Source organism: Equus quagga, chromosome 1 (genome assembly GCF_021613505.1).
Source record: "Equus quagga isolate Etosha38 chromosome 1, UCLA_HA_Equagga_1.0, whole genome shotgun sequence".
NCBI classification, from domain to species: domain Eukaryota; kingdom Metazoa; phylum Chordata; class Mammalia; order Perissodactyla; family Equidae; genus Equus; species Equus quagga.
Genome location: NC_060267.1, coordinates 50,351,392 through 50,423,480, shown reverse-complemented (window position 1 = coordinate 50,423,480; position 72,089 = coordinate 50,351,392). Strand labels below are relative to the sequence as shown.

Genomic DNA, 72,089 nt, shown 5'->3' with positions numbered 1-72,089 from the left:
AGCAAGATTCATCTATATGCTACCTACAAGAGACTCACTTTATAAGTTGGGACACACAGACTAAATGTGAAGGGATGGAAAAAGATGTTCTATGCAATGGAAACAAAAAGAAAGCTGGTGTAGCTATACTCATATCAAACAAAATAGATCTTAAAACAAAGCCTGTAATTAAAAAAACAAAGAAGGCCACTACATAAAAATAAAGGGGTCAATCTAGCAAGAAGATATAACATTTATAATTGTATATGCACCCAATATAGAAGCACCCAAATATATAAAACAAACATTAATGAATGTAAATGAAGAAATTGAAAACAATGCAATAACAGTAGGAGACTTTAAAACCCGACTTACAGCAATGAATAGATCATCAGATAGAAAATCAATAAGGAAATATTGGCTTTAAACAATACATTAGCCCAGATAGACAATATACACAGAATATTCCACCCGAAAACAGCAGAATACACATTCTTTTCAAGTGCACTTGGAACATTCTCTGGTATAGGCCACGTTAGGCCACAAAACAAGTCTCAATAGATCCAAGATGATTTAAATTATATCAAGTATCTTTTCCAATCACAATATGAAATTATAAATAAATGACAAAAAGAAAGCTGGAAGAAACACAAACTCATAAAGACTAAACATCATGTTATTAAACAACCAATGGATCGACAAAAAAATCAAAGAAGAAATCAAAAAATACCTTAAGACAAAGGAAAATGAAAACAAAATGTTCCAAGATCTATGGGACACAGCAAAAGCAGTCATAAGAGAGTTCGTAGCAATACAGGCTTACCTCAAGACATAAGAAAAATCTCAAATAAACAATCTAACTATACACCTAAAGGAACTAGAAAATGAATAGCAAACAAAATTAAAGGTAGTAGAAGGAAGGATAATAAAGATCAGAAATGGGGGGCCAGCCCTCTGGCTGAGTGATTGGAGTTTCATGCATTCTGCTTCTGTAGGTCGGTTTTGCAGGTTCAGATCCAGGCACAGACCTACTGCATTCATCAGTCATGCTGTGGAGGTATCCCACATACAAAATAGAGTGAGATTGGCACAGAGTTAATTCAGGACTACTCTTCCTCAAGCAAAAAAAAAAAGAGAGAGAGAGAGAGAGAGAAGATTGGCAACAGATGTTAGCTCAGGGTGAAACTTCCTCACCCTCCAAAAAAAATCAGAAAGGAAATAAATGAAATAGAGACTAAACTCAAAAGAAAAGATCAATGAAACTAAGAGCTGGTTCTTTGAAAAGATAAACAAAATTGATAAACTTTTATCTAGACTCATCAAGAAAAACAGGAGAGAGCCGAAATAAAATCAGAAATGGAAGAGAAGTTACAACTGATACCACAGAAATACAAAGGATCATAAGAACTACTATGAATGATTATATACCAACAAATTGCACAACCTAGAAGAAATGGATAAGTTCCTAGAAACATACAATTTTCACAGATTGAATCATGAAGAAATAGAAGTGTGTTCTAACTAGTCTGTCTTGGAAATACCTGGATAATAGAAGCAAGACATTCATCTCTATTTCATCCTCATCAGAACTTAGGCAGGAAAAGTAGCAGTCACTGCTCCTAAAAGGTGCAATGTAAATTAAGAACCACAGATACCTGAGGCAAGAGATTACAGGTAGAGACACACAATAGAATGCCTAAGGTCCAGAGGAGAAGATGGGATAATTTCCTTGGGAAATTAGGATATTCAAAAGCATCCACATATATGGAGAAATTTAGAAAGACATGTGCATGCCCAGCAAAAGATATGTTCTCAGAAAAGTCATAAAAACATCTTATGTTTTCAACTGGAGCTGATCTCTAAGCTCAAAGGAAGGCTAGGTGTTTTGGAAGTGTGCCCAGCACAGAGTCAATCTGAAAAGACTGAAAGAGATATTAGTTTCTGGGGTTTTTTTCTGTTTCTCATCTTTTTATTTTATTTTGTAGGTTTGTTTGCTTAGCTCTTGGTAGTGAAGGAAATCTCTGTCAAAACATTAACTGAAGACAAGTTAAAGGAACAGAAACTTCAGTAACCTCAGATGACAAGGAATATTCTTTTCGAAAAGTCACTAAATAAACGAACTACTTCACCGTTTAATACTAATAATAACAAACCAGCAAATCATACAAAACAGACAGAATCTGATTTCCAGAGTTCCTAATTTATAATACTCCTAAATATGCTCAAAGGGCAAAGAAAAACAGAGACAAAAAACTAAAAGAAACTAGGAAAACAGTGTATGAACAAAATAAGTATACCAATAAAGAGATAGAAATTATAAAAATGAACAAAATAAAAATTCTGGTACTGAAAGTACAATAACTGGAATAAAACTCACCAGAGATATTCAACTGATAGGAACAGGCTGCAGAAAGAATCAGTGAACTTGAAGATAGGACAATTAAAATTATGGAGTCCAAGGAGCAGAAAGAAAAAAAAATGAAGACAAGTGAATAGAGTTTAAGGGACTTGTAGAACACAATGAACTGGATTAAAATACATATTATTGGATTCCAAGAAAGAAAAGACAGAGACAGGGCAGAAATGGACAGAAAGACTATTTGTATAAATAATGGCTGAAAACTTTCTAAACTTGATGAAATACATTAATCTACAAATCCAAGAAGTTCAATGAACTCCAAGTAGGATAAACTGAGAGAGACCCACACCAAAATACATAATGAAACAAATATTGAAGAACAAAGACAAAGACTCTTGAAAACAGGAAGAATGAGAAGACGTCACACACAAGTGATACTCAATAAGATTATGATCCAATTTCTCATCAGAAACGTTGTAGGCCAGAAGGAAATTGGATGAAATATTTAATGTGTCAAAAAAAAGAAAAATATCAACCCTAAATTCTGACAAAATTTACTCAAAAATGAAGGAATTATGATATTCTCAGATAAACAAAGCTGAGGGAGTTTCTTAACAGAGTCCTGACTTATAAGAATGGCTAAAAGAGTACTTTGGGGTGAAATGGAAATGTACAAGGCACTAACTAAAAGTCATACATAGAAATAAAGATTTTTAGTAAAGATAAATACACGAGTAAATATAAAAAAGCAATATTATTATAATTTTGGTTTATAATCCCACCTTTTATGGTCTATGTAATGTGAAAGACAAAGGCAACATTAGGAAAATACAAAACTGCATTGTTGGACACACAATGTATAACATTTAATTTGTGACATAAAAATATAAGTGGTAGATTAAGCAAAATGTCACTGACAACTATTGTGTTGACAAAAAATCAAAGGAGAAATCAAAAAATACTTGGAAACAAAAAAATATGACAAATCAAAATCTTTAGGATACAGCAAAAGTGGTTCTAAGATGGAATTTTATAGTAATATAAGACTACCTCAAGAAAAAAGAAACTCAAATAAACAATCTAACAATACACCCAAAGGAACTAGAAAAAGAATAACAAAGCCCAAAGTCAGTAGGAGGAAAGAAATAACAAAAATTAGAGAGGAAATAAAATAGAGACAAAAACACAGGAGAAAAGATCAATAAAACTTGGAGCTGGTTCTTCAAAAAGATAAACAAAATTGACAAACTTTTAGCTTGACTCACCAGGAAAAGAAGAGAGAAGTTGCAAATAAATAAAATCAGAAATGAAAGAGGAGAAATTACAATGGATACCACAGAAATACAAAAGATTATAAGAGAATACTACAAAAAGCTGAATGCCAACAAATTGGATAATCTAGAGAAATGGATAAATTCCTATAATTATACAACCTCCCAAAAATGAACCAAGAAGAAATAGAGAATCTGAATAGATCAACCACTAGTAAGGAGATCAAAACAGTAACAAAAAACTTCCCAAAAAAACACAAGTCCAGGACCAGGCAGCTTCTCTGGTGAATTCTACCAAACATTCAAAGAAGAATTAGTACCTACCCTTCTCAAGTTCTTTCAAAAAATTGAAGAGAAGGGACTCTTCCTAAATCACTCTATGAGCCAACATTACCCTGATACCAAAACCAGACAAGAACAGCACAAGAAAACAAAATTACAGGCCAATATAATTGATGAACATAGATGTAAAAGTTCTCAACAATATTAGCAAATTGAATACAACAATATATTAAAAGGATCACATATGATGATCAAGTGAGATTTATTCCAGGGATGCAAGGATGGTTCAAATCCACAAATCAATCAACGTGATACATGACATTAAAAAAATAAAGAATAAATATCACATGATCATCTCAATAGATGCAGAGAAAACACTTGAAAAGATATAGCATCCATTGATGGTAAAAATTCTGAAGAAAATGGGTATAGAAGGAAAGTACCTCAAAATAATAAAGGCAATATATGATAAACCCACAGTCAACATCACACTCAATGGTGAAAAATTGAAAGCTATCCCTGTAAGAACAGGAACAAGCCAAGGATGTCCATTTTCACCACTCTTATTTAATATAGTATTGCCAGAGCAATCAGGCAAGGAAAAAAATAAAAGGGATCCAACTTGGAAAGGAAGAAGTAAAACTGTCACTATTTGCAGGTGACACAATTTTGTATACGGAAAACTCTAAAGAATTCATCAAAAAACTATTGGAAATAATAAACGAATACAGTGAAGTTTCAAGGTACAAAATCAACATGCAAAAATCAGTTCTGTTTTATACGCTAACAATGAAATAGCAGAAAGAGAAATCAAGAATACAATCCCATTTGTGATCACAATGAAAAGAATAAGATACTTAGAAATAAATTTAACCAAAGAGCTGAAAGACCTGTACACTGAAAACAAAAACATTGTTGAAAGAAATCCAAGAAGACACAAAAATATCTGCGCTCTTGGATGGAAGAACAAACATGATTAGAATTTCCATACTTCCTAAAGCAATCTACAGATTCAATGCAATCCCTATCAAAGTCTCAATGACAATTTTCACAGAAATAGAATGAAGAATTCTAAAACTTATATGAAGCAACAGAAGACCCCAATAACCAGAGGAATCCTGATGAAAAAGAACAAAGCTGGAAGTATCCATTCCATGATTTCAAAATATGCTACAAAGCCGTAGTAATCAGAATAGCAAGTACTGGTACAAAAACAGACACACAGATCAATGGAACAGAATCAGGAGCCCAGAAATAAACCCACACATCTATAGACCGCTAATTTTCAACAAAGGAGCCAAGAACATACAATGGAGAAAGGCAAGTCTCTACAATAAGAGATGTTGGGAAAACTGGATAGACACATGCAAAACATGAAAATAGACCATTATCTTATACCATACACAAAAGTTAACTCAAATGGATTAAAGACTTGAATGGAAGACCTGAAACCAAAAAACTTTTAGAAGAAAACATAGGCATAGGCAATCACTCTTCAACATTGGCCCTAAGAGTATCCTTTGGAATACCATGTCTCCTCAGGAAAGGGAAACAAAAGGAAAAATAAACAAATGGGACAAATCAAACTAAAAGTCTAAAAAGCTGCACAGCAAAGGAAACCATCAACAAAATGAAAAGACAAACTAATAACTGGGAGAAAACATTTGCAAATCATACCAGTAAAAGGTTAATACTCAAAATATATGAAGAACTTATACAACTTAACTATAAGAAAAGAAACAACCCAATTCAAAAAAGGGCAGAATCTGAAAAAACATTTTTTCAAATAAGATATATAGATGGAAAACAGGCACAGGAAAAGATGTTCAACATCACTAAATACTAGGGAAATGCAATTCAAAACTACAATGAGATATCACCTCCTGCCCTTCAGAATGGCTATTACTAAAAAGACAAAAAAAAAAAACAACAAGTGTTGGAAAAGATGTGGAGAAAAAGGAACTCTCGTCTACTGTTGGTGGGAATGAAAATTGACTCAACCACTATGGAAAACAGTATGGAGATGTTTCAAAAAATTAAAAATAGAACAACCATATGATCCAGCTATTCCACTTCTGAGTATTTATCTAAACAATAAGAAAACACTAATTTGAAAAGATATATGCACCTCTATGTTTGTTGCAACATTATTTACAATAGCCAAGACATGGAAACAACTTAAGTGCTCATTGATAGATGAATGAATAAAGAATGTGTGGTATATGTGCAGTGGAATACTACACAGCCATATAAAAGATGTAATCTTACCATTTGCAACAACATGGATGGACTTTGAGGGCATTATGCTAAGCAAAATAAGTCAGACAGAGAAAGCAAAATACCACATGATTTCACTCATCAGTAAAATATTGAAAAAAATGACAATAAACAAACACATAGACGCAGAGAATAGACTGGTTACCAGAAGGTAAGGGGAAAGGGGGAAAAGGAAAAAAGGGCAAAAGGGCACACGTGTATGGTGACAGATGGCAATTAGACTTCGGGTGGTGAATATGGTGTAATATACATAGAAATTGAAATATAATGACGTGCACCTGAAATTTATATAATGTAATAAACCAATGTTACCTCAATGAAAATATATATAACAAGTAGTAGAACTGTATAAGAGTACAGTTTGTTATGTTACATATGTACATGTACGTTATTGAAATAAATTGGTAATTAATTTAAATTTAAATTAGATTGTTAATTTTAAGATATTATATGCAATCAGAATGGTAACCAAAGAAAAAATGTATATAATGTACACAAAAAGAAACGAAAAGGGAATGAAAATCTTTCACTACAAAAAAAAAATCAGCTAAAGTCAAAAGAACGCAGTGATGGGGAAAAGTAGAAGACATACAGAAAACAAATAATAAAATGGAAGAAAAAATTCTTTCTTATCTGTAATTAAAGTGTAAACACATTAAAATCTCCAATCAAAATATTTCTGATTGAAATTTTCATGAGCCAGTTTCATGAATTGGAAGGCTTAATATTATTAAGATGACAGTACTACCCAAAGTGATCACAGATTCAATGCAATTCCTATCAAAATCCCAACAGGGTATTTCTGTGCCAAAGAAAAATCCTTCCTAAAATTCGTATGGAACCTTAAAAGACTCTGAATAGCTCAAATAACCCGGTAAACCAAGAACAAAGTTGGAGGACTCTCACTCCTGATTACAAAACTTACTACAAATCTATAGTAACCAAATCAGAATGACACTGGCATAAGGACAGACATGTTGACCAAATGGAATGGAATAGACAGCCCATAAATAATTCATCAAATATTTGGTTAATTGATTTTCAACAAGACTGCCAAGGTCATTCAATGTGAAAATGATGGTCTTTCAAAAATGGTAATGGGAAAACGATATCCACATGCAAAGGAATTAAATTTAACTCTTCTCTTACACCATATACAAAAATTAACTTAAAATCAGTCAAATACCTAAACTTAAGAATTAAAACTATAAAACTCATGGAAGAACACATATGGGAATAGGTTGTGACATTGGATTTGTCAATTATTTCTTAAATATGACATCAAAAGCACAGGTAACAAAAGTCAAAATAGAAAAAATTGGCTATTAAGATTAAAAATTTGTGCAATTAAGGACAACTATCAAGAAAATGAAAAGATAACTCACAGAATGGGAGAAAATACTTGCAAATTGTGTATTTGATTAATATTTAGAATATATAAAGTAGCCTATAACTCAAAAACAATAAAGAAACCAAATAACTATATTCAAAAATAGACATTGGACTTGAGTACATATTTCTCCAAAGAAGACATACAAAAGGTGATAAGCACATGAAAAATGCTCAACATCAATGTTCACTAATGAAATGCAAATCAAAACCACAATAAGATACCACTTGACACTCAAAAAAAAAAAACAGAAAATAAATGTTGGTAAGAATATGCAGAAATTGGAACTCTGTCTCATTGGTGGGAATGTTAAATGGTGCACCCGTGGAAAACAGTTTGGAAACTCCTTAAGAATTAAACATGTAATCACCACATGATTTAGCAAGTCCACTCCTAGGTATATACCCCAAAGAAATGGAATTAGAAATTCAAATAGATACTTGTACAACAAAGTTTATAGCAGCATCATTCATAACAAGCAAAAGGTGGAGACAACCCAAATGCCAATCAATAGACCAACATTTTGTTTATGAATGAATAACGTTTATGAAGGAATTAACAAAATGTGGTATATACATGCAATGGAATATTAAACTAGAAAAAGGAGTGACATTCGAATACATGCTCCAACATGGTGAACCTTAAAAGCTTTATACTAAAGGAAATAAACCAGACACAAAAGGAAAAATATTTGCGATTCTAGTTATATGAGTTATCTAGAATAGGAAAAATCATAGAGACGGAAAGTAGAATAGATTTTACCATTTTCTGGGGAAAGATGGAATGAGGAGTTATCATTTAATGGGTATAGAGTTTCTGTTTGGGATGATGAAAATTTCTGGAATTGAATAGTTGTGATTGTTGCACAATATTGTTATCATATTTAATGCCACTGAACTATACAATAAAATAGTTAAAATGGTAAATTTTATGTTATGTATATTTTTCTGTAGTAAAAAATATTTTTTAAGGAATGAACTATTGATTCACACAACAACATAGTTAAATCTTAAATGCATTTTACAAAATGAAAAAATACATGTGGAATTACACAAAAATATGAAAATATTGACTACTACTGAACTGCACACTTAAAAATATTTGACAGTAAATTTTATGCTATGTTATATTTACAACAATAAACAATTTCAAAAGAGAATACGTGTCATATGATTCCATTCATATTATGTTCTACAAAAGGACAGAAAACAGATCAGTGGTTGCCAGGGCTAGGGGGAGGGAAAAGTGCTTACAAAGGGAAGGCTCAAACATTTATGGTTAGCAGACAGGAAGAAATGAGGGAGGAGGGCAAAAGGGGTTATTAGGCACAGGTGTGTGGTGATGGGTTGTAATTAGTCTTTGTGTGGTGAACATGATGTAATCTACACAGGAATCAAAATATAATAATGTACATCTGGAATTTATATAATTTTATAAACCAATGTTACCACAATTTAAAAAAAAAAACAATCTACCTGATAAAGAGTAGGACAAATTGTCATAAAGATGCTCACTGATCCTGGGAGAAGAATGAATGAATACAGTGAGATCATCAACAAAGAATAGGAAATATAAAAAACCAATCAGAAGAGAAGAACACAATAATGAAAATGAAAAATTCACTACAGGAACCAATAGCAGAGTAGAAGATACAGAAGAACGGATTAGTGAGCCAGATGAAATCACCCAAGCTGAATAAAAATAAGAAAAAAGGATTTAAAAGAATGAGAACAGTCGAAGAGACTTCTGGGACATCAAGTGCACTAATAACTGTATTATAGGTGTCACCTGAAGGAGAAGAGAGAAACAAAGAGGCAGAGAATATATTTGAAGAAATAATAGCTGAATAATTCTCAACCTAAGGATGGAAACAGATATCAAGGTAAAGGAAGCACAGAGAGCACCAAGCAAGATGAGCCCAAAGAGGCCCACACCAAGGCACATTATAATTAAAATGTCAAGAATTAAACATAAAGAGAGTATCCTAAAAGCTGCAAGAGAAAAGCAATAAGTTACATACAAAGGAAACCCCATAAGGTTATCAGCTGACTTCTCAGAAGAAACCTTACAGACTAGAATGGAATGGCATGATATATTATAAGTTCTGAAAGAAAAAAACTTAGGGTCAAGAATACTCTACTCAGCAAGGTTATCATTCAGAATGGAAGGAGAGATTAAGAGTTTTCCAGACAAGCAAAAACTAAAGGAGTTTATCACCAATAAAGCAACTATACAAGAAATGCTAAAGGGAGTTATTTAAATGGAAAAGAAAAGACCACAAATAGGAATAAGAAAATTATCAAAAGTAAATAAATAAAATCACCGGTAAAGGCAAATATGCAGTGAAAGCAGCAGCTAAACCGTCTATGAAGGTCAAAAGACAAAACTACTAAAACTACCTATTTCCATGATAAGAGGGTAATGGATACACCAACAAAAGAAGAGGTTAAATATGATGACAAAAACATAAAATGTGGGAGGAGGAGAATAGAAGAGTAGAGCTTTTAGCAAGAGGTCAAACTTAAGAAACTTTAACTTAATATAGATTGCTGTATACATAGGTTATAATATATGAACCTCACAGTAATCACAAACAAGAAACCCACAACAAATACCCCCAAAAATAAGAAAAAGGAACCCAAATATAAAACTAAAGAAAGCCACCAAAACACAATGAGAGAGAGGAAGAGAAGAAGAAAGGAACAGAGAAGAACTACTAAAACACCCAGAAAAAAAGTAACAAAATGGCAATAAAAACCTACTTATCAATACATACTTTAAGTGTCAATGGACTAAATGCTCCAACCAAAAGGCATAGGGTGGCTGATTAGAGAAAAAATCAAGATCCATACATGCTGCATACAAGAGACACACTTCAGACCTAAAGACACTCACAAACTGAAAGTGAAGGGATGGGAAAATATACTGCATGAAAACGGCAATAAAAAGAAAGCTAGGGTAGCAATACTTAGACAAAAGACACTTTGAAACAAAAACAATAACAAGAGACAGAGAAGAACACTACATAATGATAAAGGGAACACTCCAACAAGAGGGCGTAACATTTGTAAATATCTATGCACTGAATACAAGAGCACCTAAATATATGAAGCAATTATTAACAGACATAAAAGGAGAAATAGACAGTAACACAATAATAGTAGGGGACTTTGATGCTCCATTTACACCAAGGGATAGATCATCCAAACAGAAGATCAATGAGGAAACATTGGCCTTAAATGATACATTAAACCACATAGTTTAGATAGATATATACAGAACATTCCATCCAAAAACTGCAGAATACGCATTCTTTTCGAATGCACGTGGAGCATTCTCCAGGATAGATCAAATATTAGGCCACAAAACAAGTCTCAATAAGTTTAGTAAGAGTGAAATAATACCAAGCATGTTTTCTGGCCACAACAGTATGAAACCAGAAATCAACTACAGGAAGAAAACTGGAAAAACCACAAATATGTGAAGATTAAACAAAATGCTACTGTATAATGATTGGGTCAATGAAGAAATCAAAGGAGAAATCAAAAAATACCTGGAGACAAGTGAAAGTGAAAATATGACATGCCAAAATTTATGGGATACAGCAAAAGCAGTACTAAGAGGGAAGTTTATAGCAATACAGACCTACCTCAACAGACAAGAAAAACCTCAAACAAACAGTCTAACAGTGCAGCTGACGGAACTAGAAAAAGAACAAAGAAAGCTCAAAATCAGTCGAAGGAAGGAAATAATAAAGATTAGAGTAGAAATAAATGAAATAGACACTAAAAAATAAAAAACATTGAAACTAAGAGCCTGTTCATTGAAAAGATTAAAAAAATTGACAAACCTTTGGCTAGACTCCTCACAAAAATCAGAGAGAAGGCTCAAATAAATAAAATCAGAAACGAAAGAGGACAAATTACAATGACATCTCAGAAATACAAAATTATAGGAGAATACTACAAAAAGCTATACACCAACAAATTGGATAATCTAGAAGAAATGGACAAATTCCTAGAATCATACAGTCTTTCAAAAACTGAATCAAGAAGAAATAGCGAATTTGAGTAGACCAATCACGAGTAAAGACATCAAAACCCTCCCAAAAAACAAAAGTCCAGAACCAGATGGCCTCCCTGGTGAATTCTAGCAAACATTCAAAGAAGAGTCAATACCTATCCTTCTCAAACTCTTCCAAAAAATTAAAGAGGAAAGGATGCTTCTTAAATCATTCTACAAGCCAAAATTACCTTGATACCAAAATCAGAAAAGGACAGCACAAAAAAGAAAATTCCAGGACTATATTACTGATGAACATTGATGCAAAAGTCCTCAACAAAATACTAGTAAATTGATATATTAAAAAGATCATACACCATGATCAAGTGGGATTTATTCCATGGATGCACGGATGATCCAACATCTGCAAATCAATCAGTGTGATACACCATATTAATAAAATGAAGAATAAAAATCACATGATCATATCAATAGATGCAGAGAAAACATTTGACAAGATATAGCATCCATTTGTGATAAAAACTCTATATAAAATGAATATAAAAGGAAAGTACCTCAACATAATAAAGACCATATATTACAAACCCACAGCTAACATCATACTCAATGGTGAAAAACTGAAAGCTATTAATTTAAGAACAGGAACAAGACAAAGATGCCCACTTTTGCCACTCTTATTTAACATAGTATTGGAAGTCCCAGCCAGAGCAATCAGGCAAGAAAAAGAAATAAAAGGGATCCATATTGGATAAGAAGAGTGAAACTGTCACTATTTGATGATGATATGATTTTATATAGAGAAAACTTGAAAGAATCCACCAAAAATCTATTAAAAACAATAAATGAATACAGTAAAGTTGCAGGATGCAAAATCAACATACGAAAATCAGTTGTGTTTCTATACACTAACAACAAAGTAGCAGAAAGAGAAATTAAGAATGCAATCCCATTTACAATTGCAACAAAAAGAATAAAATACTTAGGAATAAATTTAACCAAGGAGGTGAAAGATTTGTACACTGAAAACTATAAAACATAGTTGAAAGAAATTGAAGCAGAAACAAAGAAATGGAAAATACTCCATGCTCTTAGCTTGGAAGAATTAACATAGTTAAAATGTCCATACTTCCTAAAGCAATCTACAGATTCAATGCAATCCCTGTCAAAGTGCCAAAGACATTTTTCAGAGAAATAGAGCAAATATTCTAAAATATATGTGGAATGACAAAATGTCCCAAGTAGTCAAAGGAATTCTGAGAAAAAGAACAAAGCTGGAGGTATTGCACTCCCTGATTTCAAAGTATACTTCAAAGCTATAGTAGTCACAACAACATGGTGCTGGCACAGAAACAGACACAGAGATCAATGATTCAGAACTGAGAACACAGAAATAAACCCACACATCTAGAGTCAGCTTGTTTTTGACAAAGGAACCAAGAGCATACAATGAAGAAAGGAGTCTCTTCAATAAATTGTTTTGGGAAAACTGGACAGCCACATGCAAAGAATAAAAGTAGCCCATTATCAAACACTATACATAAAAATTAACTCAAAATGGATTAAAGACATGAATGTAAGACCTAAAACCATAAATATTCTAGAAGAAAACATAGGCAGTATGCTCTTTGACATTGGTCTTACCAGTCTTTTTGTCCCACCAGGCAAGTGAAATAAAGAAAAAATAAACAAATGGGACTACATCAAACTAAAAAGCTTCTGCACAATAAAGGAAACCACCAACAAAACAAAAAGACAACCTAACAACTGGGGAAAGATATTTACAAACCATATACCTGATAAGGGATTAATATCCAAAATGTATAAAGAACTCATTCAACTCAAAAATAAAAAAACAGACAAGCCAATTAAAAAATGGGCAAGGGACCTGAATAGACATTTTTCCAAGAAGATATACAGATGGCAAAAAGGTACGTGAAAGATATTCAACATCATTAACTATCAGGGAAGTGCAAATCAAAAGTACAATGAGATATCACCTCAGATCCATCAGAATGGCTGTAATTAACAAGACAAGAAAAGGGTTAGAGAGGATGTGGAGAAAAGGGAACTTTCATACACTGCTGGTGGGAGTGCAAACTGGTGCAGTCACCATGGAAAACAGTATGGAGATTCCTCAAAAAATTAAGAATAAAACTACCATATGATCCAGCTATTCCACTACCAGGTATTTATGCAAAAAATGTGAAAATATGAATGTGTAAAGATATATACACCCCTATGCTCACTGTGGCATTATTTACAATAGCCAAGATTTGGAAACAACCTAATTACCCGTCAAGGGATGAATGGGTAAAGAAGATGTGGTATATATACACAATAGATTACTACTCAGCCATAATAAAAGATAAAATCTCACTATTTGTGAAAAGATGGATGGACATTGAGAGTATTATGCTGAGAGAAGTAAGTCAGAGAAAGTCAAATACCGTATGATCTCATGCATAAATAGAAGATAAAAACAATAAATAAACACATAGATAAAGAGATTAGACTGGTGGTACCAGAGGGGATACCAGAGGGGAAGCAGGGAGGGAGGAGGATGCAATGGGTGATAGGGCACATGTGTATGGTGATGGATGGTAATCAGTCTTTGAGTGGTGAACATGATGTAATCTACACAGGAGTCAAAATATAATGATGTACACCTGAAATTTATATAATATTATAAGCCATTACCTTAATTTAAAAAAAAAAAATGCTACAATAATGGTTTTGAAAAAGCTGTTAAATTTGTATACAAAGTCAAATATCAAGAACTTCCTGGGGCCAGACCCATGGCCGAGTGGTTAAGTTTGCACACTCCACTGCGGCGGCCTGGGGTTTCGCTGGTTTGGATCCTGGGTGCGGACGTGCACCACTTGTCAGGCCACGCTGAGGTGACGTCCCACGCACCACAACTAGAAGGACCCACAGCTAAAATATACAACTATGTACTGGGGGGATTTGTGGAGAAAAATCAGAAAGAAAAAAGAAAAAAAAATGAAGATTGGCAACAGTTGTTACCCCAGGTGCAAATCTTTAAAAAAAAAACAAAAACAAAAAAAGGAACTTCCTTTAAAAATTATTTAAGCAATATTAAATAGTAGTTATTTTACAAATTTCATGGGATTGGCCCAGTGGCATAGTGGTTAAGTTCAAGCGCTCCACTATGGCAGCCCAGGGTTCACTGGTTTGGGCCCTGGGTACAAACCTACACACTGCTTATAAAGCCATTCTGTGATGGCATCCCACATAAAAAAATAGATGAAGACTGGCACAGGTATTAGCTCAGCAACAACCTTCCTCAAGCAAAGAGAGGAAGATTGGCAACAGATGTTAGCTCAGGCCAATCTTCCTCACCAAAAACTGAAAAAAATAAAAAGTTGTTTAAGTTATAAAATAAATAAGGAAATTGATAGGAAATACAAATATTAAAAGAGAGTGCTATATCTGGATAGCTTTAATAAAATCATTCATAAAAATTTAAATAATATACTTAACATGTATTTGTAAAATTTGAAATAATACAAGCATGGTAGAAATTAATTATATCATAATTCTAATCTTTCCAGAATACCTCTTTTAGACATAATAATCTTTAAAAGTGAAATAAATTGTTTTGTTATTTAATTTCCATTTAGACTATAAGTGTTTTTGAGAATTTTTCACATCTTATAGGGACAAATTACCAGCAGGACACCAGTTTTGCCACTTCAAAATTGCATAAGGGAGGAAAATTCCAAAATCTTATTAAACAAAATCCATGAAGAATCATATTTGTTACAGGGAGAACTTTTTGTTGTTGTTGAAGAGTATGAATAAGAAGGGATTAAAGAAAAGTAAAGTATCCAGAAATATCTTATTCTCTACTTTTCCACAATGAAAAAGAAGTGGTTGTCTCATATGTCAAATTGCAGGATAGTGATCACAAGAATAATGTGCCAGCTGCACTGCTGAGCAGTTACTGTTCCTATACTGTAACGTCATTGTGTTACATTTGCCTAATAAGGACTCAATATTAAATTGCAATAAAAATTGCCTTCAGACAAAATTCTAGATTTATTTTTGTATCCCACAATGTCATTCTGCGATGAAGGCTCCAGCCAAATATTGATTTCCTAACGATTGGCCATGTATCATTGAGCCAAAAAGCGTGCACCTACAAATATGGATAAAGGTATGGCTTCATTTGTTAGAGGGATGAAAAACTAGAAATGATTTAAATGCCCTTCAGAAGTGCCTGGTCTATAAATTATGGAAAATTTTAAACAATACAATTAAGAAGATAGGGGGTTTGGAAGATGGTGGCATAGGAGGACTCTAAACTCACCTCCTCCCATGGATGCAACAAATCTACAACTACCTCTGGAACAATTTCCCCTGAGAGAGATCTGGAGACTAGATAAAAAGAAGCCCCACAGGACCTGCCCTGCGACTGAGTGGCTAAGTTTGCACACTCCACTTCAGTGGCCCAGGGTTTTGCTGGTTTGGATCCTGGGCATAGACATGGCACCACTCATTGGGCCATGCTGGGGCGGTGTCCCACATAGCACAACCAGAGGCACTCACAACTAGAATATATAACTATGTACCGGGGGCGCTTTAGGGAGAATAAGGAGGTCGGGGGGAAGGAATATTGGGAACAGTTGTTAGCTCAGGTGTCAATCTTTAGGGAAAAAAAGAAGCCCCACAACAAAGGAAAATACGGACATGGGTGGAAGAGACAGAAATACAGCTCCACTGAGGAAAAAAACCACACCCTAGCCATGGTACTTCATGGTGAGGAATTATCTCAAAGGAATGGATCTTTTCCCAAAGGAGGAGGGGATCTGAGCATGGAATCTATGCCACTATAAGCATCATAGCCTTTAGATTTAGCACAACCAAGAAGAGATCCCATAATACCTGGCTTTGTTGGCTTTGAAAACCAATTGGGAATATGCCCAGAAAAACTATCAAATGTCAGAGAAAGAGAAACCTGCTTTAAAAGGGCCTATGCACAGATTGACCTGTTCCAGATACTAGCACAAAAACACCAGAAAGGAAACTGCATAGCCCATTGGTAAAGGAGACTCACTTACTAAGCTTGAAGCACATCTTGGAGAGGCAGGAGGTAGCTGGGCCCACATCCCCAGGGACTGTGACACTGGCAGCAGCCATTATTGTGACCTAATTCAGCAGTGCTGACACAGACACTGGCACACCATTGGATTCCTTCCTCTAGCCTTTTAGCATAGGAGATTGCCCCACCCACAAGAGCACCTGAGGTAGTTGAGTTCAGCCAGATCAGGTAGCCTATCACATGGACTAGCCCCACCCACAAGCAAGTCCATGGAAACAATTGACCTTAGATGACATATTACACCAGGTGAACTTAGTAGACATGTACAGAACATTCCATCCAAAAACTGCAGAATGCACTTTCTTTTTGAATGCCTGTGGAACATTCTCCATGATAAATCACATATTGGGCTACAAAACAAGTCTCAATAAATTTAAGAAGATTGAAATAATACCAATCATCTTTTCTGACCACAGTGGTATGAAACTAAAAATGAACTACAATAAGAAAACTGGAAAAGCCGCAAATATGTGGAAATTAAACAAAATGCCACTGAACAACTACTGGGCCAATGTAGAAATCAAAGGAGAAATCAAAACATACCTGGTGACAAATGAAAATAAAAATACAACATACCAAAATTTGTGAGATACAGCAAAAGTAGTACAAGAGGGAAGTTTATAGCAATACAGGCCTACCCCCAGAAACAAGAAAAATCTCAACTAAACAATCTGACAAGACACCTAAGTTCACTAAACAATGAAGAATAAACAAAGCCCAAAATTAGTAGAAGGAAGGAAATAATAAAAATCAGAGCGGAAATAAATTAAATAGAGACAAAAAATTTTAAAAATCGGTGAAACTGCTGGTTCTTTGAAAAGATAAACAAAATTGAGAAAACTTTGGCTAGACTCACCAAGAAAAAAGAGAGATGGCTGAAATAAATAAAATCAGAAACAAAAGAGGAGAAATTACAACAGGCACCACATAAATACAAAGAATTATAGGAGAATACTATGAAAAGCTGTACCAACAAACAGGATAATGTAGAAGAAATGGATAAATTCTGAGACTCATACAACCTTCCAAAACTGAATCAAGAAGAAATAAACAATCTGAATAGCTTGATCACTAGTAAGGAGATTGAAACAGTAATCACAAACATCTCAAAAGATGAAAGTCCAGGACCAGGTGGCTTCCCCAGTGAATTCTGCCATTTAAAGAAGGTTTAATACCTATCCTTCTCAAAGTCTTCCAAAAAAATTGAAGAGGAGGGGATGCTTCCTAACTCATTCAACAAAGTCAATGTTATCCTGATTCCAAAACCAGACAAGAACAACACAGAAAAAGAAAATCACATGGCAATATCACTGATGAAAATTGATACAAAAGTCCTCAACAAAATACTAGCAAATTGAATACAACAATACATCAAAAAGATCATATGCTGTGATCAAGTGGGATTTATTCCAAGATGCAGGGATGGTTCAATATCTGCAATCAATCAATGTGATATGTCATATTAACAAAATGAAGAATAAAAATCACAGGATCATCTCAACTGATGCAGAGAAAGCATTCAACAAGATACAGCATCCATTTGATAAAAACTCTGAATAAAATGAGTATAGAAAGAAAATACCTCAACATAATAAAGGCCATATATGTCAAACCCACAGTTAACATCATACTCAATGGTGAAAAACTGAAAGCTATCCCTCTAAGAACAGAAACAAGACAAGGATGACTACTTTTGCCACTCTTATTTAACATGGTGTTGGACATCCTAGCCAGAGCAATGAGGCAAGAAAAAGAAATAAAAGGGATCCAAATTAGAAAGGAAGAGTGAAACTGTCGCCGTTTTTAGATGACATGATTTTATATATAGGAAACCCAAAAGAATCCACCAAAAAACTATTAGAAATAATAAATGAATGCAGCAAAGTTGCAGGATACAAAAATCAGTTGTGTTTCTGCACACTAATTACAAAATAGCAAAAAGAGAAATCAAGAATAGAATCCTATTTACGATTGCAACAAAAAGAATAAAATACATAGGATTTAATTTAATCAAAGATGTGAAAGGCCTTTACACTGAAAATTATAAAAAATTGTCTAAAGAAATTGAAGAAAACACAAAGAAATGGAAAGATTCCATGCACGTGGATTGGAAGAATTAACATATTTAAAATGTCCATACTTTCTAAAGCAATCCACAGATTCATTGCACTCTCTATCAAAGTCCCAAGGACATTTTCCATGGCAATAGAACAAAGAATATGAAAACTTTTATGGAGCAACCAAAGACCCCGAATAGCCAATCCTGAGATAAAAGAACAAGGCTGGAGCTATTGCACTCCCTTATTTCACAATATACTTCATAGCTATAGTAATCAAAACAGCACCATATTGGCACAAAAAACCCAGATCAATGGAACAGAATCCAGAGTCCAGAAATAAACATACACATGTGTGGACAGCTTATTTTCGACAAGAAGACCAAGAACATACAATGGAGAAAAGAAAATCTCTTCAATAAATTGTTTTGGGAAAACTGGACAGCCACATGCAAAAGAATGAAAGTAGACCATTATCTTATACCATACACAAAAACTAACTCAAAATGGATTAAAGACTTGAATATAAGACCTAAAACCATAAAACTTCTAGAAGAAAACATAGGCAGTATGCTCTTCGACATTGGTCTTACCAGTCTTTTTGAATACCATGTCCCACCAGGCAAGTGAAACAAAAGAAAAAATAAACAAATGGGACTACATCAAACTAAAAAGCTTCTGCACAGCCAAGGAAACAATCAATGAACAAAAAGACAACCCACCAACTTGGAGAAAATATTTTCAAATCATATATCTGACAAGGGGTTAATCTCCGAAATATATAAAAAACTTGTACAACTCAACAACAACAACAAAACCCAATTAAAAAATGGGCAAAGGATCTGAACAGACATTTTTCCAAGAAGAGATACAGATGGCCAACTGGCACATGAAAAGATGTTCAACATCAGTAATTATCAGGGAAATGCAGATCAAAACTACAATGAGATATCACCTCGTGCCCGTCAGAATGGCTATTATTAACAAGACAGGAAATAACAAGTATTGGAGAAGATAATGAGAAAAGGGAACTCTCATACACTGTTGCTGGGAGTGCAAACTGGTGCAGCCACTATGGAAACCAGTATAGAGTTCCTCAAAAAGTTAAGACTAGAACTACCATATGATCCAGCTATTCCACTACCAGGTATTTATTTACAGAACATGAAAACACCACATCAAAAGATATTTGCATCATGTTCACTGCAGTATTTTTCACAATAGGCAAGACTTGGAAACAATCTAAGTGCACATCCACGGATGAATGGATAAAGAGGATGTGGTATATATATATATACAATGTAATACTGCCTAGCCATAAAAAAAGATGAAATCTTGCCATTTGTGACAACATGGATGGACCTTGATGGTATTAAGCTAAGCAAAATAAGTCAGACAGACAAAGTCAAATACCATATTAGTTCACTTATAAGTGGAAGACAAAAGCAACAACAAACACACACATTGATATAGAGATTAGATTGGTGGTTACCAGAGGGGAAGGAGGGAGAGTGAAAGGAATAAAAGGGCACACTTGTATGGTGATAGATGTTAATTAGTCTTTGCGTCGTGTGTATCGTGTAGTCTACAGAGAAATCAAAATAAAATGATGTATAATTGAAATTTATATAGTACTATAAACCAATGTTATCTAAATAAAAAGAAGACTAGAAATGCTAGGATAAGCATAAAAAAAAAGAGTTAAGGAGATAGATGTCCAAACACATTGGTGTAATTTAATGTGTTTAATGTGCGATGTAAGGTAATTTTCAAAACATAAAAGTATACATGATGTAATGTTATTTACATAAAAATGAATAAACAATATATTATGCAAACTGCACTTATATAAGTTTAAAAATGTCTCAAATTATATATAAGGAATCGTTAAGTATGGTTGACTTAAGAAGAGGATAGACAGGAGGTTTATTAATTGTCATATTCTTCTCCTACCGTTAACCATAAAAATATTACTTTTACAATTTGGGAAAAAGCGATAAAAAGGATAAAACAATATATACTTTTTGGCTGGTAAATAGTATTAATTTACTAATTATTAATATCTCGCTAATTGCATATGTATAATTATTTATAATTATGTATGTATTATTGTTAATGTTGATTATTCTGATTGGTCATAATTAATAAATAATTGACTGTAGTCATTACGCTTTATCATTTAATAATTCATATAATTTATCCACAAGATAATTTCTCTTTTTACTGGCCAAAAGCAATTTGCTGGTAATATGCATATTAAACATGTGCATATTTTATAATATGTACATGTATAATTTTTAGACATTCTTTAATAAATCTATATAACTGTAAAATGGAAAATGCAGACGAAGTTGACTGACATATTGAAACAGTGAAAAGTCCCTTTGAGAACATGAATATTTCCTAACACATGAAAGTCTATGAGTCATTGGGTATGGGAATTAGCAGGTCATATACGTATGTTACTAATGCCTCCTGACACTTGTGACTTTAAATCAACTGAGACCAGTTTGAACTTATTCTTAAGAATTTTAAAGGAAGGAGATGGAACATTACTATATCTAACTAATCTTCCAAAGAAGCATTATATTCTTTCTTTTTAAGTTGTTTTTCTTACTGAGGTCACGTTGGTTTACAACATTATGTAAATTTCAGGTGTACATCATTATATTTCAACTTCTGTATAGACTGCACTGTGTTCTCTACCAAAAGTCTAGTTGCCACTCATCACCATACACCTGTGCCCCTTTCACCTACTCCCCATCCCTTTCCCTTCTGGTAACCACCAATCTGGTCTCTGTATTTATGTATTTATTTTTTTGTTTATCTTCTACATATGACTGAAGTCATACAGTAATTTTCTCTGTCTGACATTTCACTTCACATAATACACTCGAGGTCCATCCATGTTGTCACAAATGGCAAGATTTCATCTTTTTATGGCTGAGTAGTATTCCATTGTGTGTGTGTGTATGTATGTGTGTATGTATATATATATATATATATATATATATACACCACATTTTCTTTAGCCATTCATCCACTGTTGGACACTTAGTTTGTTTCCAAGTCTCGGCTATTGTGAATAATGCCGAAATGAACAGACAGGTGCTTATTATCTTTTCAAATTAGTGTTTTCATGTTCTCTGGATAAATACCCAGAAATGGAATAGTGGATCATATGGTAGTTTTACTTTTAATTTTTTGAGAAATCTCCATACTGTTTTCCATGGTGTCTGCACCAATTTACATTCCTACCAGCAGTTTACAAGGGTTCCTTTTCTCCACATCCTTGCCAACTCTTGTTATTTCTTGCTTTTCAATAATAGCCATTCTGACAGGCATGGAGTGATATCTCATTGTAGTTTTGGTTGGGAAGCATTATATTCTAACGTCTAATTGAAATTGCTTCTTCTGAAATTCAGATTCATTTCTCCTAATGTAGACTACAATATAAAACAAAAATGTATATAAATAAATATATATATTTATTTATATATAAATACACGCACTATATACCCAGCCCTGTGCTAAGTGTCGTGGAGAATTTGGAGTTTGTCTCCTTTTCAGTTAACGAATATATGGTAGTGAAGATCCAAAGTGAAACTGAGAGTGCAGAGGTGGGGCTCCAGAAGTGTTGAGGAAAAATCGAGGGATGATTTAGGTCTGGAAGAAAGAAGAGGCATTTTATCCACCAAAATAAAACAATAGGTCTTAAGCCCATCGCATTTCCCCACAGTCAGTCTATTTCTGTTGATACTTAACATTTCATCACTTCCCCATTTCATTGCTTCCTGGAGTGGAGACTGCTTTGCTGCCCAGTAAACTCCCTTGTCCTCCTTATGCAAGAAAGGAAATTGTGACTCAAATACACAGACACAGAAAATGTTAATATTTTTATGTCTTAAGGTTGAACTTCCTAAAATACAGATAAGGTGTTCAACCCTCAAGATTCATTTTCCTTGAATCTTACCAACAAAACGCTCCTGGACTCAGAAATTGAGGAGAGAAGGAGAGAGAGAGAGAGGAAGAGAGACAGAGAGAAAGAATGAATTCATCCAAATCATCTGCATCACAATGCACAGGTACAATTTGCAACTCTCTCTTTTCTTTCTTAGATTTTTTTTGGAAAGGGATGATAAATATGTTGAGGGACAGGACAATAGAAAAGTAACTAGTAAAGTAAAATAAGAGATGAAGGGAATGAAAGAAAGAAAACTAAAAGAGAACAGTTACAAGACTATATGTTATACTGGAAAAATTACTGGAGATGGAGTTCAGGGAGAGCTACCAGAGTGCTGTTTCTAGCCCTTCTGTAGTTGACTGTGCCCCCCTGGGCAAGTCACTTCACTTCTTAGGGACTTACTTTCCTTGTCTGTTACACATGTATGGGGAGGGACGAGGAGAGAAGCTACTAGGTGATTGTCAGTGTTTCTTCTAATTGATTTACAAAGGGCTTGGAAAATGAGACACTGAAAGGAGGAGAGCAGGAGAGAGACAAGAGAAACAGAGATGGTGAGGGGAGACAAGGAGAGAGAAAGAGAAACAGAGAGAGAAAAAAAATCTTAGAAAGTATGAAAGTATTTCTTTAACTGGATGACTTAGAAAGGGAAAATGGCATATCTGTCTGAGTTCATTAGTCAGAGTGATAAGATTAGTAACGGATTACTCTAGTGGTTCTAAAAGTGTGGTCCCCAGATCAGCAGCAACTGGGAACTTGGTTTCATACCAACTCTCTGGGTGAGGCCCCATAATCTGTGTTTTAACAAGCCCTCTAAATGATTCTGATGCATGCTGAAGTTTGAGAATTACTTAATATAGACAATGCAAATAGAAGGAAATGAGCTTGAATAAGAATTTCATATCTCTTATGTATCTTGCTTAAGAAAGATTGGCCATGTTTATATCTTTCTTTCTACAGAGAAAGAATGCTTCTCTTCCCAAGCGTTCTTATGGACTGTTGCTGGGGTCTCCATGCTACTACTCAGTGCTTGTTTTATCACCAAATGTGTTGGTGAGTCCTCAAGGTCAAATTCAATCTCCCTGGCGAATATTAGGATTAAATTTTTCCTTGCTGCTGTGGATTCTCTTCTCCCAAAAAGGGTATTTCTATTCCACTTTTTCCCTATGTATCTCCAGGTTATTCCTCAAACCAGAAACCCCAACTAGTACAAAACTGTTATCAAATTTCAGTGATCTCTGACATGTCTTTCATGACAGACGTTTTTCATCTCCTTTGTGACCTTGAGTCCTCTCCTGTTGTATCCTTAACATTATGTGTAACCCTTTTTATGAGGTCTGTCAACCTTCAAAAATAGAAATCAGTTTGGGGCTGGCCCCGTGGCCGAGTGGTTAAGTTCGCGCGCTCCGCTGCAGGCGGCCCAGTGTTTCGTTGGTTCGAGTCCTGGGTGGGGACATGGCACTGCTCACTGAACCGTGCTGAGGCAGCGTCCCACATGCCACAGCTAGAGGGACCCACAGCGAAGAATAGACAACTATGCACTGGGGGGCTTTGGGGAGAAAAAGGAAAAAAAAATAAAATCTTTAAAAAAAAAATAGAAATCAGTTTAAGAGGCAAAGGGTTTATTTGAGATCAAAGAATTGCAATCCAAGGAGGACAGATTCAGGTATAAACCCAAATAGTGTCCCAATAACAGAAGAAGGGTTCAGGGTTTTATGGGGGAAAAAGGGAGGAAGATGAGGTAAGTTGTATCAAAGAAGAGTTCATTGGTGCTAGATGAGATAAGGCTAGACTTGTACTTCATTAGTTGAGTTAGCTGTTCAGTCATCGGAAAAGTCCGGCTTCATCAATAATTACAAACATGACATTTTTGTCCTAGCTGGCTTCTCGGAATCTTGGTGGTTTGGTCCAGTTTGGAAGATAAAGAAAACAAAACGTTCAAGGCAATCCCTCTAAAATGTCTGCTCTGGCTCTGTTTTGATATGGCTCCACTCATGTCATCTTTCACAGGTCCTAGCCAGAGAGACATGACAAATCACTTTTTGGAAGGCAGAGTAGAAAGAGCTAGACTTGGCATAAGAGAGAGTACAAATACATTTGTTTTCTTTGGGCCTTTGGGCCTGAAAATAAAGTAAATTCATCCTCACAAATCAGGAAAACCATGAAATGTGAATTCCCTCTTCTTTCTTTGAGTAAATAAATCTCAGTAAATCCACGCAAAAGAAAATGTAATAGTAAGAAAATATTATGATAATGATTGGCACTTTTGTTATAAGTACAAAAACGATAAAATTTATTTTTTATCAAAAGAGTAATGAACATTAACTGTGTCCCTTTCCTTACAGTGACATATCACATCTTTCAAATCTGTGGTGAGAAAAAGTTCCAGCCACAGGAGGATTTCATGGAGCTCTCCTGCCGTAATGAAGGATCAGGTATAACAGTCTTCAAATTTGAACATCAAAATTTACATACCTGGCTTCTGGATTGATTTTTGGATAAGTAAAACAGTTTTATTAGGTCCTGTTTTTCAAAAATAAAATGTAAAATCTTGCCTGTGCCGTAAAAGAATGATGAGAAGTTGGTAAGAGGACAGGAATATAAACTTTGGAAATGCAACTAGCCTTGGGGCAGGATATCTTGGGGACATTATAGCAAACTTTTAGAATAAATTTGAGGTATATGTCTGAATAGTGAATCTAGAAATGGAAGTTTATCCCCAGGAGCATATCTTTTTTCTTTAATTCATTGCCTGCTTCCAAAAAGAGGTGAAAGAGAAAAACTTTGTGTAGAGTAAGGAATTGGGAAATACCTCACAAATATACTTCCTATACTCTTACAGACAGTCCTGTTTCAAGTCTTAGCAAAATGCTACATGACACTAGAAAATGACTATTTTCTCTGGGCTATGATTTCCTCACCATTAAATTGAGAGAGATTGGACTATTTATTTTTAATAAACTTAAAAGTCTGTAATTCTAAGAAATTTAGCTCACCTGCACAACCAGTTTGGAGATTTTGTTGAGGGTCATTGTTTGAGCAACATGAGAGATGGTTGCTTAGAGGTCGCTCAGATAAAATACATAACTTTCTCTGACCTTGGAAGTCTACGAACAGATAATATGGTTCTATATCAATAGCATTACTGAGATAGATTGTATATATGGTTGCATTGACTGGCACTGACTTCTACAAAATAAGGACTATGTCTCAAAAGACAAGAAAATTGCTGTTTGTGTTTACTGACATAGAAATTACCTAAAGTCTTAGATAGTAACATGTGGGACATGATGAAGATGTTCCAAGGCTTCTGACTATAAATGATGGACTTTATGGGCCAGATGAAGGTTTTTGTTTTCTTACTCAGTTCGTAGGGGATACTCACAGAAAATTCTCTTCCCCTAGGTTCCATCAAGAATTGCTGTCCGTTGAATTGGGTACATTTTCAATCTAGCTGCTACTTCTTTTCTAGTAACACCATGACCTGGACAGCAAGTTTAAAAAACTGCTCATACATGGGAGCCCATCTGGTGGTTATCAACACCCAGCAGGAGCAGGTAGTTGGAGTAAAGCCTCCTCCAGCATCAATGTGACATTCTTCACAGGATCTATCCCTTTTTCCATACATGTGTACAGTGTTTGGCCCACATTACTACTTGTTAAATGAAGGTACTGAAATACATGCTGTTTCTACTATTTCTGTAAGTCAATAGCTACTCTAATTTATTTCCTTTACTAGAAGAGTCTTAGAAAAAAGGAATTTCCATGTTCAGTTCCTTTATTAGTAAGGCAGGAAAAAAAGGGTTAGGAGTTGATTTTAGAATGACCATTATGTTTCTGAACATATCATATGAATGAGGGAAAGCAAATATTGTCCATTATCTTTAAGCTGTGATTAATACTGTTTTGTGCTAGATATATACAGTAGATTTTGCTACAAATAACAGTAGATAAATTTTGAATGCGTTATTGAGAACCTCCTTCTCTGTTGACGGTTCCTTTCTGTTGGTTTAATTTTATGTTATATATATTTATATCCCAATAAAAAAATCAGGGGATAATCCTCCATAATCTTACAATTTCAGGGCCTTTATCTATCATTTTTAGTCCATATTCTACTTATCTTTTTAAATAACAATTACCTTCAACATTTGTTCAGAATTTAAATAATTTATCTCCTATTTTTTTGTTCACGTATCTTCCATAGGAATTCCTTTTCCATGCGAAACCTAGAGAGAAAGAGTTTTATATTGGACTGACAGACCAGGTGACAGAAGGTGATTGGCAATGGGTTGATGGCACACCTTTAACAAAGTCTCTGAGGTAATTTTTCTTTTTGTAGGAGAATTATAGCACTATCCCAAATCCTAAAGTTAGACCATTGTTGATGGGAGTTCTCAGAACCTCCTTCTGTTCCGTGAGATATATTCAGGTCTGTCCTTGATGATATTAGATGCAAGAAGGGAGAAAAGAAGAGAATGAGGATCCATGGCTCTCATTTCCTAAGACTATCTCAAGAATAAACGGGAAATAACAGATGAAGATGAGAAGATTAGAATTTAAGACTCATTGGAAATGCAGCAAAGAGTGAAATTCAGAGTCTTATGCCCTCAAACTGTAGTAAGTGAGACAAAAATAGTGATTTGGGAAAGACAACAGATTCTTATGGAGTGAAAGCAGGAACCTCCTTGATAATGTCTCTTTCCTCCTTAATAATGGCCTTACATCATTAGAGCACAGCATTTTGGAGTTTTCAAGCTTTTATCTCATTCATTATTCCATTTTATCTTAATTACACCTCTGAGCTACACCGATATTATTAATTTTCAGTTAGCACTAGAGGAAACTAAAGGTCAAGGAGGTTAAATCAGTTCTAAGAGTATATATAGCCCAGACGCTCTGATACTTTAGAAAGTTGCCTCACTATAGCACTGTAACGGCACTGAAGTATGCACCCAAGTAATACAAACTCTATGTAGACTACAGGGAACCAAACATGATACAGGATATGAGTGAAAAAGAAACAAATCCATCAGGATGTCAATCTTTCCTATAACTTCTCAGACTGAGTCTAATGCCATGAGGGAGCACAACAAAATAGAAAGTCAGAAATATCCATTTCAGCTTCACTACTCATAAACTCTAAGACTTACACAAATGGTTGAGTTTTTCTGAGATTCCTTTCTTTCACTAATAAAATGGAGATTACAATACCGACCTCACAAAATTGTTGTGAAGTTAAATAATACAAATGTAATTTGCCTAGCATGTTGGGTCACTTTATCTCCTGTAGCTGAGATTTAAAATCTCCCACATTGCTCTCTTTCAGCTTCTGGGATATAGGGGAGCCCAACAACTTAGCTACAGCGGAGGACTGTGTCACCATAAGAGACTCTTCAAACCCAAGGCAAAACTGGAATGATGTGGCCTGTTTCTTCCGTCATTTTCGAATTTGCGAAATGCCAGAAATAAATACTTGAACAAAGAAAAACCTCTAAGAACAGAAGGCACAACTTAAATGTATAAATGAGGAGGAACAAGGGATGAACACAGCCTCAACTCCAACATGATAAAAGTGTCCACTGCACTTCATAAGGGCTTCAAAAGTGTTTGTTGCTTTGATAGAAATAAAAATAGTAGCTTTGAATGTTATAATTCATTATACTAACTGAAGTGCATTTTTCTCTATATTAGTCTCAGGACTTCTTCTCAGAATTTACTAGGAAATTCTCTAGAAAATGCTAGAAGAAAAAAATGCTCTTTTTGGTATGTATGCTTCATTTCTGAGTATTTATATGAAAATACAGGGACATAGAACAAGTACAGAGTCCGACAAAGAAGAAGATTTTGGAAAGTGCCTTTGAACAATTGCCTGAATTCAGGTTCTGTGTCAATGCGTCTTCTTTCTAGTTCCTGAAAAATCTGTCTTCTTTTCTTGATTTCACACTTTTATCCCCTGCCCAAGCATATATCCTACGTTCTTCTGTGTAATGAGTAAGAAACTTCCTCAAGCAATGAAACTTATTTCTGCTTGAAAGACTGGTGTGGATTTTCTTGCCAAAGGCCTTTACTGCACCTTCTTAGGGAAAGGCCATGCTAACTTTCAGCTCCAAACAGAGTGTCATCCAGTCCACTCAACCCAGAAACTCCCTTTTCTCTCTAGTCTCTACCTTTGACTAACTGGATCTCATCTGAATGTGTATCTATTGCTCTGCTAGATCCAGAGTCCAATAGTCAAATTATTCTAAGGAATATTCAGCTTGACGCATTTCTGTCTCAAGCCTATTCATTTATTGTGTAATATTCTATCAAGACTGATAAGATTAGCCAACATATGCAAATAATATGGCAGCTTTGATAACCATGTTTCTTGCAGACAGCACCATAAAGAGACTCAAAATTCATTCCTTGGATTTAATGTGTAATCACTGAATGGGAAAATTCAAAAAAACAAGTAAATATATTAGCATTCCTGACAAATGTTGATTTCCCTTAGACATAGAGACAATCTGTGGTTTTGAAGTCAATATATCTTTAAAACAAAAGTCGTTCAACCTGAAAGTAATCCAATAAATATATCTTTAACTTTCTAACTCCTTTTTTTCAAATCATAGGCATCAATGAAGAAACACTGAAAGATATAAAGATTTTTTTGTTCATCGTTGTTTGCCTGCAGGTGGCTATAGTTTGATTATTTTAAGTTTTATTTCAATATTAAAAGACCTGAAAATATTAATGCATATTATTTCACCATATATTTATCATTTAAGTTATACAATTAACTTGGTCTTCAAAGTTTGGCAAGAAAAGAAACAGTTGCTAAGAGTTTAGTGGTTAGAGTAAAGATCACTGGAACCTAAATTATTTATCTGGAAAATTGTAAACAACAATTAAACAAAGAAGTAAATTATCCAGTTGAAACTGTTTTAAAATATAATTTTTTTAACACTTTGGCTGTAGATTCCCTTACATTTTCTATGTAGAGAATTATATTGTCTGTATACTGAGCTATCCAGTACCATAGCTACTGCACATTAAACTCTAGTCTTAGTTGAAATATGCTGGGAACCGTAAAATAAATACACACCAGATTTTCAAGGACTTTATTTGGAAAAAAAAAAGTGAAATATGTCACTAATAATTTTATATTGATTACATGTTAAAGTGGTAATATTTTTGATATATTGGTTTAAATAAAATAAATTATTACAATAATAATTTATTTTTACTTTTTTGATGTAGCTACTGGAAAATTTAAGCATATTTAGTTCATATTTGTTACTTGCATTTTATTTCTTTTGGAAAATTCTGGTCTACAAATAATGATAGTTGTGTTTTTTCCCTTTCCAGTTTTTCTGATCCTACTAAGCTAGCTAATACTACCAATATATTGTTACACAGAAGCTGCATTAGTGGGCATCCTTGTTTTGTTCTTGACTTTAAAGGAAATGCTTCTGATGGTTTACTATGAAGTATAATGCTTGCTATAGGTTTGGAGTAGACCCTCTGTAGAAAATTCCTATTTCTTATTTGGGAAATGTCTTACACTAAATGGTTTACTGATTTTATTAAACGATGTTTAAGCAACTCTTTTTAAATGTGAATATGATTCATTACATCAATAAATATGCATACTATGTACATACATGTACATTTCTTAAAAAACCAAATTCTCCTATGAGGATTATAATTAAAAATAGCTGTTTTCTGCTAACTCTCAATTCCCATGTCCAAGAGGCAAACATATTCAACTCTTCAGATGTTTTATCTTCTGTTGAGTTCCATGTTTCTAAATAGTATGGTTTCTATTTCTATCCAGTAGTTTCTAAATATAGTTTAAACTCTAATGCTTTGGTTTTCTTCAATTTTAGATAATTTCATAATTTCTCCACGTGAAATGAAGTGAAACAAGAATCTCCCTCTCTCTCTCATACACGCACATGCACACAAAATTCCCATCCTTCTGATATCACTATATAATAATTTATTATTAAAACAATATTCATTTACATTTTTATGAATATGTAAATATTCACTGTTGAATCACATACTGTATCATGATTACGTATACTTTCTTAAACATGTTTTTCTTTTCATGTAGCTAACATTGGCATCATTTTTCATATTTATCTAGTTTTCTATGCACTAATTAATAATTCATTCCTTAACTCTCCGGAGTTGTATGTCACCTCTCTATGCATTTAAATACATTCTATTAGTCCTGTATTTTCATGGGGAAAAGAAATCTTCTTGGAACTCTGTCTTCCTTTTCTGATCTAAACTGGAATTACTCTCATAGTTTGTTTCACAGCCATTATTTTGTTGATTTGCATTACATAGGGGAAATATTTTGTCATTTGAAGGTTATTTCAAATTGTGATACACCAACACAATGAAACACTAGTTGCTTATAAGGAACAAAGTATGAAACATTTTCTAGAATATATTGTTAAATAAAAAATGTAAGATGTTTAAGACTATGTAGGCAACGGTGTAAAGAATTGTGGGTTATATATGTATATATGTTTATATAACATGTACAAACATGTGGAAATACATAAAAGAAACTGATAATCATAGTTACTCTGAAGAGGCATTTAGGAGACTGGAGTTCGGGGTGTAAGAGAGGTTTACCTTATACTTTTATAAATGTTTTTACTGTTTGCCTTTTTGACATATATATACCTCACTTTTTCTACGATGAGAAAACAATATTTAAACTTGGTGTGTTTCAAACTTCTAGGACTACCACAATGTAGTAAAAGAATTAGCATTTATTTTTATGAAATTACTATCAGCTGTCTTAAAGAAATTGTGAAGAATAGGAGAGGGGCCATGAGAGCTGAGAATAGACTGAAAGGAACTAAGAGTGAAAACAGGGAGACCGATCCTAAGGCCATTGCAATAACCCAGGGAAGAGCCATGGTAACTTGGTCTTTGGTGGTCACCATGGAGGTAGTGAAAAATGAGCAGCATGGGGAGAAATAGATTGGAGATATGGATGTAGACATAGATGCATAATATCACAAAGAGGTCACATTTTATTGACAACTGAATCTCTATACAGTTTTATACAAATTAAAAATGGATAATATTAACTCTACAAAGCCTATTAACATTTACATAAAGTTATTTCAACAAGTTTTGTAGATTTTGTGCTACGTAATTTAGTGAATATGGCAAACACAAAGTCACTTAACACCACTTCAGTTAAAAGTATCAGCTTAAACACAGACACACAAATACACATACACACACACAATCAAACACTACTATTTCAAATTCAGAAGATCACTAACCAATTTACATAATAAATACTGCTTTTAAAAACAGAGGTAAGGAATTTAGGTTAAAAAGCTGTTGCTTGAATTTTTTTTAACTTAGATCCAGGAAACGTCAGCTAATTCAGAATTTTGAGACCAATATATTTTGTTGACATTGGATGTGACTGCTTCATAGTTAATACTACATATAACACAAAATCATAATTTCAGGTTGTTAAAACAATGACTTCCTTGCTAGTTTGAACCATAGCTTTATAGCTCTAGAGAAACATGTTAACTATTTACAAAAATATGATTCTTTCTGATTCAAATTAAAAATATAGAAACACTAATACAATGTTACTTCAAATAATTAAGAACTTTTAGGGGCCAGCCCGGTGGCATAGTGGTTAAGTTCACACACTCCACTGTGGCAGCCCAGGGTTCACAGGTTTGGATCCCAAGTGTGGACACCATGCATCAAGCCATGCTGTGGTGGCATCCCACATACAAAATAGAGGAAGATTGTCACACACATTAGCTCAGGGCCCATCCTCCTCACCAAAAAAAAAAAAAGAAGAAGAAGAACTTTTATCTGTAGACCAAGTTATCCCCAGTAACTTTCCCATAATAATAAAGGGAATGCATTTCACCACTTATGAAGGTAGATCTGGGCCATAGTCCTGTTTCTGTCATGAACTAGCAATGTGAAGGTGGGCTCATTGGTTTCCTGAGCGTTTTGTTTCCTCAGCTATACAAATGGAAGAAGTTTGGTTAAGGTAGCCTGAAAGAGACTTTTCCACTCACAAAGACATTATGCAAGCTTGAGACCCCCCCGTTTTGGGAAGACATTTAGGGTGTAGTAAGAAATATATTTTTTAAAAGGAGATAGACTCTTTTTTCTTACCTAGGCAATACCATAATTCTGAACTATTCTATACTGTTGTTCAGAAAATATTTTGCACATGGAATATCAGCCTAATGACTAATACTATTAAAAAGTCTGCAAATGAAGTATCAAACAATAGAAATGTTTAAAACCTTTAAAAGATTTGTAATATTTGAGTTGAAAAAGTACGACATCACTACCAGTTGGAATATCCTAACTTTGAATTTTAAGAGCTAAGAATCTGAGCAGAGGAAAAACTGACTGAGATTACACCATTCAAGCCATTCTGTTAGAGGTGTAATTGATGCACACCAATTGAAAAGTAAATACTTTGAAATACTATCAAGAAAGCAAAGTTAATCAAAACTGGTTCTCACAGAAAAGATGATTCCTTCCATCAAAACACCAGACAAAAACACATTACCTTGAATGAAATGAATAAGAATAAATAAAGCCATCATGACTGAAAATGTTCTTTGATCCAGCATGTTTTTTCTGTTCCAATGATGCAGGTACATGCTGCCCTTGTCTCATTGGTTCTTCTTCTCTGTCCTCATCACAAGGGTACCTTCACAGGTTTCTACTCAGCCATTAGAAGAGACAGAGTAGTGAGCTGTAGAAACCTACTCACAGGTTTCACAGGATGCTGTTCCATGTATCTTACAAACTCTCCTTGTCTCAAAGTTACAAGGAAAATCATTCCAGGCCCATTTGTCTTGAGCACTTACAAGGACAACACAGTTTTCTTTCTGATAGTTGTTGGGTTCACCCTCATGCCAGAATCTGAAATGAAAAAAATTGCATGTCTGTGTGTGTGTCTGGGGTGGGGGGGGGGGTGTATGTAGGTCAGGGGACAATGCAGAGAAAATGCCCATAGTGAAAAATTTTCAGCTGCACTGTCCAATACAAGTATAGTAGTAGACTAATACAGAGGTTATTCATCACACAGTGCTCTGTTCTGAATAAGCATTTTTATGTAAGTATACTCCATCTCGAAATGAATTCTGCTTGCTACCTTCTTCTCACCTTTGCCTATAAAGCTCTTCCATCTGGTCAGTATACTCACACTATATGTGGGTTAAATGGTGTCTTGTCCACCCAGTGCCACTGGCCTTCAGGGTTCTCATTCGTAAGTCCCAGGAAATATGGAAATCATCTATCCAAAAATTGAAGAATAAAGTTCTGCATAAAAAATGTCAATTCTTATAAATATATCTGCATCTATTATGTGATAGCTGTTTTGTTAGGAAAAGAAGGAAGAGGTCAAATAGATTACTAGTTAAGCACAAAAGCGTTGGCGTCAGACAGATCTGTTTTCATATCCTATCTCTGCTATTTATTGTGTAATATTAATAAGTGCTTTAATCGCACCAAACCCCGGTTCTCATCTCCAAAAGGGACACTTCCACTACTTCATAGTTCCTGTGAAGATTAAGTGAGATCATATTTGCAAACCACTTAGCACAATGTTTAATATGATCTGATTTTTAGGAACTTTTGTTTTTAAAATTGCTTTCTTTGTGTATTTCATTAAATTCCATTTTATTCAAAAAGCCAGTGAACCTGTAGATTGCCAAGCCATGAAAACAGAATCCTCCAGGAAACCCTGCCGACCATGAAAAGAGTAGAATCAGGGTCATGGTACATATATGGAAATATATTACACGAGGAAATAAATTTCAGTTTTTGAAGAATTTAATTTACCTTAAGATGTTTTTTATTTAGAATTAGAACCATACATCTGAATTATTTTTCCTATACTATATCCTGAGAAGCTATTTCAGTCCTGATTAACTATTCCTTTGTTCACTTACTCACAACATTTACCAAGACCTACCCAGTTTGCCTAGCAGTACACAGGACATTGGCAATGCAAAGATGAGTGAGGCGTGGCCCCAGCCCCCTTGCAAAGTAGAAGCCATTAGAAGAGACAGAGTAGTGAGCAGACGACTGCAGTACACTGAAGTAAGTGCCGTGATCGCACTGTGCACAGAGCATCAGGAAAGTACCTCCAACTTAGAGTAGGGAAGGTGGAGCAGGGAAGGTGGTCAGGGTAGTTTTCTGGAGGAAATAACACGTGAATCAAATCCGGAAAGACCGTAGAAGTTGGCCAGATGAAGAAAAATGAGAGAGGAAGGTAAGGCTTTCCAGGGAGGAGGAAGAGATGAAGTAAAGGCACAGAGGCAGAGCAGGGAAATTCCTCTTTCTTTGCAAAGAGATTCAAACCAACAGAGAAGCTAATGTGAGCCTCCAACCGACCTGCTCAGCTTCCGTGCTCATAGTGGCCAAATGAGCCCCCATCCCTGTACAGTTCCTGTCACTCTCAGCCCACGTCTTGTTGTCATTAAGAGGAAAGCAGCGGTTGGACTGGAAGGATCTCCAGCCAACAGCACAGCAGTTCCAGGTGCTCTCTCATGTGAAAATTGAAACGAAAATTAGTTACAAAGGAGCGTTTCATCTGTCACAGACTGCACGACTATTCTACAACTTGATGTCCAATTAACATGTGTAGGAATCATACCACGATTATCAAAAGCATTCTGTTCCTCCTTTTAAAAAATTCTGAAAATCACATTTCTAAATACCCTGTAAACAAAAGCGTCTGAATCACATAATAACTATGATAAAATTACAAGGTATTCTCTTAGAAAACATGATCGTCTTTCAATGTCCCTACATCTACTTACTTTTATATTTAAAGTATTTCTATAACAAAGCCTTTTGCAGGACATTTTATGGAAGGGGGCAAAGAACCTGCTAAAACTCTCAAGCATTTCCCCACTCTCCGAAATAAGACTTTACAAATTCCAAAGTAATCAGAGAGATAAACACACTTCAGCAAAACTATATATTCTAGAAGGAAACAGTCCTTACGGTATGTCTGAATCAAAAGAAAATAGAATTAAACTAATGATATGTTTTGGATGACAAAAATTGGCCCATAAATGTGTTCTTATATTCTCCCGTTATAAAGCTGATTACAGTCATGAGACATAATCCCGTTTCAATTCACTGGGGTTCACTTTCGTGCCAGAGTCTCGTCTTACGTTATTTTAATCTCTGCTGGTTTACTACTGATATTCTTCAAGTCCAATTATGAATTTGAATAGAAACGGAAATAAGAAAGAAATTTTCTTATGCTCTCTGCAGTCTGTACCTTTCAGTTCTGATTTCTCTCTGATGCATGTCAGCTTCTTGGGGTGCTCTGGAAGCTGGAACACTCTCATGCTTCTCTTGCAGTGTACAAAGTTGCGATGAGTCACTGTCAAGGAGGGAAAAAAGTGTTTCTTTTTCCTATATAACCACTTAGTTGGAGAAATGAGGGCCTGCCCCTTTAACCTTTCTCCTGCCCTAATAGTTAAGACCCCCTACATTCTCTTTTCTTACTACACCGTTCCTTTGTTCCAGCTCCAGGTGAATTAATTGGAAGCAATTGTTGAAAATTAACACTTTTATTATTGTATTGTCCATTTTGCACTTTGAAAATCTTTATGTGCACGTGCTTTTAAGGATATTTTTCTACCAGAATTTGTGTTAAAGTGGAGATTTTTGGTGAACACTGGGATAGTTCTGCAAAGTTTTACGAGCCTTATACATTTATTTATCTTTTAAATATTTTTATTTTGAAATGTAACCAAATGTTAAGGGAAAAACATAAATGTACACTTTATCCAATTATTGTAAAGTGACCACTTCAGGTAATAACTACCCAGCTCAAGAAACAGGACATTGACAACACCCCAGGTGGTCTTCACGTCCCAAATGCAACCCAGTCCTTCTCTCTTAAAGGTAACTACGTCATGGCTTCTAAAGTAATCACTTTGTGCTTTGCTCCACAATTTTACAACTTAATAACATATCCCTAAACCATATAGATCAGATTTGCCTGCTTTTGAACTTTACATAAATGAAATAATGTACCATGTATTCTTTTGGTTCTGTCTTTTGCTCAGCATTGCTTCTGAAATTTTTCCATGTTGTTACATGCAACTATAAGCACTCATTTTCATTGCTGTAAAGTGATCTATTGTCTTACTGCACTAAAATGTATTTCTCTATTCTTCTGGTAGTTATTTGCATTGTTTCCAGTGTGTGGCTATTGTGAGCTATGCTGCTATGAGCATTTTTGACCATGCATCCCAGGGCACAGAAGCATGCATTTCTGTCGGGTATACTCCTAGGAGTGGAATTGCTGATAATAGGATATACATATTGTCAACTGTGATTATGGCAAACTTTTCCAAAGTGATCGTGCTGCTTTACACTTTCACCAGCACTAATTCATCGGAAGTCCAGTTGCTCCACAGCATCATAAATACTTGGTACTGCCAGACTTTTTCATTGTTGCCATCCTAGTATGTTTGCAAATGGTATTTCGTGGTGAATTGGATTTGCATCTCTTTGAAAATAAATGAAGTTGACTCCTTTTTATATGTTTATGAGACATTTCATTTTCTCTTTTCTATAGTGCCTATTCAAGACTTTGCCCATTTTTCTGTTGTATTGTTTTTCCTATTGATTGAAAGAGTTTATATATTCTTTACACTAATCTTTTATTAATTATATGCATTACAAACATCTCCTATGCTGTTTTCACTCTTAGTGGTATCTTTTGTTGTACAGTAATTCTTACTTTAATTTAGTATAATTTTTCAATGTTCTCTTTATTTGCTAGCACTTTTTGTGACTTGTTTAAGAAATCATTCCCTGCCTCAAGATCGTGAAGCCATTGTCCATTTATCTTCTTTATGGGTAATCAATAATCTCTACCACATTAATTGAACAAAACTGTTCTTTCCCTATAACTCTGCAGTATCCCCTTCTGCTTTATATAAAGAGTTCATATGTGCAGAATCTGTAACTGAGCTCTCTATTCTTCTCCTCTGGTCTATTTGTCTATACTTGTACCTTGTACCTATACTTGTACCTACTTGTACCTAGACTACATTGCTGTAATTATAGTAACTTTATACAAGGCCTCAATATGAGAAAGAACAAGTTTTCCCTGACACAAGGCGACACCATCAAAGAATAGAGGGTCAAGTATGTAGCTCTGAATTTTAATACAAGGCACTATAGATTGATATGTTGGGGAAAATCAAGGTCATAAAAGGTTTACAAAAACTTTATGAAATTTTGGGGGGAATATAATTCAAGGAGAGTTCCACTTTTGCCAATAACTTATCCAAACAACTTGTAATAAAACAGACACTGAGAACTGGGATGAACACAATGGCAATGACCCAAGGGATCCACTGGGAATGGCAGACTCCTTCTACCAGGACACAGAGAAGGACAAATAAGTTATCCCCTCCTCAGCCACAAGAACTAGGGAAGCTAATACTACCAAGAAGCATGCTAAATATGACGTCATCCAAGATATTTTAGGGCTAGAGGAGTGCTTAAAGATTTCCCATGAACAAATCAATTTTACAGCTTACTGATAAATAAATAAATAAATAAGAAAAATGTGAACAATTTTTTGTTTCTTTGCAATTGAAAAAGCTTTTTATAAGCAAGACACAAAACCTCCCCAAAATCATGAAAAATTGACAATTTGGGTACATAATAAAACTTCTATATAACAAAGAATGTTAAAACACAAGGAACGCATGAAAGAAAAATCTTGTCACAATACTACTATCCAGACTTTATAAAGAATTATAAAAATCAGTTAGGAAGCTGAGCAAAAATTTGAGCAAGAAATTTGTTGAAAATTTAATTTGTTGAAATTATAAATGGTCATTAAACAAATGAGAGTATGCTTAACCAGGGAAATGTAATCTATAATATTATGGTATGATTTTTCACTCATCAGATTTTAAAAAGTAAATTGAAAATACGTAGTGTTGACAAGGCCAGAGGGAAATAAGCACTCTTGGTGAGGAAATAAAGGCTGCTGTTGAACTGTAAATTAAAAAGCCTTTTAGATCAAGTTAACAGCATTTATCAATTTTTAAATGCACTATATTTGTCACAATAATTTGAAGTGTAGGAATCTATCTTATAGAAATAACTGAACTTATTTATATAAAAGAATATTCACTGCACTACTTTTGGAAATAGAAAAAAAAACCCACTGGAAACTAGCACTTGAATGGATTAGCAGACATCTGGTCCTGTCCAAATAATTCATAAGACATTTGGTTCACACCAAAAGGTCCTTGATATTTGGTCCTGTCCAAAATGTCCGTAAGACATTTGATCCATAAGACATTTTGTCCTTGCGAAAAGGTCCATGACATTTGGTCCTGTCCAAAATATCCATGAGCATATTTGGTCCAAATGGTTTTGGACAGGACTAAATATCAAAGATGTTTTGGCATGGACCAAATGTCTTATGAACACTTTGAACAGGACCGAATGTCCTGAAAGTCTTGCCTGTGTATTATTAATAGTAGAAATTCTAAATTATGTTGAATCCATATGTTCGAATTCAATATAGGTATTAAAATAATCATGTATGTCAGTATGTACTGACATAAAAATTCTCCAAGACATTTTGTTACATAAAAAAGTGTTTTTTAGGACCATTGTAAGTTGTGGTCCCATTGAAGTTTGCCATGGAAGAGTGATGAAATGAAGCAAAACTTTAATTCTAAAATTACATATATTTGAATTTTTCTATATATTTCTCAAAAATATTATTTAATGTTCTCATAATACAAATCCATTTGAGTCAATTAAGTAAAACACAAATGGGATAAAGTCAGAGCCTCTGGTACACTCTTAGCCTTAGCCAGTGTGTTTTCTATATCTATCTTCTCTCTCTACCCTTTAAAAGAATCTTCCCAAATTACTCCATTTCCTTCCATCTTATTTCTCTTATATATACTTTATCTCCTCTCTTGGCCCAGTTTACAGTTTATAAAGAAGTTGCTGTTACCCAACATATTTGAATCTATCTATGGCCCTCCCCTTCACCCAAATCAACCCCATTTCCTTCCCCTCCTCCTCTCCATCATCATCATCTTCAATCCTCACAACTACCATCAACTCATATTTTTAAATCTTAGTTTCTATCTCCCTCTTTAAAATTGAAAGGAAAGTACTCACGTTTATTTTGAGGTTCTTCTTGCCCCATTGTGTGTTAACTCTCTTGTTGTCCAGTGGTTGGGAAGACCAGAAGCTTCTTAATTTTTTCCCCCAGAGTATATTTCTGTGAATAAGGAAATATATTCAGAAATACTTGAGATTGAACATTAATCTTACCTACTCTGGTGAAATTAGAAACTTCTAAATATAAAAGACTTAACCAAAAGAAGAAGTCTTTTTAAAGATTGAGGTTTCCTTTGATTCAATCTGGGAGATGGAGCAAAGAAAAAAAGAAATTGAGAAAGCAATGCCCAAAAATAGAAATTTGCATAAGTATGTTGAGATCACTGCATGATGTGGAATTTCCCAATTTGTTTTAGTCATTCAAACAAAAAATTTAATAATGCCTTAAAAGAATAATCACGATGCTTAATAAAAGTTTAATAAATATTCCCTCTTCTTTCTTTTTTCCTGTATATTGTATTTTCAAAGGCAGTTATATTGTGCAAGATGGCAAAAGGCAATGTGAACAATGAGCAAAAGCTTTTGATATTCACAGTGTACGTATGTTGTAAGTAAAGACACAAAAAGTTTGCTTTGGAGTTGATTAAACACCAAAATCTTCCCAGCTGAGAGAAAATAGTCTTGTCAAGTCAAAGGAAAAGAAAATGCAGCATTCTGTGATAAAGACACCATTGGAGTCCCTGACTTCATTTACAGGACTGTCATGGACTAAATGTTTTGTTCCCCACCACCACCACCACCATGCTGGTGTTCTGATCTCAGACTTCCAAGCCTCCAGAACCACGAGAAAGAAATGTCTGTCATTTAAGCCACTCAGTCTATGACAGTTTGTTATAGCAGCCTGAGATGACAACATAAGTACCTACCGCTTAGAGATTCTTCTTAAATTCTAGCTTCCAGAATATGGCCCTTTCCCTGCATTCTCCTTTAAGCTACAATATTACTTTAAGTGTGTGTGTAGTGATCTTGAATGAAATACTACTTTGCTATGTTAGTTAAGCTGGGAGTGGGAAGTAAAGTTATAAATTTGACAACACATATATTTTCCAACACTATCACAACCAAAAGTATTCTCACAGCAACAATAGCACTTATCCACAAAACCTCATAACCAACTCTAAAAACTAGATCTTTGCCTAAAGTAAGATTTATTCTTTATCAAAAAGATCCAGGACTCCTAGAGGATATATGAACCCTGCTTAGAACAGGAAAAAAATAAACTAGATGTGGCATATTCTGTGTTCCCCAAAAACAATCCTGACTTCAAAAACATGAGAGAAACTCTGCTCTAAAAAGTTCTCTGAGCTGTATAAGAAGCTGTGTTCGAGAAATAGTTAAGATTACAAAAAAGACATGAAAATGAGCAAAATCTCTATTAACTTTTGTTGTGGAGTTGAAGAAGAGGTGACAGAGCTGTTGATTAAATCCTAAGATCTTCCTAGATAAGAGAAAACAGGCTTGTTAAGGCAAAGGTGGAGGAAATGTTAAATTCTGTGGTAAAGACACAATCTTTGTCAAAAGTAAAATGTACTAAAAGGTAAAGTGGTTAACTCGTGTCAAAACTAACTATAGAGGAACCATTTTAAAAATAGAACTTGAGCTGCCTTTCCAGAGAAACTGCCTTGTTGTCTTGAACCTTGGACTGGGCCAAACCTTTGGACTGGGCCAAAATGCCAGTTGTTTTACAAGCAATTGTTTTAGAAGTCAGCAGGAGAGTGGACATTCTGATCACAAAGACTGATGGTTGTGGACTTTCTGAAGTTAGAATCAATAGTCAATCAATGTCTAGCCAAGACTATCTTGCTGCCTCCAACTCCAATTAAAATTCTTTGTAATGCAAACCTCTCTTCTTTGCCTTTAAAAGTCCCTGACTTTGGGGCCAGCCCAGTGGCATAGCAGTTAAGTTCACATGCTCCACCTCAGTGGCCCCGGGGATGGCTGGTTTGGATCCCAGGTGTACCAAGTATCCCACATATAATGTAGAGGAAGATGGGCATGGATGTTAGCTCAGGGCCAATCCTTCTCAGCAAAAAAGAGGAGGATTATCTGTGGATGTTACCTCAGGGTTAATCTTCCTCAAAAAAGAAAAGCGTCCCTGACTTTTACTCCCTAGCAGAACACTATTTGGGTTTCTACCTGAATCTTTTCTCCCTGAATTGTAATTCTTTGATTCCCAAATAAACACTTTGCTTCTTAAACTGGTTTCTATTTTTGAAGGTTAAAACTTGCAAGGACAAGTTTAAATAATTTTAATGTAAATACAATTTACTTTTAATATGATGATTAATTAGAACTATTTGAATGTATAAAATCCATGAATTCACAATGATTCAAAAAAGAAGTAATTTATATTTATAAATATAAATTATGAATAAAAATTAGAGGCCTTGTTTATTTTTAACTGATTTTAGTAAAGAAAGAAATTATTATGGAAGTGATGTCAGCATCATGGCAGAGTGAGTTGCTCCCTTTGTCTCTCTCTTTTAAATTACAACTAAATGGACGTCCATTAACCAGTAGAGGATTCCCTACACAACCCAACAGGATGCCTGAGAGATCTACACCACCATACATCTGAAGGTGGGTGGACTTGACCCCTGGAAAGCAGTAAAACTAAGGGAGTAGACCCATTCCCCTCCCCAGTGGCAGTGATCCAAGTCACAGAACCTCACACAGCAGCTGCCAGGACTATGGGTAGAGGCAGGGGCAGCTGGCCACATGGAAACACTTTAAGAGTGGTAATCCAGCCCTTGGGTGCATCCACCTGCTGTGGCAGCCCCATCCATGCAAATGCTTCCCACCTAGTGGAGGCAGTTCAGCCCACATGAAGGCACCTTGGGAGCTGAGCACAGTGGCTGGCCCACATGAAGTCACCCTGCCTGCTGAATGCAGTGACCAGCCCACGTGAAGTTGCCCTGCCCACGCTAGTGTGACCTGCCTGCCAAGCACAGTGGCCCTGCCCACGTGAGTGCAACCTGCTGAGCAGCTGCAGCCAGCCCACACAAACATAGAGCAGCCTGACTGGCACAACTACAAGCAGACAGGGCAAGAACAGAAAACACAGCCCCTGCTCCCTGACCCCAGTGGTGGCAGATGGAATCGGCAAGCAGACACTACCACAAATGTGCTGGCAGAGGATCAATTCAACAAACAAAATCAAGAACTACAGTAACACCGCAGAACAGAAGGATAATGACAGCTCTCCAGAAACCAAACCTGAAGTCACAGAAGATTACAATCTAAATGACAGAGAATTCAAAATAGCTGTCGTAAAGAAACTCAACAAATTACAAGAAAACTCAGAAAGACAGTTCGATGAGCTCAAGAATGAAATTAATGAACAGAAGGAATACTTCACCAAAGAGATTGAAGTCCTTAAAAAAAAACCATACAGAAATTCTGAATATGAAGAACATAATTAATGAGATAAAAAATAATGTAGAAGGCATAAAAAATAGAGCAGAACTTGTGGAGGAGAGGATTAGTGACCAAGAAGATAAACACCTAGAAATGTTTCTGATGGAGGAGGAGAGAGAACTGTTTTTTTTCAAATGAGGAAATTATTTGAGAAATATCTGACTTAATTAGGAAAAGTAACATAAAGATTATGGATATCCCAGAGGGATAAGAGAGGGAGAAAGGATCAGAGAGCTTGTTCAAAGAAATAATGACTGGGAATTTCCCAAACCTGGGGAAGAAACTAAACATACAAGTACATGAAGCCAACAGAACTCCTAATTACATTAATGCAAAAAAACCTTCTCCAAAGCATATATTGAAACTGTCAAAAGCCAGTGACAAAAAAATATTAAGGGAAACAAGGCAGAAGAACATAACCTTCAAAGGAACCCCTATCAGGCTTTCAGCAGATTTCTCAGCAGAAACCTTAAAAAAAAAAAAAAGAAATTATTATGTTACGTACCTTAATACATGTGAGTGTTTGTTTTTTCCAGTAAGAGTATTTGTATTTCCAAGCATAGGTATTTCCTTGTTTTGTCTTGTAAAACTAAATAATGGACACCAGAAATTATAAAACAAGTAATCCTGGGAAAAAGTCAATTCTGTACCAACAACAGGAAAGAATAATATACATCAGTTGTTACATTTAATAACTAGGTGAAAAAGGAAGCCAAGAGTTCATACAAAGTAACTGAGTAGAAACACAGATAATTGAGGAAAATGAAAAATAGAGAAATATATTCTAAACAAAAGAACAAGACTCCAGAAATAGAACTTAGTGAAATGGATATAAGTGATTTACCTGTTAAAGTGTTCAAAATGTGGTCATAAAGATGCTTACTGAAGTTAAGAGAACAATGCATGAACAAAGTGAGAATTTCAACAAAGAGATAGAAAATATAAGAAAATACCAAACAGAAGCCACAGAGTTGAAGAATACAATAACTGAACGAAAAAATTCAGTACAGGGGCTCAACAGCAGACTAGATCAAGTGGAAGAAATGTTCAGTGAACTCAAAGACAGGGTAGTGGAATTCATCTAATCAGAGGAGCAAAAAGAAAAAAGAATCAAAAGAATGAAGATGGTTTAAGGCAATTATAGGACACCAACAAGCAGACCAATTTTACTTTGTAGAGATCCTGGAAGGTGAAGAAAGAGAGAATGGGGTAGAAATTTCATTTGAATAAATAATGGCTGAAAACTTCCCTAATCTGGAGAAGGAACCTGGCTCAGATCCAGGAAGCCCCAAAAGTTCCAAACAAGATGAATACCAACAGACCCACACCAAGACACATTATAATTAAACTGTCAAAAGTTAAAGACAAGGAGAGAATCTTAAAAGCAGCAAGAGAAAAACAACTTGTGACATACAAGCAAACCCCTATAAGACTATCAGCAGATTTTTCACCAGAAACTTTGCAGACCAGAAGGGAGGGGCATGATATATTCAAAGTGCTGAAAGAAAAAAATTGCCAACCAAGGATACTCTACCCAGCAAAGCTGCCCTTCAGAACTGAAGGACAGATAAAGAGTTTTCCAGACAAGCAAAAGCTAAAAGTGTTCATCATAACCAGACTGGCCTTACAAGAAGGGTTAAAGGACCTTCTTCAAGCTGAAATGAAAAGACACTAATTAGTAACATGAAAACTTATGAATGTATAAATCTCACTGATAAAGGTAAATATATAGTTAAATCCAGAATACTCTAATGTTGTAATGGTGGTGGGTAAATCACTTATAAATCTAGTATGAAAGCTAAAAGACAAAAGTATGAAAAGTAACTATAGCTACAATAATATTGTAGTTTTGTATTCTTAATGGATAAAAAAGGTAAAAAGATGTAAATTATGACATCAAAAACATAAAATGTGGGGAGGTGGGTAAAAATGTAGAGCTTTGGGCTGGGTTCAGACTTAGTTGTTAACAGCTTAAAATAGACTGTTCCAAGTATATGTTGTTTTATGTAAGCATCTTGGTAACCACAAAGCAAAAACCTACAGTAGATACACAAAAGGTAAAGAGAAAGGAATCTAATCATGCCCCTACATAAAATCATCAGATCACTAAGGAGAAGAACAAAGGAACAAAGGAATTACAAAAGAGCCAGAAAACAGTTAACAAAATGGCAATAAGTCCATACTTATCAATAATTACTTCAAATAAAATGGACTAAATTCTCTAATCAAAAGACATGGAGTGGCTACATGGATGAAAAAACAAGACCCAACAATGTACTGCCTACAAGAGACTCACTTCAGCTTCAAGGACACACAAAAACTGAAAGAGAATTGATGGAAAAAGATATTCTACACAAATGGAAACCAAAAGAGAGCAAAGGTAGCTATATCTAAATCAGACAAAACAGACTTTAATATGAAGACTTCAATACAGGACAAAGAATGTCGTTATATGATGATCAAGTGGTCAACCCAACAAGAAAATATAACATTTATAAATCTGTATGCAACAAATATAGGGAAGCACATAAATATATAAAGCAAATGTTAATAAACCTGAAGGGAGAAATAGACAGCAATACAATTATAGTAGGAGACTTCAATACCCCACTTTCAAAAGAGGATATGTCATCCAGACAGAAAAATCAATAAGGAAACATTGGTCTTAAACTACATATTAGACCAGATGGACTTTATGGATATTACAGAATGTTCCCTCCAACAGGAACAAAATACGCATTCCTCTCAAGGGCACATGGAACATTCTCCAGGATAGACCATATGCTAGGCCACAAAACAAGTCAATAAATTTAAGAAGATTGAAATCATATCAAGCATCTTTTTTGACAGCAATGGTATGAAACTAGAAACCAATTAGAAGAAGAAAACTGGAAAATTCGCAAATATGTGGAGATTAAACAACATGCTACTGAGCAACCAATGAATTAAGGAGAAATAAAAAGACAAATCAAAAAGTACCTTGAGACAAATGAAAAAGGAATACAACATATGAAAACTTGTGAGATGCAGCAAAAGCAGTTCTAAGAAGGAAGTTCATATCAATAAAAGCCTACATGATAAAAAATATATATATTATTTCTTTGAAGTAAAAGCAAGAACAAAAAAAGACAACATCCTTTTAAAAGATGACATGAAAATCAAATCAGGTTACTAAATTCATGAAGACATAGGTCAGACAACTCTTTCAAATAAGCAAACTAACTTGCAGCAACCAAGCCCAGAAATGGAGACCAGTCTATGGAATATAAACCTGAGAAGTTTGATAGATTGAGGATAATCTACTCAAAATTTCACAATGCATCGCAAAGTCTGTTAGTTAAGAAAATTCTAACCTGCCCATTCTTTTCGGCTGTGTAATCCCTTCCACACCCTAAGTTTCTGGGTTTTGCCATTTTCCCTTTAATGGCCTTTGTCAAAGACTCTTCCATAGTATCTTACAGGTGAATTATTGCTCTGAAGTGCAAGAAACATTTCAGCCTCAAATCTTGTGTCAAAATTTAGCAAAGAAACAATTCTTTTGCCTTCAGAGTTTTTGGACTCGTCCTTATCATAGAACCTTAATAAGATATATAGAAAATAAAAATAACAGAGAAATTCCTGATGAAGAAACCAGGGCCAGGAAGGAGATGGAAACAAAAGCTTATCACTAATTAGTCACAAATATTTAGTGAGAATCTACTATGTGCAAAGCACTATGTAGGTTGTGGGAATATAGCAGGGAACATGGCATTTCAGTGATTTCACAACATACTCGTTATGTGCCAGGACTTCTCCAGGCACTGGAGAAAGGGCAGTGGGAAAAATAGGTAAAAATTACCCGTCCTCTTGGTGCTGATATTGCATTAAGGAAAATTGACTTTCGACAATTACTTATATATCTGATGAGAATTACCCAGAAGTAATTACTGGGTAATAATAAAGAAAAATGGGAGAACATAGCCCAGTCTGGGGACAGAGTAGAGATGCAGAGTGAGGAAAGAAGTCCCCCTGGAGGAAAGGATGACCTAGAAGATGAGTAGAAATTGTCACACTATGTCTCACCATGTGCCACCACATGCTGGGAGACTTAGAAAGAGGGAATACAATGCTCAAGGGTGCATACTAGGGTTCCTTTCAAATATGACAGAGACTTAGTATTTTACAAGTTATTTGCTTCGATCTTTGTTCTAAGATAATGCTATAAAAAGTTAATACATAAAAATGACAAACCAGTGCTCACAGACTCAAAATATTTTAAAAGACCAAGCATCAAGAAAGGATGCTAAACTCTTCTAGAGAGAAAAAATACAGATGTCCTCAAAAGAAAGAAATGAAATTGGTATTTGACTTCTCACCAATGTAACTGGGTTTGAGAAATAAATGAAATTACACTTTCATAGGTCACCAGGGCTGTGTTTCCTCACCTCAGGGAAGGCCTGTGGCACAGGGCCAAGAAGAAAAAGTTCCTTGTAACAAGCAGTATCCCCTTCTCCCTTTTGTTTTCCAGAAGATGGAGATTCTTGGACTGACTAGGCTAGAGGACAGATAAAGAGTTAGAGGAGAGCTTTCCAAACTCTTAGATGGGAACAAAAGTTGTCACATTCCAATAATACTAAGAACTTGTACTCTATACCCTGACAGGTCCCTAAAAGCGGATAGGCCTCAGAGAAGAAAAACTGTTTAGTTCACCTAGAGAAGCTAGACTGTTGTCACAGGAAATCTGATGTCACACCTCACCCAGAGCCCACATAGACTTGAACAATGGGGCAATCAGTGGTGACCCTGAGGCACTGAAGATTAGGAGTCCTTCCTTTGGCTAGACAGCACATAAGCCTCCTGGATTCTCCTGCAATTGCAATGAGGAGAATGCAGCCCTAGGATGACTGAGATTGAGTTTCCTACCAGGTTGGAGCAACAGTCTTAGAATCAGATTTTTTTTTTAACTTAAAAAATGTGAAATTTTTTGCACACCAAAGATTGTAGACAAAGAGTCATACCAACTCCAGCAAAGAGAATGGCACAGGATACAAGAAACAGTAGATACAAACCAGAAGAGCCAGGATGGGCAGTCCTTGGATGACAACTGTGAAGAGGTCTAGAGATCAGTGAGTCCAGTACGGAGCAGCAGAAGGAGGGCTCCGGGAATACCACATTAAGGCTGAACAGCAAGTAAGAGACAAATTGGAAGGATTGAAGAATGAGGATATAACAGAAACAGATTACCCAAGAAAAAGTAATTAACAATACTAGAAAAAAAAGTTGTATGAAAAAGTAGGGTCCAATTAGAAAGCAAAGTAAAATGTGGCTTAAGTTAAAATAATTTATGGGATCTAAGCAAATAGAATCCATTTGACCTTAGTAATAGAAGCAATCTCCTCTTAAGAAATCAGAATGGAGATATGGGACCCACAGGGAAGGAAACATAATCTTCCACAATTTCTTGGCCTAAAAGAGTCATGATCATGTAAAACTTCATTGGCTACAGTTAGCCTGTCCACAAAACACGGGCACCTAATCATGGCTGTAGTATAGAACACAAGTGTTAAAGCCTTGACAAGCTAAAATTAAAAGTGTGGCTGACAAAAGATAGGAAGTAAAAGTGAGCAGAAAGGTGAGGGGAATGTAAAGAGCAACCATCCTCATTTTAATAGAGATGTAACAAAAAATAAATGGACATAAATATTCTTTGGAGTCACAAAAGTAACCAATAAATTAATAACAGTAATAATAATCATTTAATTATCAAGATTTAGAAGAGGTGAAAATATAAGGGGAAGTAAAAAAAATTAGTGGAGCAAGGAGTACTGGATTGTAATGTTCAGAAATAGAGATACAAGTATTATTTCGAGTCATGGGGAAAAAAATCACCAGAACCTAAAAAAAAAAACAGCTAAAACAATTTACATCTGCACAGTAGAGTTAGGGCAGAGAAGGATGATGTGAGAGACTGTCGCTTTTCATCATGAACTCTTTTATCTGTTTGAATTGCCTTCTTGTGCATATTTTATTTGACGATAGACATTTACAATTTCAGAGTTTGCATTGTTTTTTTACTATTCCATACTACCAATATTGGCAAAGATATATAAATCAGTACAAGTGATTAGAGAATTACAATGGCAAAAGCTAGCCCCTCTGAGTGCATTAAAGCAAAAGAATAAGAATGAAGAATCAATTGTACAATGTCCAGAAAGCATGGCTAACTCAGCCATGGTTGAAGATGCTGTCGGTCTCTGAGGAAGTCAATCTCCGCAGCCAGGACTCACTGCAGGAGAATGTTAAAGCCACTGGTCATACTTGAAATCAGATGAATAACAGCACTGAGAGTCCTGACAATAGATGATTTTAAGTACAGAGAACAGTCAAAGGAGGGGATCAGGAAAGACAGGATTGTGTGTCAGCTAAGCAGTTTCAGCACAGGGTCCAAAACCCAGCAAGAGACCAAAGTCATAGACAGAAAAACTGAGGCAGAAACCTAATCATTTTAAGTGGGTCAAAAATGGACGTATTTGGGGGTAATATGATGATAGGGTAAAGAACTTCAAAATTCGTAGGTAATGCAAGTACCTCACGCTATAGATATCGTCTATTCAGTAGCAAAATTAATTTCAGCCCTACAAATGAGAAGAGTTGACATCCTTTCTGATTTCTCAAGTCAACTCAAAAACTAAGCAAGGCTAAGTTTGTAGTAGGTTAACATTGGTGAATACAGCTGGAAGAGGCTGGAGAAGGGAGCGGAGGACAAGTATGAATGCTTTGTAGACTGATTCCTAACAAGGTGGTCTTACAAGTTGTCTCTGATTTATTATCCAGATCTTTGGATTGTTAGTGTGTCTCCCATCCCACCCCCAATACCTCTTGGTCAAAAAAAAGTTAATACAAGTAACCTAAGCAATACACCTGGGAGAATATGAGTACCAGCTGATGCTAGCTATAACCATGGAGCATTATGAAAAACATACCTCTAAAGCTGTAATAGTGAACATTTGTTGGTATGCTAAGCACTGTTCTAAGCACTGAACAGAAATTAACTTGCTTAATCTTCACAAAATGACGTAACTATTGTTTCTCCCCCTTTACAAACAACATATCCAAGTCTTTGAAAAGTTGAAAACTTGCCTGAGCTCCCGTGGAAAGTATGCTAGAACTGGAATTCAGATCTAGGTAACACGGCGCTCAAGCCTATACTGTTAACCACTAGGCGGTAGTCCTCAGAGAAAAGAAGGACTTTTTATCAGGTAAAAAGCCACTGATAAACACTAGCTGGCAGATGAATTAAAAACAAAGACTACATGGAATAAGACATATCTAGTATGGAAAGCATGAGTGGACTACACTAAAAAAGGAGTCTGTGCAAGAGGCAGAGAGAGGAAAGACATATTAACTACAATGGTAATGAAACTAGCACAGGAAAACAGGATGACAACTAGCAGCAATCCAATGACTCAGTGGGGACCTACAGCTTCCTGTTTTGGTGGAGCAAGTAAAGAACACTGAGGTAATGTGCTTCTCAGAGGTCAGACAGGCTAGAGTAAACCGGAAATGTTTACAAGTGAATGTGTCTAGACCAACAGTAAAGATCTGCTTTTATTCCTGTGAGTGCGGCTGACCCATCCTAGAGGTCAAACTGTGTTCAAGAACATTAACCAAAGAGCTTTCTTCAAGTAGGGTAGACAGCATCCATACTTCCAGGCAACTGACTGGGTTTATATACAGAAAGACAAAATCCTTAGTAAACAGAAATTAGACGCTTACATCTATATTTCTTTGATAGTAAAGGGCATACTTTACTTTCCTTTTAAGGTTATGCTCTTCCCCCAAACCACTATATTTTTAGATTTCATTCTAATATTCCTCAGGTTGTCATTGTCCTACTTCCTGTTTTCCATTTGACCTGTGTATTATGTTAAATCTTTTCATTTGCAAATAATAGAAATAAGCCTACTAAAAACTGCTAAAGAAAAAAATTTATAGGAAGGCTGTTCATGCATTTCACAGAATCCAAGAAGTTGTTGAACAACCAGGCTTCCCCAACAGCTTGAATCAAGGTAGCTTGGGGAATCTCAGCCACAAGTGTATGTGGATCTTAAAGCCAGGGCTCTGCCGTCAACAAGGTTTGATTCCTAAAACACATGCCTTATGTCTCTCTGAGAGAGAGAATCTGATTTTTATAGCTTAGACCAAGTATGGCCAAAGGAGGACAGAGTCAGGTAATCACAAATGTGATTACTAAGCTCTCTGGGGACAAATCCCAAAAGAAATGAAATAGTAGAGAACTGAGGAGAATAGCCCTAAACTTCCTATCTCATCCCAGCATTTTTCCTTATGCAAAATCTTCTTAGAAATGGGTGAAAGTTGCAATCAGCTCATTACTTAGATACAGGGTACCTTGGTCAGATTTTTGAGATGACATAAAGTGGAGCGGAAAGGCTAACCTTCCTATGACCAGGGTCAGGAATCAAAATCTCAAAAGTTTAGACAGGTGGACCAAAAGTAACAAGAAGCAACCGAACATGAAAGAATATTAAAAGTTGTATTTGTGTCCAGACGTATAATTGTTATGGTAAGCAGTGGTTTGAGGAAACATCCTTAACACACTGGAGGCTGGGGCTCTGCTACCATTTCCTACCCAAAATTGAATTGACTTGATCTCCAGTTCACAAATGCTATGGAGATAGTGATGGTTTTATATAAAAATTATAAAGCAGAAAATTATTTTCATTATTCATTAAATATATATGTCATATTTATATATTCAGAATTTATTCTTTCCTATAAGAGAAAAGACATTAGATAACCAAGAAGGCTTACCTTAACCTCTTGCACATTCTTATTATTAGCCAATTGGACAAAGGACAGCATAAAGTCTTTCAGGGAGTAATTAAACACTGGATCATACATGTCCTTAATTTATGACAATTTATTTTATTGGATTTTATTGAAGCATGGTCCAATTTTGACTTTATAATTCACTTCAATTTTTTAAAAAAAACAACTCTAAATTACAACCATAAACACCAAATTATTGGAAAACAAACAAACAAAAATCTCAATAAACACATTGTTTTCTATATATACTCACCTTGGTATTATGTTATAAATACCTCAGAATCTTCTGCTTGGATCATTTCATGCCAAGTGCAATGAAAATGTTTAGATAATTAAGGATTCTCAGTTTAATCAAGTTATACCTTTCTCCTTATAAATGTTTTATAATTGATAATGAAAAACAAAATCAACTATTTGCACCCTAAATATGCCCCATTTTAAGCCTCAGAGGTACCAACTAAATTACAGAAATACCTCAATTTCAGAAAGCAAAAAAACAAAATCAGATTTAAAAAACAAAATTTGCCTGATTCATGGAAAGCCCATAGAACAGGGATTATTTCAGAGAACATTAAGAGTTTCTCTGTAAGATTCAAAAGCAAAAGCTTGGAAAAACATTTGAGTAATTCATTTGCTTAGCAAAATTTTTCAGTCCCAGTTATAAGACAGGCACTGGGGGGACAGAGATTAACACCAAATGGTCACTGCCATCAGGGGTCATCTGGTCAACATGAACATTATTCCACTTGGACTTATTGCATTTCAAAAGTCTCCGACCAGGAGCGGGGTCAAGGTTTAGGAGAATCACTGTCAAAAGCTCTCATAATTTTTATTCTAAAATTTGTGTGTCTAAATTTCCTCTCCCCCTGAGTAGAGTGTCATGCGTGCTTATGATTGAAAATGTTTTAATATTTTAAAGAGAGAAATAATATTTATCTATTTTTTATTCATTCTAGAAATACAAATATAAATCCTTATTTTTCCAAGCCAGAGCATTACTTAAATTTTCGAAGAATTAAGTCCTCATATCTCTACTCGAAAGCTTCATAGTGATCCAAAATTCAGAATGTGCAAAAAGAAACTCTTGGTTCCCCACCTAAGATATTCTCATTTTGTAGGCTTCCCCATATCCAGAAGACAAAAGTTTTTAAGGATAAATTGGAATCATGTCCTTCCTCAACTCCAAAGCTTTCATTGGCTTCCTATCTTGCCCAGATTAGCATTTCAAAATCCTTATCGTGGCCTACAAAGCACCATATGATGTGGCTCCTCTACCTCACTGACCTTCTCCCTGCAAATGCACCTCCGTCCACACTGGCCTCTCGTTTTAAACATTCTCAAACTTCAGAGTTTTGGCCTCACAATTGCTTAGCCTGGACTCTTATCCTCAGATACCTGCCTGGCTCAATTTTTCCCTTCCATGAGGTTGTTGCTCAAATGTCACCATAACAGGAAGGCTTCTCTAAACACCGTATGTAAATTAATATCCCATCATCACTCTCTATTTCTTTATCCTGTTCTTATGTTTCTCCAAAGCACTTATCATATGATGTACAATTTATTCTTTATTTGTTTATTTACTGCTTCTTCCCATTAGAATAAACTGTATATGTGAACAGGAACTCTGTTTTTTCACTACTTTATCCCTACCTAGGAGAAAACTTGGCATACAATAGGTTTTGCAATATGTGCTTCTGAATGAGTAATAAATGAGGCACTCGGTTGGACATAATTTGTATTGACAATGTTTGTTTGTTTTATGAATTACATGTTAAACTCTACATTGTCATACATGCTTAAGCCTCTAACTTCTCCAGTCTACAGTAGTGTTTCCCAAACAGATATATCCCATAACACTATTGTTGGAGTTATTTGTAAGTATGCCACAAAAAAATTAGTTGGAAAAACCCTGAATATCCCACTTTGGAGATTCACAATGCATGTTATCATGTAAGGAAGACTCCTGAGATTTCATAAAGAAATCTTTTGAAAGTTGAATAAGACAGGATTCTGAAACTAATTTGAGTTGTGAACACTTTTTTCCTTGGCATATCCAGGGGGTAAATGCATCCCATGGAGCTGTTTTTAACAAACCATCAGAGCTTTGTTCATATGGTCTAGGTTAGGCCATCAGTTTCCCAAGCAGGGAGCACTCAGATATCCTGGTGAGTTCAGCACTGAGCTCCAGTGATGGTTACAGCCATTCAAGAACCAATCTACTCCCTTCTCAGTTGATCAGGAAACTCATAAAGAAGAGTCAAGCAATCTTAGTCATTAAGTTGAAGTTGTGGAGAAATGACAAACACCTCATTTATATTACAGATTTGTAGGAAAAAAGTTGGCTCACTTCCTCCCACTCACAAGTAATCTAGTCTCTTGTAAATGAAATGTGCTGAAGGTTTATTATATTCTATTGACCATATGGGGAATTGAGGGCTTATTCTACTTTTAGCCATCTTCTTCATCTCAGAAAACAAATGACATAAACAGGAAACCCTTTGCACAAATCTGAATGGCACTTATAACAAGAGAATGCATGCCTCAGAGAAACCATATTGCCTTAAAAGAAGAAATTTCTAATAATCTTGATTTATTTAAAGCCCTTGGCCCCCAGTACTAACAATAGAGTTAAGTCCTAACCTAATGTGCGTTTCACTGGAGTATTTCTGAAAACTTATTTTCTATGTGTGATAGCTCAACTTCCCCAGTGAATGTTTTCAGAACTTTTATATGCTAATCCCATAGTTCACATCATTCCTGCCCTCTTATGCTATAGAAGAGAATAGCTGGTGAACACTTGCACAAGATACCAGTCACCATAAAATTATGGAGACAGAAGTTCAAGCTAGGGCCTAAAGATAGACATGAATCTGCTGGAGATATTGGGCAAGTCTCTATTATGTGAAATAAAACAATTCACGTGAAAATCTTAGTATTTTAGGAAACACTCATGAAATGTTCAGTTTCACACTCACTGTGGTATCTCATATCAATTATATTGTCTCACTAGTAAAAACTGAGGCAAGAAGAATCCCACTTTAGCAGCTTTTTACAGAAGTATGACCAAAAAACTTACACAACACAGAACACCAACACAGTCTTCACCACATCTTACTGCAAATTGGAACTTTATCAACTCTCTTTAACTTGACATGGGCTCTGTGAATTTTAGTACAGAGGTGGAGGTGGGAACTGAGACCCTTCCCTAGGGAATAAATGAGAATTCACTGGTGGCACCTAGAGATCATGCCTTCAATTTGGTTTTTCCTGGCTCCAAGTTGAATGGCCGAATGGCATCAAGAACCAAAGCAATATGTAGAATGATAGGAACACCTCAATTTTGACAGCTTAAAGCAACTTTATAAGGAAAAAACTACGGTAAAATGAAAATATTTTTAAGTGCTCCAGAAAAAAGCTATTTGATACTACACCTACTGATAGCCGCTTTGCACAGTCATAGAAAACTGTTCCCACACATGAGCATCCACCCTAAAACAGCAAGTGATAATCAATAGTTTTGGAGAGCTATCTGAGACCATCGTTGGGGATGATTTTAGCACTAGGAAGTAAGAAGTGAGGAAAGAATTAATGTTTATGCTGATAAAAACAGATTTGCATCACAATTTTAACTACTGCAATGCCAGTCCTGAATTTGAGTTAAAGGTATCAGTATGAATCTGTAAGATATTTAACTGAACACTGAGCATTTTTAACACCATGACTGTGGTCTTGAAATGCTATTTCCCACTAAGAGAAAGCTGGGCTTCTTATAAAAATGGATGATTTCACATCTGAGGCAAAAAATGTAGAAGATGAACCTGGAACAATACCAAATAGCAAGGAAGCTATCAAATACTTCTGGAGTCATGTCAAAAATACTCAGAAGTCAATTTTAAGAGTCTTCTTAAGGCCAATGATGATACTATTGGAGCTTCAATATGAATAATAATTCCAGTGGATTGGCACTCATCAAAGATCTTTAAATGCCTGAGTTCATAGTAATACTATAAGCACTAGTTGTCCACTTTGCAAGAGTTATAGAGAACAAATTCAATTAACTTGATAATCAGAAAATAAATTGAAAGAATCAAGAACATATCCTGCCTTTCCTAGATGAAATGCCATCAGGTAACCAAATAGTATTGAGAGGAAGCATCTCTTAATAAAAGTATCCCAGCTGATAAATGACAAAGAAATGACACAATTATATCACCGTTTTGGAATCCCCGATGAATTAATGGATCTAGGCACTGAGCATCCAATGGCCACTAGCATCACAAAAAGAGAAACTGTGATGAGTATACAGGAGTCGTGCAGCTGCTTGGTAATGATATTCTGACTGATGAAAGAAAGTCATAACATTATGCAAATTGAATAGAATGATGACTTTTTATAGAACTAAAAAAAAGAGAGGCAAAAAGAACTGCTAAATAGAGACACACTACAACAATCACAAACACAGATATTTCTTACCCCCACAAGCTCATGACAGCCTTCAGTCTTCAAAGAGCTTCTCAGAGTTTGTCCTTCTTGTTGTTCTTCCTAAGATCCATGATTTGTTCTTATTTCTATAGTTTCTGTGGCATTAATTTTGGCAAGGGAGTCATGCTAGTTTGCCAACTTGACCCAAAACAAGCTTTTTTGAACTAACATAGTTGTTCAGTAAACCTGATCCTTAAACACATGGGTTGTTTTTTTTTTTAATTTTATTCTGAACTTTGAGTTTGTAATCGTTCTATTGGGTTTTCCTCTTTCGCTGTTCCCCAAAAGAGGATTCATCCCTTTGAAATAAAGGCATCCAACCATTTTTTGTCATTTGTTCAAGTGATTAAATCCCTCATGATTCTGTGGTTGGACCCACAATTCCAAATTCTGAGACAAGCAACTTTAGCTGAAAGTTATGTTCATAGCCACCTTGAGGCCATATGATGAGAGGAAGACTCCAGAATCCTGTGGATAGATCCCATGAGCCCAAGAGGTTCTTTTCTCTGCAGTTCTCTTATTGGGGAAGAATATGAGTCAGATAATTTAATGCCACCTACCAATACCTAGCATTAATAATTTAAAGGCTACAACAGATTAGCCCACATGGATCTTATTTATCTTGCCAATTTCAAATTTTAGCTTGCATTTCTAGTTGAGAAAGGCAATAAGTCAAGTAAAAAAAAATCCAACCCAGAAGCTTCTGGCTCCTGCCTAGGTAGATGACAAGCACAGGATACTGGCTTCTTCAATCAAATCTATATAAACCGTAAAAGTCAAAGGAAAACATGTATTCTAGGAGCTTAAAGAATCTGCAACAACTCCTAGAGGAACTGATGATTGCCTATGGTTGCATGTGTAAAGTGAATGCCTGCATTCTAGGCCAAGGGTGGTCAGAGGAGCGAGTAAAAGGATAGTTTGAAGAAAGTTTTAAAAGTTCTTCTCCTACCTCCCCTTTGCGTTATGAGGGAGGGAACCAATCTCCACTTGTTCCTTTGTAGCAAAAATCAAAGTTAAAAGCCCAAGTTGTAGGTGCAGGTGTCATGGGGTGATAATAAGGCAGGGGATTTTAGGGTAAAGAATCACTGGAAACAGATTAGGGCTGACCAACCTGTTTTAGTCATTCAATCCGGCAACCCTTCTCATCAAAAAATTGAGAGCTGGTAAATTCTAGATAATGAGATGACTTCCTCCCAAAGCTGCCTTTCCGTAAGTGCTTAAAGATGAAATCCTGACAGAAGGAATTTCCTGTTGAAGAGCCAACAAACAGGGGTAGCTCAACAGGCTTCCCACATATAAAGTAGAGGAAGATGGGCACAGATGTTAGCTCAGGGCCAGTCTTCCTCAACAAAAAGAGGAGGATTGGTGGCAGATGTTAGCTCAGGGCTAATCTTCCTCAAAAGAAAACCAACAAAACATAAAGCTAAGCTGGTGTTAAAAAAATAAGTGATGAGAGTAGGCATCCTTGCCTTGTTTATAATTATAGGGAAAGAGTCTCCAATATTTCACCATTAGATATAACGTTAGCTGTATATTTTTTATAGATGCTCTTTTTCAAATTGACAAATCTTGCTCTTATTTCTAGTTTGGGATTGGGTGTTGAATTTTGGCAAAAGTCCAAAACACTTAAAATTAAGAAATATGCTTGGGGCGAAAAAAGAAAAATATGCTTAAGAAGATAAGGAAAGATTTTGCAATGCAAAGCAAGGGACAAAAACAACACAAGCCAACCAAATAGAAAAATAAAGTATAAACATGTAACAGTTGAAATACACAGCCGTTGAAATTAATAAGAGATACAAAGAGCAGAATTAATTGAGCTGAAGAAGGGATAAGAAAGCCGGAAGACCAAACATAAAACCTCTCCCAGAAGGCAAAAGAGACAATATAAATCTAAGGGATATGGATTGGAGACAAGCCACCATATATAAAAAATATAAGAAGTTCCAGAACAAAAACAAATGAGAGTAAACACTATTTGAAAAATTAATGTAGATAAGTTTCTTAGAGTTAAAGAAAGAAGACAGACTTAAGATTGAAAGGGCTCATAGAGTAATAAAAACTAGAGATAAGATCAACTATTGAGACAAATTACCATAATTTAAGAATATCAAAGATAGAAGTAATATTTTAAAAGATTCCAGAGAAGGGGATCAAATCTCCTTCAAAAGAACAAGAATCTGATTGGCCACAAACTTCTCAATAGTAACACTGGGTGCAAGAAAACAGTGGAATATTATTTTTTACCTATTAAAAAAAGGTATTTGAAATCTAAAATTTATATCCAGCCAAATAGTCTTTTATATACAAGGACATTATAAGAATATTTTATCCAAATAAAACCCTCTCTGAAAATACTCTTCAAAGAGGTACTTAAAAAATATATAAGTAAACACAGAAGAGTGCTGCCAGAGATATGAGAAATAAGGGAGAATCAAATATTTCAATAAAGTTTATTATTTTATAAAGTGACCTAACACATTTAGTAAAGTTTATTGTTGTCTAAAAAACCTAAGGCCAAAGAAATTTTAAAAGGAATGTATATTCATAACAATCTAAAAGCTTAATTATAGACAATAGCAACATGGAGCAGAGGGAAGAACGAAAGGACAAAGGAAAAGGACCTAAGAATGTGCTCACATGCTTGTCTTTTTAGGAGACATATAAAGATATGGATGAGTGTATTAGTTATTACGCTTACCAAATATTCCAGTTTTACTGTCTTCTGATTATATGGGAGGATTGTACTTCTCAGTCACTGGGATTAAGTGGAGCCTTGTGGCTCATTCTGGCATTATGATGTGTCACTTTCAGGTCAAAGCATTTAATACCGATGAGAGACCCTCCAGAGCTCTCCCTCCCCACAATCATCACCTTGTTCCATATAGTGGCTGTTTCATGTGTCCTGGCTCCCAAGTGAGGAGAAAGGTAATACAGAGCCTAGCCAACTAAGAATTGACATGCAGCATGAGAAAGAAATATCTTTGTTTTGTTTTGGTGTAATTGTTTTTCACAGCATAATACAGTCTGTCCCAATACAATAAGTCTAAGAAATTGATAAGGGCAATAAGCATGAGTATGAATCTGAGGTTGAGTATCCACCAGAGAACAAAAATAGAATGTAACTTTTTAAAATCAGAAAACATTTTTTTGATTTATTCAATGAAAAGTAGGAAGTAAATTTTAAAAAGAAACAAAATTGCAGAACAGTACATTGAAAACATGAAATAAGATGGCATTGATAACTTAATATAAAATAATCACAATAAATAGCAATAGGTTGAACTCACTATTTAAAAGACAGAAACTCTCAAGTAGAATCAAAGAATGTATACAAGAAGCATACTTAAAACAAGTAGCAGAAAAACCCAAAAATGTTGAAAAAATGAAAGAAAGAAAAAAGATAAAAGAAAGATAAAGATTCAGGCAATATGAACTAAAGGAAAGCTTGAGTATCAGTTTGAAGCTCTAATAAAATAGAATTCAAGGTAAAATAATGTAAGTGATGAAGAAGGATGACACGTATTGATAAAAGGAACCAAGAAGAAGAAGATTTAATCATAATAAGAGAGAGAGAGAGACTCAAAATATATAAATAAACAACTGATAAAAGTAGAGGGAGAAATAGATAAATCAACATTTGTAGTTGGAGATATTAACACATCCTTCTAAACTGGTTAGTCTAGCACACTAAAAATAAGCACAGATATTAAATATCTAAAAAATACAAGAAATAAGCTCAAACCATTAAGTATATTCTTATTCACACACAGCAAATCCTCTTTTTTTCTCCTATAATTCTTTTTTATAATTTAATAAACTTTACTTTTTAAAGAAGTTTTCGTTTCACAGCTAAATGAGTGAAAATATGGAGTTCTCACAAACTCCCTCCCCAGATACACACACAGCTCCCCCACCACCAGGAACATCCCACACCAGCGTGGTACGTTTGTTAAAATTAATAAACCAACATTGTTATGTTATTATCAACCAACGTCCATAGTTTATATCAGGGTTCACTCTTTGTGTTATACATTCTAAGGGTTTCGACAAACATATGTATCCACCGTTATCACACAGAATAGTTTCATTGCCCTAAAAATCCCCTGTGATTCATTCATTCATCATTTCCTGCTCTCTGAACTCATGGCAACTGATCTTTTTAGTCTCCTCATACATTTGCTTTTTGCAGAATGTCGTATAATTGAAATCATATAGTATTTAGCCTTTTCAGATTGGCTTCTTTCACTCAGTCATGTGACTTTAAGTTTCCTCCATGTCTTTTCATGGCTTGATAGCTCATTTCTTTTTAGCTCTGAATAATATTCCATTGTCTGGATGTACTACAGTTTATTTATCCATCTGTATATTTAAGGACGTCTTGACTGCTTTCAGATTTTGTTGATTATGGACAAAGCTGCTATCAGTATTTGTGTGCAGCTTTTTGTGTACACATAAGTTTTCAACTCATTTGATTATGTTTAGTAAAATTACTAGATTATGTTTAAATTACTAGATTATGTTTAGCTTCATAAGAGACTTCTAAACTACCTTCCAAAGAGCCCAGCAATAAATCCTTGTGTATATACTCAGAAGATTCCCAACAATGATGCCAAGACCATTCAATGGAGAAAGGGTAATTTTCAACAGATGGTGTTGGAAAACTGGATAGTCACATGGAAAAGAAGGAGGTTGGACCCTTTCTTTACCCCATACACAAAAATTCCTAAAAATGTATCAAAGACTTAGCTAAACATAAGAGCTAAAACCATGAAACTCTTAGAAGAAAATAGGAAAAGCTTCATGACCTTGGATTTGGCAATGATTTCTTAGATGTGACACTGAAAACACAGGCAACAAAAGGAAAAATAGATAAATTCAAAACTTCTGCATATCAAGAACATAATCAATAGAATGAAAAGGCAACCCATGTAATGGGAGAAAATATTTACAAATCATATATCTGATAAAGGGTTAACATCTAGAGTATATAAAGAACTCCTAAAACTCAACAACAAAGAACAAACAACCCTATTGAAGAATGAGCAACAGACTTGAATAGACATTTCTCCCAAGAAAGATATACAAATGGCCAACAAGCACATGAAAAAATGCTCAACATCACTAATCATTAGGAAAATCCAAATCAAAAGCACAATCAGAGATATGACTTCACACCCATTAGGACAGCTGCCATCAAAAAAACAGGAAATACCAAGTATTGACAAAGATATGGAAAAATTGGAACCTTTGTGCACTATAGGTGGGAATGTAAAATAGTGCAGCTGCTATGGAAAATACTATGGCAGTTCTTCAAAACATTAAAAATATAATTACCATATAATGCAGCAATTCGACTTTTGGGTATATACCCCAAAGAATTGAAAGCAGGGTCTCTAAGAGATGTTTGTACATCCATGTTGATAGCAGCATTATTCACAATAAACAAAAGGTAGAAGCAACCCAAGAGTCCATCAATTGATGAATGGATAAACAAATTGTGGCATATACATACAGTGGAATATTATTCATCCTTAAAAAGGAAGAAGATTCTGACCCATGCTACAACATAGATGAACCTTGAGGACATTATGATGAGTGAAATCAGCCAATCACAAAAAGACAAATACTATATGATTCCAGTTATATGACGTACCCAGAGTAATGAAATTCACAGAGACAAAAAGTAGAATGGTGGTTGCCAGAGGTTAGGGGATGGGAGAAATGGGGAGCTACTCTTTAATGAGTACTGACTTTCAATTTTGCAAGATGAAAAGAGTTCTGGAGGTTGATGGCGGCAGTGGTTGCCCAACAACGTGAATGTATCTAATACCACTGAACAGTACACTTAAAAATGGTTAAGGTGAGTAAATATTATGTTAAATGTATCTTACCACAATTATTGTTTTTAATTTTTAAAATTAAAAAGCTAAATTACAATACAACTCAAAATTTATGAGAGAAAGCTAAAATACACTTAAAGGTAAATTAATAAAGTACTTAAAGTACTCTTCAAGATAAATTTATAACATAATGATTAAGAAAACAATCTGTTACCGAAACCAAAGTGCGTTCCCTCCTGGTGAGTTAAATCAGACTCTACACCAGAAGTAGTTTTCTCACAAAGCAAAGTATATTTGCAGCAAATAGGAGACCATGAGGAATCATTTCCAGAGTCATGGTGTCCCCAAAGAAAGGGAAGCAGGGACATTTACTTTGGATGGGGGATGAATATTCAAAAGGGAGAGGCGGGTGTTCGCTTGTTCAGGCTCAGTTGGAAAACAGGCTTCCACATACACTGCAGGGGATGGTAATAAGGCCTAAGCTCCTCCTGGTGAGATCTTAGCATTAAAAATAAAGAAAAGGTCAATAGGCATAGCTCTTGTGGTAAGGCTTGATCTGGTTAGGCGTGGTTGGTGATTGCATCTCCTTAACATAACAAAAGGAAAAAGAACAATTTGGAAAAAGTTAAAACATCCAAATCCACCTTGAGTTCCTCAGGGTAACTAGTCAGTGACAAATCTGAAGGCAGACAGCCACTAACTGGACAGCTTTGACTCTTAACTAGATTTTCCTTGGACAATTTGCTTTAATATATTTACCAAGAAACTCAAAGGATTAAAAAAGAAGTAAAATATTCATCTTAAGTTGGAAACAATACAGGAAGGATGGAGGGAAGAGGGAAGGAGGTTATCGCTGACAACATCTTGCAATCATAATAAGAACCACAAGGGCCAATTCAGCCACAACACTGGTTCCAAAAAGGGAGATGTTTGTGGGAGCTTGCCACAGGCCCAGGCGAGTGCTCCCAGGCATTTCTAGCCAATAATATCGCTATTGATAAACTGAGACTGGCACAAAACAGGGGGTAAAGAGAGGAAAATTGTCGAGAATGACTCTTAAATTTATAGTTTGAGGACCTAGGTATATGTTGAAGCCATTTAATGAAATGAGGAGCACTAGAAGAGCCTTTTTTTGGTAAAATCTAGGGCCTCATTTCAACATGTTAAGTTTGAAATGCCTATTTAAGATCTCTAAGTAAAACAGCAGGACCTGCTCATTTGGAACTCTGAATGGAGGTCTAACTGAATAGGGATGTGCACACTAGAGCAGGAAGTCTGATTTCTTATGGCAAAGTGATATCTTTCAAGAGAATTGCATTTCACAATCAGGTCATAAAAAACCCTTGTCAATTTTCTATTATGCAGAGTTTTGACGAGTCACTGAGAAAGAGGAAGGGGGATTAGTTCCCTTACACTTCCTTATGTCTTTGTCAAGCTGGAGAGCTTCCTGTTCTTATGAAGCACCAGAACATAATCCTCTCACACATCAGCTTACTCTTGTTCTTCCACATTCATTTTCTCTCATGTGTTTTAAGATTAAAATCTGCCATCATGATTCTAACCATTTAATGACAACTCCTCTCCAATCCTCCTAAATATACTCACACTTCTCTGCTCAACCTCAAGAAAGGAAACTTTGCTAACTCAGAGCTTGCTTGTATTTGTTTATTTTATTTATTTATAGGTTTATATATCTTTTCAATGTCCATCCATCCCATTAAAATGTAAGAGATACAGTTTAGAGCAGAGACTGCTAGAGGCCCTACTCTTTCCCTAGCTTGAGGAAAATAGTAACTGCTCAATAAAAATGTGTTGACTCACTGGCTGCATGCTTCCTTGTGTTTTATTATTCCTAAAGAAAACTCATGGGTCTTTCGAGAGTTTCTGAAGTTTTCCCTCGTACTAGTAACTACAAAGAAACATGACGGGTAAAATAACAAACAAGAAAACATTGTCAGTGCTTTGAGATATCTTCAATGTCTTACAATAAAAACTCTTTGTTCTTTGGCAAGAACGTGCACTGATCTGTTTCAGTTCCTCACTTCATTTATTCACTCCTTTTATTCATTTTCTTCTGATTGGTAGAGACTCAACTCAATCCAGTTTCTCCATATTTCTCTTAGTCAAAATTTGTGTCTCCTAGTCTACTTCCCCTTGATTAATGAAATACCTATCTTTAAACCCATTTTTCTCTAGTCCTTGACCTTGAAAAACTAAAATGGTGATAACTTTAGTGAAGATGCTGTTTCTTTGGATTACACTAAAGTCTGAGACTGTTTTTTAACATTCCAGAAAATTTCATGTTGTCTAAGTCAATATGGTCGCAATTCACATAAGAAGGTATCTTGGGTTTCTCCCCTACACTCTTATTATCTGCTTTTTAAAAATCATATCAGAAAACAGATATAGTTTAAATACCATAAAAACAACAAAGCAGAGAGATGAGAAATCCTTAATGCTTTTCAAAATAATAAATCTTAGATATTTGCTTAATGGTGCAGGAAGCAGGGATGATATATTTTAGCATTATATTCCTTGATAAATTATCCTTGGAACAATTTTTCTTTCATAGTTTGAAAAACTCTTGCATTAAGATTAAAGATGGTAATCTAGAGATTATAATTATGGAAGATGCTAATTACTCTCTATACTACTTTTGAACCATGAACATTTTAACACTGGTGAGTCTAGAATTGGAAGATAGTGTGCTAGAAGGTTGCTACCATGGAGACACATATATAGGTGATTTAAGAATCAAAATGAGGTGGTGATATCTGCAAAATGGAGGACTAGGAGGTCCCAACACATTCGGTACCACAAAAACAACAAATAAACAACTACAAACTGACAAAAATATCCCTGGGAAAGCTCTGGACTCCAAGGGAAAAACAGCAGAAACCCTGAAGAGCTCAAAAACCAAGGTGGCTGCACAGAAAAGCACAGGAAGTATTTTAACTGCATCATCCCACCCTGCAGTCCAGAAAAGCTTAGCACCAGCAGAGATCCCCTCAGAAGTATTTCACCCACAGGGAAAAGGAGAATGGGAAAACCCCAGCAAGCCTCACCACTGTGGATGTTTTCAGCCTTTGTTACCAAGGACTGCCACATCTTCACCAAGGCTGATCCCAGATGAGGGAGCTGCCCGAAGTCCCCATTGCTTCATCTCCTTCCTAGGGCTGGAGTTGTCACTATGGTGAGACCTGTCCCCAGGGGCCCCAGTTACTGGTGTGTCCCACTCGCCAGGATCAGGATGAACTGAAACTGCCGCTGCTCAGTGCCCCACTGCCTTGAATCCCAATTTATGCTTTGATCACCGTTACTAGGGTTGAGCTGCTGCTTCTTGAGCCCTGCTCCCAGATCTCAGGTTGGGTCTGACCCATCATTGCCAGGGCAGACCAGTCACTGCTCTAAAACCCACCCCCTGGGCCCCAACATGTGGCTTTAATGGGCCATCATCTCCTCCTGGGGACAGAGTTGAAACTTTGACCTACCATCCCCAGGCTGTGCTGATGCTGCACTCTGCCCCCGGGGCCCAAGATACCACTGCATCCTGTCATTCCAGGGCCTGTGCTGTTGCTGCATCCTCCTTCCACCTCAACCCAAGTCACTACAGTGAGTCCAAGACAGGCAAACCCTGGTTGCATGGAAGATCAGCTTGTGGGTGCATCTTAGACACTAGTGCCACTACTACAGCAAGTGCACCTGAGTCCAGGACCCAGGTGCTGTGGTAGTTCCACATGCATCTGATCCCAGGAACCTGACTCACTACCACTCTGAGTCCAGCATAACAGACAAGGGGCCAAGAGGGATCCCCTCATCTAGGACCTCCCATGGGAAAAATGGAGAACAGAAAAACCCAATAGCCCTGGCCACCATTGCCACTGCAGGACCTCTACATTCTTAGCCACTGAAGATCCCCCCAGTCTGTGCCAATGTTGCCCTCAGTTGATGGAGGCTTACAGAGACTACACCACTGTGCCATCTTAAGAACTAAAGAAGCTGAACCGTATCCAGCCGGCACCCTAGCAGTCAACTTGAGGTGAAAGTCTTTAGCCACCTAAGCCAGTCTAAAAAGGCTAGAAGAGGTGACTGCTCCATCAGATGTGCAGACATCAACACAAAACTATCAAAAACATGAAAAAGCAAGGGAATATGACACCAGCAAAGAAATAGAAAAACATTCCAGTAAATGACCCCAAAGAAATGTAGATCAGAGAGTTACCTAAAGAAAAATTCAAAATAATCATTTTAGGAAACTCAGCAAGATTCCAATGACACAGATAAATAATGCAATGAACTCAGGAAAACAATGCATGAACAAAACAAGAAGTTCAACAAAAAGATAGAAATTTTTAGAAAACAAGCAAAATTCTAGAGCTGAAGAATATAAAGAATGAAATGAAAAATGCAATAGAGAGCTCAACCAGGCAGAAGAAAAAAGTCTGTGAACTTAAAGACAGATTTTTGATATTATCCAGTCAGAGAAGAAAAGAACTAGAATGAAAAAGAGTGTAGAAATCCTATATGAATTATGGACACCATAAGAGAAACAATATTCACATTATGGGAGTCCCAGAAGAAAAAGAGAAGGAGAAAGGAATAGAAATCATATTTAAAGAAATAATGACTGAAAAGTTCCAAAACCTGAGAGAAAACTCCCCAAACATATTCAGTCCAAAGAGATCTTCACCAAGACACGTTATAATCAAAATCTCAAAAATCAAAGACAAAGAGAGAATTTTGAAAGAAGCAAGAGAAAAAAGTTTCCTCACATACTAGGAAATCCTGATAAGGCTATCAGCAAATTTCTTAGCAGAAACTTTGGAGGCCAGGAGAGAACAAGATGATATATTCACACTACTCAAAGCAAAAGACTGTCAGCCAAGTTGTTTTTCAGATAAAGAAGAGATAAAGACTTTCCTAATCAAAAGCTGAAGGAATTTATCACTGCTAGACCTGCCTTACAAGAAATATTAAAGGAAGTTCTGTCAGCTGAAATGAAAGGAAGCTAATTAGTAACATGAAAACATACGAAAGTATAAAATTCACTGGTAAAGGTAAATATATAGTCAAATTCGAAATACTCTAATACTGCAATGGTAGTGTACAAACCACTTTGAACTCTAGCACATAGGTTAAAAGATAGAGTTTTAGAAATAACTATTGTCACAAGATTTTCTTAATGAATACATAATATAAAAAGCTGTAAATTGGGACATCAACAACATAAGTTGTTGGGGGGGCAAGAAAATGTGTAGAACTTCTTTATGCAATTGAAGTTAAATTGTTATCAGCTAAAATAGATTGTCAAATGTAAAAGATGTATTGTGAAAGCTATGTAGTAATCACAAAGCAAAAACCTATAATACATACACAAATGATAAAAAAAAAAAAAAGACTCAAAGCTTACCACTACAAAACATCATCAACTCACAAACAAGACATTAAGAGAGGAAGAAAAAAACAAAGGAGCTACAAAGCAATCAGTGAGCAATTAACAAAATGGTGATAGTAAGTCGTTACCTATAAATAACTCTAAATGTAAGTGGTTTGAATTCTCCAATTCAAAGACATAAAGTGGCTGGATGGATTTTAAATAACAAGACAAACTATATGTTGCCTACAAAAGATTCAAGATTTAGGGCTACTTATAGGCTGAAAGTGAAAGGAAAAAAGATACTCCATAAAAAGAGGAACCAAAAGAGAGCAGGGGTAGCTATACATAACATCAGACAAAATAGACTTTAAGTCAAAAACTGTAACAAGAGACAAAGAAAGTCATTGTAAATGACATAGGGGTCAATTCATCAAGAGGATATACCAATTGTGGATAAACATGCATCTGGCATTGGAGCACCTATACCTATTACAAGTTTTAACAGATCTGAAGGCAAAAATAGAGTGCAATACAGTAATTGTAGAGAATTTCAATGTCCTACTTTCAAAAATGGGTAGATCATCCAGAAAAAAACTCAATAAGGAAATAATGGACTTGAACTACACTTTATGAAATAGACCTAAAGACATAAGCAGAACACTCCATCCAATAGTAGCAGAATACACATTCTTCTCAAACACATACGGAACATTCTCCATGATGTTAGGCCACAAAAGAAGTCTAAACAAATTTTAAAAGATTGAAATTACATAAACTATCTTTTACAACCTGATGATATAAACCAGAAATCAATAACAAGAGAAAAGCAAGAAAATTTATAAGTATATGGAAACTAAACAAAACACTACTGAACAACCAATGGGTCAAAGAAGAAAGTTAAAGAGAAATAAAGAAAAAATATCTTGAGACAAAAAAATTAAAACAACATACACAAACTTATGGGATGCAGCAAAATTGGTTCTAAGAGAGAAGTTAACAATAAATGCTTACATTACGACAAAAAGAAAGATCTCAAATAAACAACCTAACCATATACCTAAGGAACTAGAAAAATAAGAACAGACTAAGCCCAAAATTAGCAGAAGGAAGGAAATAAAAAAGACTAGGCAGAATTAAATAAAATGGAGACTAGAGAGACGAAAGAAAACATCAATGAAACTGAGTTGGTTTTTTGAAAAGATAAACCAAATTGACCTTTAGCCACATTTAACAAGAAAAAAAGAGAGATGACTAAATTTAATAAAATTGTAAACAAAGTTGGAGATATATACAGAGAATCATAAGAGACTACTCAGAAAAATTATACTCCAAAAATCAGATACCTTAGAATAAATGGATGCATTCCTAAAACACACAACTTACCAAGACTATCATGAAGTAATAGAAAGATATGAACAGATCCATAATAAGCAAGGAGATTGAATCAGTAATCAAAACTCTCCCAACAAATAAAAGCCCATGACCAAATGGCTTCACAGGTAAATTCTACTGCACATTTAGAAAGAATTAATACCAATCCTTCTCAAACTCTTCCAAAAAATTTGAAGAGGAAGAAACATTTCAAAACTCATTTTATGAGACCAGCATTACCCTGATATCAAAGTCAAACGAGAGGACTACAAAAAAGAAAATTATAGACCAATATCCCTGATAAGTGTAAGATGCAAAAATTCTCAACAAAATACTAGCAAAGCAAATTCAAAAGCACATTAAAAGTATCATACATTATGATCAAGTGGCATTGCACTGGGGTGCAAGGATAGTTCAACATAAGCAAATTAAAAAATGCAATAAACCACATTAACAGATTGAACAAAAAAATCACATGAATTTATGAGCCAGATGGTCAAGGGAAGTACCCTGGGCAGCAGCCACAAAAATCTTTCCAGAAGCTGTATGCACAAGTTCCTTTGAGGAGATACCAGTGACCTGGAGTGAGACAGAGGTAGAGCATGAAGATAGCGCCTGCCCTATGAGGTCTCTGGATTACAATCAGCCCTTTGATGTGTGTTTAATTAGAAGCCTGCCTCAGGCTGCAGCTATTAAGATAAACTAATAGGCGTCCTTCTCCAAAAAACTGGGCATTTCAATCTGCTGCCTCTGTGCTGCGCCCTAGGAGGTAGCCAGTTAAAAATTCCCTCGTTGATCATCATCATTATGGTGAGATGCTCCCTTTGTCTCACCCCTTCAATCTACAACAAGTAAAACATTCATAACTCAAGAAAGTCTAGATTGCCCAACACACCAGGATGCCAGAGAGATCCTCACTTTGGTACATATGCAGGTGGGTGGATTGGAGCATGTAGAGGAGGAAAACTAGGGGAACAGCAGAGGCAGTGCCCACAATCCTGGTCCCCCTGCTGTGGCAGCTAAGCCAGCTGCCCTCAGCCCCAGAGAACCCATTAGCAGCAGCAGAGACATACACATGACTCTGGCCTCCCAGCTACAGCAGTGCCCATGGCCACAGGGAATAAATCAACACCAGAGGTGGAGCCTTACATTCTCCCCACCCCAGCTCAGTAGAAGCAGAAGAGGCATGCACATGGCTCAAGCCTCCCAATTGCAGCAATGCCTGCAGCCACAAAGAATCATGCAACAGGAGAGGAAGTGCCCCGAGAACCCAGCTCCAACCCTGCTCTCCCCCTCCCCCATGGCACCAATGCTTCCCAGGTGATCCCAGACATGGCAGAGGTGCCCCTCATCCTTGTGACCCCAGTGGTGAAGCCAGTAACCAGGTAAGAGAAAACAAAATTGGTGCTAAAGCACCACCTACTGAAAAACAAGAAAGTCCTCTAATCGTCAACTGGTTGAATGGCTGGAATCAAAGCAAGCAAAGTTATACCTAAATAAAAAAAAGTGTTGGGGGTGCCTAGTTGCATAGTGGTTAAGTTCATATACTCTGCTTCAGTGGCCTGGGGTTCATGGGTTTGGATCCCAGGCACAGACCTACATACTGCCCATCAAGCCATGCTATTGCAGCATCCCACGTACAAAATAGAGGAAGATTGGCACAGACGTTAGCTCAGGGCCAATCTTCCTCACAAAAAAAGAAAAGAAAAGAAAAGAAAAGTGTTCACTACAACAAGTGCACAGGCAGAGGAATAACTCATCAAGCACCACAAAAAGCCAAGGTAACATGGCATCACACACACACAAAAATATCTTCAGAAACCAAACATAAAGTCATGGAAGATTGTGATCTAACTGATAACGAATTCAAAATAGCTATCATTAAGAAACTCAAAAAGTTGCAAAAATACTCAGAAAGGCAGTTCAATGAGCTCAGGAATAAAATTAATGAACAGAAGAAATACTTTACCAAAGAGATTAAAACACTAAAAAAAGAATAACACAAAAATTCTGGAGCTGAAGAACTCAATAAATTATATACAGTATGCTTAAAGAAGCATTGAAAATAGAGTAGACCATATGGGAGAGGGAATTAGTGAGCCCAAAGATGGAAACCTAGGAATGATGCAAGTTGAAGAGAAAAGAGAACCAAGATTTTTTTTTTAATGTAGAAACTCTACAAGAATATCTGACTCCATCAGAAAGGGCAACATACACCAATAAGTATCCCAGAGGAGAAGAGAGAAAAAAGGAGCAGACAGCTTATTTAAAGAAATAATAGCTGAGAACTTCCAAAACCTGGGGAAAGAAGTGGATATACAAATCCATGAAGCTAATAGAACACTCAATTATCTCAATGAAAAAAGACCTTCTCCAAGACATGTGATAATAAAACTGTCAAAAGTCAACGACAAAGAAAAGATATTAAAGACAGTCAGGGGAGGAAAAACAATAACATACAAGGACTATCATTAGCTATTAGCAGATTTCTCAGCAAAAACTCTACAGGCCAGGAGAGAGTAGAAAGATATACTCAAATTATTGGAAGATAAAAGCTATCAGCCAAAAATACACTACCCAAAAAAGTTAAGCTTCAGATAAGAAGGAAAAATAAAGACTTTCCCAGACAAACAAAAAACCAAGGGAGTTCATTACCATTAGATCTGCCTTACAAGAAATGTTGCAAGGAGTTCTCCTACCTGAAATGGAAAAGGCCAAAAGGTACACATAACTTTAAGCAAGGTGATAAATAGACAGAATCAGAAAATTGCAACTCTATATCAGAATAGATTGGTAAACACAATTATAACATAAAAGTTAAAGAAAAAGGAAGCGTTA

The 72,089-nt window shown here is 35.5% G+C and overlaps 2 protein-coding genes across 2 annotated transcripts; one reads left to right on the top strand and one right to left on the bottom strand.

The window, feature by feature from the left end:
• Window positions 1–22,625: 22,625 nt before the first annotated feature.
• Window positions 22,626–28,368, top strand: CLEC4E (C-type lectin domain family 4 member E). Its single transcript, XM_046656707.1, has 6 exons — window positions 22,626–22,845; window positions 23,682–23,774; window positions 25,067–25,156; window positions 26,127–26,278; window positions 26,929–27,044; window positions 28,051–28,368. The coding sequence occupies exons 1-6, from the start codon at window positions 22,809–22,811 to the stop codon at window positions 28,199–28,201; spliced, it is 639 nt and encodes a 212-aa protein (XP_046512663.1). The 5' UTR covers window positions 22,626–22,808; the 3' UTR covers window positions 28,202–28,368.
• A 5,128-nt stretch (window positions 28,369–33,496) lies between these two features.
• CLEC4D (C-type lectin domain family 4 member D) lies at window positions 33,497–39,957 on the bottom strand. The gene is given in 7 exon segments (XM_046668251.1): window positions 33,497–33,656; window positions 33,940–34,055; window positions 35,133–35,284; window positions 36,031–36,135; window positions 37,447–37,452; window positions 38,065–38,148; window positions 39,930–39,957. Coding segments are annotated over 7 exon segments (651 nt in total).
• Window positions 39,958–72,089: the final 32,132 nt, after the last annotated feature.

Bases quoted from the DNA above. Each gene is read 5' to 3' on its own strand.
- CLEC4E (XM_046656707.1), top strand. From the start codon at position 22,809: ATGAATTCATCCAAATCATCTGCATCACAATGCACAG. The intron at 22,846-23,681 runs GTACAATTTGCA...TTCTTTCTACAG, and splicing joins ATCTGCATCACAATGCACAG to AGAAAGAATGCTTCTCTTCC. The intron at 25,157-26,126 runs GTATAACAGTCT...CTCTTCCCCTAG, and splicing joins CTGCCGTAATGAAGGATCAG to GTTCCATCAAGAATTGCTGT.